This window comes from Sinohyriopsis cumingii, chromosome 5 (genome assembly GCF_028554795.1).
Source record: "Sinohyriopsis cumingii isolate HCF-2022 chromosome 5, ASM2855479v2, whole genome shotgun sequence".
Taxonomy (NCBI): Eukaryota; Metazoa; Mollusca; class Bivalvia; order Unionida; family Unionidae; genus Sinohyriopsis; species Sinohyriopsis cumingii.
In genome coordinates this window covers 110693541-110765629 of record NC_142965.1, presented here as the reverse complement: position 1 = coordinate 110765629, position 72089 = coordinate 110693541, and the positions used below count along the sequence as shown (strand labels likewise).

The following is a 72089-nucleotide window of genomic DNA, read 5'->3' as shown; positions in this document are numbered from 1 at the left end:
TCTTTGTAAAGAACGATCTGGACTATCAATGGCTGCCGGGACCCATGGTTTTTAAGAAATGATTAATAACATGAACATCTGAATAATAAATTTAAAACAAGAGAAATTGACTGTACACCGGGTAGAGCCCTAGACCTAAACCTAATTCCTGGATGCCCTGCACACATCAAAATATTTGGAACACAACCAGTTAATTTAAAACGCTTTTCAGTCGGGTTTAATTTCTCTTCGTCGTTTGGACTTTTACAGTCGGGTCCTTTCCATACTAAGTAACTAAATATGTATGTACGATATGAAGATATCATATTTAATGCTGAAATGCCTTCTACCTTTCTATCATGTTTCACATTACCTTCCACGAAAAAACTGCTCTCATTGTTATGCAGCTGTTACATGCAATATTCCATACATTACTAGTTACTGCACTCCCCGTTAATTGATCAACGGCAAATGACATTTATCCCAAGCTTTATTGGCGGGGAATTTGTGATACGGTATACTATTTTCGTATACATTTTATTGTCGAAGTTTGCTCGTCTGATATGATAATCTTATGCAAGAGAACATTAATCTCTCTCTCTCTCTCTCTTTCTATATATATATATATATATATATATATATATATATATATATATATATATATATATATATATATATATATATATATATATATATACATATATGTATATATATAGACAGCCAAGTTCTTGTAACGTATAGTCATTCATCTACGGTTCTCTGTTCAAAGAATATGGTTTTTTGACATCTCTCTCTCTCTTTATATATATATATATATATATATATATATATATATATATATATATATATTTATATATATCCCAAATAGAAAGAAAACAAGTTCTTCGATCCCAAAATGGAGCTGGCCGTGCCCGGAATGCCATTAAGTTGATTTCATGCAACAGAAAATAAATATACAGCGTAACGATTACGAGATAATTATATATTTGTGGAGCTTGCCATCTTGGAAAGCATAAAGTGCCACTCAAGTCATCAGCAGTGACGTAAAAGAAGCCAGTATTCCGATCATATTGAAAATCAGAACCGGAAAGTCAAATTATTCCTGTTCGATGATACTTTGTGCTCTGTTTACTTGAAACAATAATATCTTTTCGTCAAAATTCGAAGTTTGTCCCATTTTAGGGCATAAATTTGACCGTGTGGAGAAAAAGAGTGTTGCTTGATTCTAAATCAGACAGAAAGTCAAATTCATGGAATCGATTGTGATCTCTGTAATTCTCACTATTGGGACACTTAAAATGACTCAAGCGTCGTGTAATTATAACATCATGCCTTATAATGATTACAGTTATCATTTTTATAAGAATAGCCAACTATTCCTTTGGATTGGAAGAACCATTCAAATAACTGACGTGAACAAAACTGGATGTGATATCAACACAACGCAGATTATTGAAGACATACAGTTACCCGAAGAGCCTGTGCTGGTATTTCTTGAATTCGTTTGCATGCAGATGGATTCCTTGGATTTTTCACCCTTTGTAAAACCTATTCGTAGCAAAGCTATTGGAATTTTTTCAATTTATGGGTGCAACATAAGTTTTAAGAGTATTGATTACATCACCCGAACGATGCGCATTTTTGGGATAATTCTAGATAGCAATAATGTTTCAAACTATTATGAAAATTCTCCATCGGGATGTTTTTGGCAAAGTGACACATCTAGTTATTACTACAGGAATCTTCAGTATCCAGCCCCAAACTTCACCGAAATTTTTTCTTGTGCCAAATACTTCCCTAAGATGATAGAAGTAACGTTTCAAGACACTTCTTGGACGGAACTGCCTAGTTTCCTTCAAGAACAATTCATTAACTTGCAAAGTCTGCAAGTTCCACACAACAATTTTACAGTACCCCCGTACTTCCCTTGGTCAGAAAAAGAACATATCCTTCCTTGGAATCTCTCTAGGACTGGATACTTTCAGTATAAATATAGTGATGAATTACATCTTGATATTGCCACAAATATATCCAAGAGGCATTTCAATCTTGATTTCAACCAGATAAAAGACCTGAGGAACTTTTCCTTTCATGGATATGTACACATGTTAACTATTAGAGCCAACGACTTGACTCAAGTTGGAGTCGAAACATTCCGAAATGTAAGTGGACTCAGGCATTTGGACGTTTCTCAAAATGAGCTTGAACATATTCCCGTGGGCACTTTTGATGGTTTATCTACACTCCGGAATCTTCAGATGCAAGGTAATAAAATACAACAATTGGAGAAAGGGCTTTTCGATGATTTACGATCACTTGTATACCTTAACATCGCCAACAATAGACTGTCATCGCTTCAGAAAGGATTATTATCTGCTCTCACCAGCCTAGGAGAACTGCATTTAGAAAGTAATAACATTTCGGTGATAGATACAGAGTTATTTCCAAACGCTTCAATCGCTTTGACAGCTGTTTATATAAACAATAACCCGTTGTTTTCATTACCCGAGTTTATTTTTTTGTTTCCAAGCTTGTTGCATGTTGACCTTCGATCAACACAAATTACCTTCGGCAATATGAACGAAATTTTGGACCGTATTGAAACCCACAAAATAGCCGAGATGGTCGTTAAGTCGTCGTGTAGTTCGGACTTCGATATTAAGAATAGAAAGAAACGCAGACTCGTTGATCTAAGAAATGCTCGAGTACAGCAGATCATGCCAAATATAACAATCTTAAGAGGATTAAAATTTGTACTAATAATGGAAAACTATCACTTCAGACTTGATGAAAATCCACTCTCATGCACGAGCGAGATAGAGTTATTACTGAACATTTTCTCCGATATTCTCAAAAGTGGTTTCGTTAACGAGGACGAGTATTATTTTAATGAATTTATTTGCGAGTCACCAGTAGAGCTAAAAGGGAGAAGACTGTTGGATGTCAGACGGGACGAACTATACCGTCCGATCAGCATTTTGGGATGTCCTGTAGACTGTTCGTGTTACGAGCGTTACATCAACCACAATGTGATCGTTGATTGCCGGTGGCGTAATTTATCCGATTTACATGACATCATGCCTAATAGCATTTTGGAGCTATGGTACAATGGAAATGAGATCACGATATTATATAGCAGAAGCTACTTTGGATTCGTCCAACTATTAAATTTAAGCGACAACAAAGTCAGTAAATTAGAAGCCTCGGCTATCAAAGGCCTTCATAATGTGTTAAACTTGTATCTCCATTCAAATCTGTTGGCTAATTTGCCCAAGGAAATTGCCGACATCGGATTTAAGAACTTAACACTCAGAAACAATCCATTTAAGTGTGACTGTCATACTCCTTGGATGAAAGGTTGGATTTTAAGACAAAAAAAATACATTTCTGATTATATTGACACAAAGTGCAACGATGCAAATGAGCAAGGGAGGCAATTTTTACTTGTTCCAGATGGTGAATTTGTGTGTAAAGACGACTTCATTATAACAACTGTTGGAACCACTATTGGTGGTCTTTTGGTTGTATTCATTTTCATAATAGTCTATACATATCGACTAAAAATTAAAGTTCTGCTATACATCTACATTGGAGTCCATCCATTTGATAAAGACACCAATAAAGAGGATGAAGAAGTGGATGCAGTTATTGTCCATTCTGAAAAACTGACTAATTGGGTCATGGACCACATCGTCGATATCCTTGAAGGACGAGATTATAATTTCCGAGTATGTGATATGGCTCGTGATTTTGTTGTAGGGTTTTCCTTTCAGGAAAATCTAAATCTTGTCGTTCGCCACAGTAAGAGAATCATTCTCCTAATTTCTGAAGATTGGAAAACAGATAATGAAACTTTCAAAGTTGCTTGGAACATTGCCCAAGAGAAAATCAAAGAATCTAAATCAAACTTCGGCATCATCATCACCCACGGTGTAACACGAAAACAACTTAAAGACAAAATGCTCTTGAGGTTTATGAAAAGAGGACGGTATATTGACTCAAAACAAATGCTGTTCTTAGAAACAATTCTGTACTCAATGCCAATTAAAGATAAAGGCAAACGTCAAGCGAGGAAACAAAATATCAGGAGTCTAATACAGAGAGAATTCTCCATTCATGAGGATCGGATAGAGGAAAACAGATTTCACGCTTTTATCTCGTACTCGGATCAAGATGTGGACTTCTTGTTGATGGAGCTCATTCCGAAACTAGAGGAGTTGGGGTATAGGTTGCGACTTCCTGACCGAGATTTCATTCCCGGTGCCTCACAGCAAGACAACATTCTGAATGCAATGGATGGGGCGATGAGGACGGTGCTTATATTGTCTGGTTCACACATCGAAGATGAGTGGTCCCTCTTCACCTTCAGAGCAGCTCGCGAGAAATCGCTGAGGGAGAAAACAAACCACCTGATCGTTATCGTGCGGGACAACGTGGACCTAGCCCTTGTGGATGAAGACGTTAAGCATTATCTCAGAACTTACATCATTCTACATGTAAATGATAGATGGTTCTGGCCCAAGCTATTCAACGGACTCACCCTTGCCGGCAGAAAGCGTTAAAACAGGAAACTGCCGATGTAAACGTGAAAACGTTAGTATCCTAATGATGTTGACACGGAGATAAACGAAGTACTGGGTGGGAAACTATCCAAATACTCAAGGCCTTATTTTATGTATATTTAATTTGTATTGTGTGCTGACTTTTCTCTATGATTATATGTTATGCACAGTGACCTTGGTCAATAACTGAGTGTGGGGTTGACCTGACTAATTTCTTATATTTTTGCAAACAACATATTACGTTAGCAAATATTTCTTTATGATTTTAGACTAAATATTAAGAGCAATATTAATTGGAGGTAAATATGTTTACAGATGTTGAATTCAAGGTCATTCATTTAAAATTAGAAATGTTCTAAATGCAAGTTGTTTGCGAATATGATGCGAAAATGACTCTCATCCTTGTTCTGTTAATGTGTCCTTATTTTCTATATAAATGTTCTTTACATTCCTATTTTGACATCCAAAGTGGGATCGGTCTCATCGCTGTAATCAGTTTTTAATTTTAGAGGATTAATTATTTAAATTATTTGCTAGAGTTGTAAAGTGCTCTTTGGATTTCGGACAAAACACTATTTTGGGATAATTAGGAATTCATTCAAGGAAATGTTTGATTATATCATTGTGAAACATCAAGACTGTTGACACATTAGCACATTAGAGACAACTGGAACATCAGCACATTCAGAATTGGAATTCATTTGGAACAACACTGAAACTAATTTTTAACTAAATACATTTTTTACTTGTGATAGAACCATTAGGAATATATATAATTTAATTCAGAATACTGTAAGTTCTTTTTAAAATATTCACTTTGTGTTCTTGAGAAATAATTTTTTTATTTTTTTTTATTTTACACAACGTTTTGGTTTTCGCTTATTTCGGCTACTTCATTTAAGACTATAGAGTCGTAACGCTTACATCATATGTATGATATTGATAACACTTTCTCCATGATGACGGTTAGACCACACTACAGACTGCATGAAAAGTTTCCAATTTACGGTTTTAATCAGGGGCATAATGTTCGCACTCCGGTCCATGATTATCGATACGTTGAACTGTGTTTGAAAAATTGGTATCATTTTTGGAAAACACCGCTTAACATGCAAGGTTATATAAATAAATATGACACCTGACGTTTGCCGAAGAATAAGTCTGCAGTAAAGCCTCTTCAACACATCAATACACATATGTGGACCACCCCCAGATGGATCCCAAACTTGAAATCTCGATCCAAAAGGCTTTCGAGGGAATTGCGAGACTGTACTCGTTCATTCATGCAAATGAGGAATGGCAGGTAATATAATGTCCACCTTTTCTTCGAAATGTGCGGGTAGAGTAAATGTATAGATTTAAAACTAGTCTCATAGTTTTTCAGTAACAATAATTTCTGATTCCAAACCTTCATTTAGTCGGGATAGTTTAATATTCAGGTTAGCTTTTTGCTTACGTTTTTTTTTTCTTTTCTTGGAAATACACTAGGCCAATCATTCATCCTGAAGCATACTTAACAATGTATGCACCGATCATAAAGTTAGAAGTTTATGAGTGTAAAATGCCTGTAAACAATTTAGGATTCTATATATATATATATATATATATATATATATATATATATAGAGAGAGAGAGAGAGAGAGAGAGAGAGAGAGAGAGAGAGAGAGAGAGAGAGAGGTTTAGCTGTATATATTACATTCATATATCGTATCATATGTTATGTCTTATATTCATATCCGTATTATTTCGTTATATTCCGAATAAAATGTATGCTAATACTTACGTTTGCAGATAATATGATAATAACGTAAGACTAAAACACAAAAATGAAATTCAAATATAATTTTATGTCCATTTCTGTAATGTAAATTATAAATAAACCTTTGAAATCTAATGATATAAACAGAAATTTTTCAGTGACATCATTCAGTTAATTAAAACGATTGAGATCGTGTAATGGTCTTTAATAAAGGTTGATATTTTAGAAGACAGAAAGGATTCGTTTGCCCCGCCCTTTTTTTCGGACAATATCAATTAGTGTGAGCCTAATACGAATGTATGCTATCGGTCAACTTAGCACGTGAATAGTCAAAACAATGAAATTTCTTGCACACTTGGCTACTTATTTTACAAAAGTTTCAGAATGTTTACATATTAGCGACTCCTGCTTTTTAATGTTGATTTTCAAACTATAGCCCCAGTATACTCGAAACGGTCACCTTCTTACAACACAAGTTCAGGTAATGATGAACTAATTGATCAAGAAATGTCGTACCTTCTGAAAAAGGAGTAGGTACTGCCTACAGTTATTGTAAAAACTCAGATCCAGATGAAACTTGTATAACGTAAATATGCTCCTCACTCTTAATTAAATATGTATATCATTTTTTTTTTAATCCATTGCCGCATTTAATAAAGGAAATTGATTAAATTGTCTATGGTTTTCTTCTCTTTTGTGGAAACTATATTCGAGGAGTATATATATGTAGATTTTAAAGCTCACATCGCACACAGTGCCTAAAAATATATATCCTAATTTGTGCATTTTAACGCAGTATGTATAAAAGTCAACGATAAGACTTAGAAAACTTTTGTTTCATTTTGAAATTTTGTCTAAATGATACATATTTGATTACCTCTGACACCTATTTATTTCGTTTTCATTTAAAATACTTTGCGCATGTATTTGTTTAACGTTGTCTTTCTTTCGTATTCTTGTCAGAATCGCATCGGAAAAGGCAATTTATGTATTTGTTGATCATTTTGTCACAAACATTGTAGTGAATATACTTTTACATTACTGATAGATGAATGTTGATACCATGTATAGAGGTGAATTAAAAATGTTCCAAATATCAAAAACGAAAGCTGTTTTATTTAGGAGTCGATTTTGGGGTAACGCATAGTTTTTATGTTATTTATAATTGAAGAAAAATATTTCTTATGATGAGTGATCCTAAATTTTGATATATTTAAATTTTGATATATATATATATATATATATTATGTGTGTGTGTGTGTGTGTGTGTGTGAGAGAGAGAGAGAGAGAGAGAGAGAGAAAGTTGTAAACTATACAGCCTGTGAGTCACTTGTTCAACTCACATAGCATGGCTTTATTTCTTTACCGACCGAAGCTAATAGTTTTGATACATTTGTTGTTAATACGATAATTGAACTGGCTCTGCTTTCTTATTATACATCCCATGGATCTATGTAATGGATGGTATGATAAACAAAATAAATCAAGATTATTACAAACGTATTTGTTCCCATGCGCAATGCTCCCTTACTCATGATCTTACCATTTACATCATTACTATGTAATGCGCAATTAAACGCAACATCATCTCCTTTATTAAATACACGGTGTTTATCCACTAAGATCCTGTATATTCAATCTTTAATAAGGTAACGGCTCTAGATTTTGTTTTTGTAGAAACTCGTGCCATGTTATTGATTTATGTCCCCGGAGTACTGAAATTTTATATTAAACGACTTGGAAATTAAGGATGGTGCGTTTATTCATACACATATATACGCCATAGCGTTGATGTTTGTTTTCCCAAACCCTTGTAAGCTATATGACATTTGAATTTCAAATTGACATAGTAACATTTGTCTTCTTGTAAGCATGCAAACATAGAACTAAACCTTGAAATGAAGTACACGGATTTTATATTAATGTTAGAATGAACAATTGAACAGGAAAATCGGCAAAATTTCTGGAATTGTACAAAATGTTTTTCATTACCATCAATATAGATGCGAAGATAGGCCCAAAAATGCTCCGCCCCGCGCAAGTTTCTTTTCTTTTGTTTATTTTTTGATGTGCCTCTCTCTCTCTCTCTCTCTCTCACACACACACACACGTGCACACACACACATTCAGACACAAACACACCAACACACACGCACGAATAGTCATGAGCAAAAGATTTGTACCAATCAGCATCAGTAAAACAGTGAAATGATAAACAATGATGAGACTGATGATGGCAAATATAAGCAACCAGTTGAAATAGCAGTACTTAATAACCCACTGCTTGTAGAATTGCTTTTAATCCAATCAAAATCTTTGGATAGATGTTACGAGAAAAAAAGACACAAATAAAGAAATAGTGCAAGAGGATAAACTTTATCTCACTGAAGGAAGAAATAAAAGAAGACTTATTTATAGATAAAAAACAAATAGAAAAAAAACAATGCTACAATGGAGGCTTAAGCGGCTGATTTTCGATTTAGTGTTGACTTCAAACAGTCATGCAATTTGCTTCTACACCACTTGGAATCCCTAAATCCGTGACAAGCAAAGTATTATAAATCGGTAGCTTGTGGCCGTGTGGGGTTCTTTTAGGTAAGATCAATTATGTCCTAAAATTAAGTTATCCATTTTTAAGCATTTATAGTTCATACATGTCTTTGCATTACAAGTAGAAACAATCCATAACACTGCACCATAAGCCATTTCTTCGATAAATACGTCAATGTTTTGTTTTTGTTCCGTCTTATTGTCAGCAGGAGATCGACATCTAGTCTTCTGAAGAGGATGCTGTCCAGCTGTGTACTGAAGTAATTAACCAATTGGAAAGATACACTGTATCATTATTTTTATCATCGTTGCATTATCATCAACATCCCGTTTGTAAACTAATACGTAACCTGCTTGTTGGTTTTGATGCTGTGGTTTTGTGTCGACTTCCTTCATGCGCCTTTTCTATATTTAACTTATCCTCATCCCAATATTCATAATGTCCCAACACACGATCAGAAAAAAAGTATTTTCAAAATTAACACAAACGACAGACAACATTTGAACATCAATTATTTCAGTTTTTTTAAAAAAGAGGCGATAAAGGCGTTTTGTGATACTTTGTACTGTAATTGTGTTGTCCGTATGGCGAGGGACAAAAGGGTGGGCAAATAAAACTGTTTATTTTATTGGTTTGTTTTTGTTTGTTTTTTATTTGTTCGTTTTTTTTTTATTATTTTTTTTTCGAGGGAGGGGTTAGCGAGGAGCAGAAATAAAAATACGTTGAAATTTGCATATGTGTGAGACAGTTTTTCCAAAAAGTATCTTCTGTCAAAAAATACAGAACGCTATCGATTGCACTGGTAGTTTTTGAGATCGTTTGAAGATACATAAATACGGTGAAACTTGCCGGTTTTTGATGAACATACGATGTTTTTTTCGTCATAGTTTTACTATATCATAGGTACTGTCTTTATGTTACGGTGGACATATAGTCATTTTCTATACGTCAGAATTATTTGATGCGTTCATTATAGCAGAAACGTCAGATTAGATGGAAGTAATACTTGCCCGTTGTAGATATGCAGGGTACCAATGAACGTGGACGCGTTCAAATTTTCTTGCTTTTCATATGGTCCATATATAGGAACCAAAACGAGATTCTAGTTCAAGGTTATTCACGCATTTCTTTAAATTCTGTGAAAATATTAAGTTGTTTCCTGCAAGTGGACCACCTTACTTGTTGAGAAATAGCTCAAATTTGACACAAAATGGCTGTTATATAGCCAAATGTGATGTCATAAGCATGTGTCTATGACATCATATAAAACGAATATGAAAAGTCAATTGCAATTTTAAATTTTTAATATGTTGATACATTTTGGTCATGGTCTTTAGAGATCAATAATGTTTCGAAAATGTTTGAATTTTTCGGTCAAAAGAGGCCTTATAGTACAAACCTTTTTTTATAGCCAATAAACAATAAATATATATAAATGTTTGATCTATTTAAGCGTTATATATTTTGGTCTATGTACTCTCTCATGTATCTAACCAATTTTATGTCGTTTCTTGTAAGTCGGTTCGTTTGGTTTTGTTATTATATTCAATCATTCATTTACCTTTTAAACAATATGATTTTATCCATTTGTCTTCCAGAATCACCTAAACTTTATCAAACAATAACACATACTCTAGTGTATCAAGCGTTTAAAAGTGTAAACAAAGAAAACGGAAAAGCACAATGTATCGTCAATGACACTAGCAGGCAGTTTTCATGAGGAGATACAGACCATATACAGCAATAAGGATAAAATTGAAATTGTTCCTTGTAATATCATGGCAACAGTATACACAATACAACTTGTTAAAGAATTGAATCCACACTTGCGAGCAATGCAGCAGGATATTCAATACATTGTATACAACTGGAAAAGCATCAAACATCAGAGATGTTATTATAAAGCCTATAGGAAGGAAAAGTACTTATTAAAGCACCAGCATGCATACTAAGGAATGTATTTGTTAAGGCATTACACCGTGCGCAATGAAATAATGTATTTCATTGGTTCATGCTGCTACTGGTAGAAACAAACCAACTTCTCCTTATACATTGTACGCATTCGGCCGATCTTGCAGTTGAATATGATATAAAAGGAACATTCTATAGCTAATACATTAACGACAGGTTAATGTTGACAGGTAAATCTTGCTGATGATATTGTTTTTCTCTGACACTTTGAAGTCAGTGTGTTTCTATCTCTTTCACATGCTGAATTTTTTAAAACTTAAACTCATTTGTATCGTTCTTACTTTAAGCATTTTTTTAAAACTTCCACAAATCCCTAGATGAGTAATAGCGATAAGCATATTGTTTTCAATGCTACCAGCTGAAGTGGATGAAAAGTAAGTCACTATTAGTTGTTAATACATTCCACTAAAATCATAAATGTGTGTGTGTGTGTGTGTGTGTGATTTAGATTTTTAACGTAGCTTTAAAATTTTTCCAGTCATATCGCTACGATGTCTGCAGTGTGGCAGTTTAAACTGATGTCAATCACCGGGGCATCAAACTGCAGACATGTAACATGACGTACCACCCAGTCACATTATCCTGACACCAGGCCGACCAGTCCTAACACTAACCTTTTAATGCTGAACTCCTAGCGAGGCAGCTGTTAGTACCATTTTTATAGGTCTTTGGTATGACTCGGCCGGGGTTCGAACCCACGACCTCCCGCATTCAAAGCTGACGCTCTTACCACTAGGCCACCGGAGCGGTCAAAATCACAAATAGACACTAGCTAAAGTAAAAAATGTCACTAATAAACACCGAATTTCTCTGAAGTTGAATGAACATAAATTAGTTCGTGATTATAAAATGGACCAAGATAAATTAATCAACAGTACAAAATCTGCAAATAAACAAGATGAATGGTGTAAGAATTATAGGATGACACGAAAAAACAAACGAGAAATGTGTATTGGAAAGGTGAAAGAAATATAATAATATATTCAAATACAGAACGATTAAAATTTAATATACACTATAAACTAATCTCGGAAGAAAATGAAAAACTTAAACTAGAGAACTGATATATTTAAAGTTCAAATATCTTAGCTCAATATTTTTTTTGTTCATCAATCGGAACGTGCCATTATTGAAATTATTTCCGTTATTTCAATTAGTTCCGTTATGTAGCAACTGCAGATAATAAGGTTGAAAGTTTGTCACATTTTTACGTAAATGTGTTGAAAACATTTATGCGATGCAAAGCCCATTTTAGACAAGGAAAAAGGTTAAAAGTAAACTTTATGTTGATCAGGAGTATCAACTCTCAGAAGATGATAAACAACAACAGAAAGAAAATAACAACGACAAGCTGAAACAGGTATTTAAGCAGTAGATTGCGAATCAGTGAACTACACAAGGCTTTTAAAGAAAAGTCAAATCTGGAGATAGTGATATTAAAAGCTATTATTTGAAATGTATGCTAGGAAATGGTTATCCGAAAAGCCTTTGTTGTATTATTTCAAGTATAATAAATCTATTCCACTAGCAGAAAACCTTAAATAAACTCTTTAGGTTAAGTAAATGAACGAAATAGTTTAATGCAGGATGTGACTCACTGCAAATTTTAAAAAAGTCAAGAATTGAGACATCGGATTGCATAGCATATGGACGTTGTAGGCGACGTTATACTTATGTGATGGCCTAATACGATTCAGTTAACAAAAATGATCGTAATGAGCTAGGCGAAGCATTGTAAACTAAGTTCAATGAGTAAAATATACTCTAATGTGTCAGAACTATTCCCGTCTAACCAATAAATTTAAATATCTGAACTGATAATAGCCGCATACTAGAAAAATAATGAATAGTATATTACTATTTGGGCCCAAATTCTCTCCACGATTTTGTTCACCGCCTTACGTGTATAAGTAAAACCAAATGTAAGTAGTTATATGTGGCACCTGAGGGCACTTGAGTGTCTACAGGACGTTACCATTATTCTGTAGGTTTACATTTGGTCATACCTGAGGTGTCTAAGGGAATGGAAACTGAAACAGTATCCTGAAAAATTTCAGGTGTTTGCTTAGTGAGGATGATTTGTTGGTTTCTTTGGGGTGGAAGGATTTTGGGCGTTTTTCCTTTCTCGCCCTAAAAGAAATGAGATCATTACATTACATTGATACAGAGTGAGTGTTTTCTGTAATTGTCAGCCCGTCTGAGCAGAATATGAACGAGGGTCAAGTGATCAATATAACAAGTGGAATCGACCGACCATTGAATTTTTTTGTGAGAGGGTGGCTATGTCAAAATAAAACATTGAAAGATATTACTATCTCGGGCAAGTGGAGGAAAACATCGCTCTACGTGAAATATTCTGAGTCATATAAGTATGCTTATGATTGCTAGTGAGTGTATCTGACACTGTAGTAATTGAACGTTTTAGTTGTACATATACCTTTCATGTATTTTTCTAATATTCTATTATTTGAAGATTATATAAAATATTGATTCTGAACCAAAAGGAGTATCCACAGAAATTATTATTATTATTATTATTATTATTATTATTATTATTATTATTATTAAGTTAGCAAAATGGCACAGGAACATTTCCTTACAAGAAAGAGCTTGCGAAATGAACCAGTGATGTTTCGGGATCAGGTAAGTTTTGAGAAATGGCCCCCAACAAGCATGTGCCACTCAAAATTTTGGAAAACTGCGAATATTCCATCATTTTATCATTGTCATATATCTGCTCCTTATCCTGTTTTCTTTCTAACACACATTGATTGACACATTCCTCGCACATACGTACATCCTGTATATCTGTTTTACATTTGCTGTATGAAACCATCTTCCCTAGTCAAGGATCACCTATCAGACTGTTCCACATCGAAGCGGATCCTCGATCCATAACTAGTCTTCCCCTCTACACAATATCTTCACTCTAATCCATTGTTTCATGTGATTTGGCTTGAAACACGCTAGGACAATAGGTAGGCTTTTTCATTCTTTTTTAGACTGAATTTGTATATTATCATTAAGTTCCTATTGTCAAATTGAAGAGGTCCCACGTAGATCAATAGTAAAACACTGAAATTACTACAACATATATCCGGATGAGATCAGATGTACACGTATCCAGAAATAATCTTCGCTAAAAAAACCAATGCCCAATAAAGATAGAGTTTGAGAATGATAGGCTGTCTTTCATGACAAACGACAGACAACATTTGAACATCAATTATTTCAGTTTTTTTAAAAAAGAGGCGATAAAGGCGTTTTGTGATACTTTGTACTGTAATTGTGTTGTCCGTATGGCGAGGGACAAAAGGGTGGGCAAATAAAACTGTTTATTTTATTGGTTTGTTTTTGTTTGTTTTTTATTTGTTCGTTTTTTTTTATTATTTTTTTTTCGAGGGAGGGGTTAGCGAGGAGCAGAAATAAAAATACGTTGAAATTTGCATATGTGTGAGACAGTTTTTCCAAAAAGTATCTTCTGTCAAAAAATACAGAACGCTATCGATTGCACTGGTAGTTTTTGAGATCGTTTGAAGATACATAAATACGGTGAAACTTGCCGGTTTTTGTTGAACATACGATGTTTTTTTCGTCATAGTTTTACTATATCATAGGTACTGTCTTTATGTTACGGTGGACATATAGTCATTTTCTATACGTCAGAATTATTTGATGCGTTCATTATAGCAGAAACGTCAGATTAGATGGAAGTAATACCTGCCCGTTGTAGATATGCAGGGTACCAATGAACGTGGACGCGTTCAAATTTTCTTGCTTTTCATATGGTCCATATATAGGAACCAAAACGAGATTCTAGTTCAAGGTTATTCACGCATTTCTTTAAATTCTGTGAAAATATTAAGTTGTTTCCTGCAAGTGGACCACCTTACTTGTTGAGAAATAGCTCAAATTTGACACAAAATGGCTATTATATAGCCAAATGTGATGTCATAAGCATGTGTCTATGACATGATATAAAACGAATATTAAAAGTCAATTGCAATTTTAAATTTTTAATATGTTGATACATTTTGGTCATGGTCTTTAGAGATCAATAATGTTTCGAAAATGTTTGAATTTTTCGGTCAAAAGAGGCCTTATAGTACAAACCTTTTTTTATAGCCAATAAACAATAAATATATATAAATGTTTGATCTATTTAAGCGTTATATATTTTGGTCTATGTACTCTCTCATGTATCTAACCAATTTTATGTCGTTTCTTGTAAGTCGGTTCGTTTGGTTTTGTTATTATATTCAATCATTCATTTACCTTTTAAACAATATGATTTTATCCATTTGTCTTCCAGAATCACCTAAACTTTATCAAACAATAACACATACTCTAGTGTGTCAAGCGTTTAAAAGTGTAAACAAAGAAAACGGAAAAGCACAATGTATCGTCAATGACACTAGCAGGCAGTTTTCATGAGGAGATACAGACCATATACAGCAATAAGGATAAAATTGAAATTGTTCCTTGTAATATCATGGCAACAGTATACACAATACAACTTGTTAAAGAATTGAATCCACACTTGCGAGCAATGCAGCAGGATATTCAATACATTATATACAACTGGAAAAGCATCAAACATCAGAGATGTTATTATAAAGCCTATAGGAAGGAAAAGTACTTATTAAAGCACCAGCATGCATACTAAGGAATGTATTTGTTAAGGCATTACACCGTGCGCAATGAAATAATGTATTTCATTGGTTCATGCTGCTACTGGTAGAAACAAACCAACTTCTCCTTATACATTGTACGCATTCGGCCGATCTTGCAGTTGAATATGATATAAAAGGAACATTCTATAGCTAATACATTAACGACAGGTTAATGTTGACAGGTAAATCTTGCTGATGATATTGTTTTTCTCTGACACTTTGAAGTCAGTGTGTTTCTATCTCTTTCACATGCTGAATTTTTTAAAACTTAAACTCATTTGTATCGTTCTTACTTTAAGCATTTTTTTAAAACTTCCACAAATCCCTAGATGAGTAATAGCGATAAGCATATTGTTTTCAATGCTACCAGCTGAAGTGGATGAAAAGTAAGTCACTATTAGTTGTTAATACATTCCACTAAAATCATAAATGTGTGTGTGTGTGTGTGTGTGTGTGTGATTTAGATTTTTAACGTAGCTTTAAAAATTTTCCAGTCATATCGCTACGATGTCTGCAGTGTGGCAGTTTAAACTGATGTCAATCACCGGGGCATCAAACTGCAGACATGTAACATGACGTACCACCCAGTCACATTATCCTGACACCAGGCCGACCAGTCCTAACACTAACCTCTTAATGCTGAACTCCTAGCGAGGCAGCTGTTAGTACCATTTTTATAGGTCTTTGGTATGACTCGGCCGGGGTTCGAACCCACGACCTCCCGCATTCAAAGCTGACGCTCTTACCACTAGGCCACCGGAGCGGTCAAAATCACAAAGAGACACTAGCTAAAGTAAAAATTGTCACTAATAAACACCGAATTTCTCTGAAGTTGAATGAACATAAATTAGTTCGTGATTATAAAATGGACCAAGATAAATTAATCAACAGTACAAAATCTGCAAATAAACAAGATGAATCGTGTAAGAATTATAGGATGACACGAAAAAACAAACGAGAAATGTGTATTGGAAAGGTGAAAGAAATATAATGATATATTCAAATACAGAACGATTAAAATTTAATATACACTATAAACTAATCTCGGAAGAAAATGAAAAACTTAAACTAGAGAACTGATATATTTAAAGTTCAAATATCTTAGCTCAATATTTTTTTTGTTCATCAATCGGAACGTGCCATTATTGAAATTATTTCCGTTATTTCAATTAGTTCCGTTATGTAGCAACTGCAGATAATAAGGTTGAAAGTTTGTCACATTTTTACGTAAATGTGTTGAAAACATTTATGCGATGCAAAGCCCATTTTAGACAAGGGAAAAGGTTAAAAGTAAACTTTATGTTGATCAGGAGTATCAACTCTCAGAAGATGATAAACAACAACAGAAAGAAAATAACAACGACAAGCTGAAACAGGTATTTAAGCAGTAGATTGCGAATCAGTGAACTACACAAGGCTTTTAAAGAAAAGTCAAATCTGGAGATAGTGAGATTAAAAGCTATTATTTGAAATGTATGCTAGGAAATGGTTATCCGAAAAGCCTTTGTTGTATTATTTCAAGTATACTAAATCTATTCCACTAGCAGAAAACCTTAAATAAACTCTTTAGGTTAAGTAAATGAACGAAATAGTTTAATGCAGGATGTGACTCACTGCAAATTTTAAAAAAGTCAAGAATTGAGACATCGGATTGCATAGCATATGGACGTTGTAGGCGACGTTATACTTATGTGATGGCCTAATACGATTCAGTTAACAAAAATGATCGTAATGAGCTAGGCGAAGCATTGTAAACTAAGTTCAATGAGTAAAATATACTCTAATGTGCCAGAACTATTCCCGTCTAACCAATAAATTTAAATATCTGAACTGATAATAGCCGCATACTAGAAAAATAATGAATAGTATATTACTATTTGGGCCCAAATTCTCTCCACGATTTTGTTCACCGCCTTACGTGTATAAGTAAAACCAAATGTAAGTAGTTATATGTGGCACCTGAGGGCACTTGAGTGTCTACAGGACGTTACCATTATTCTGTAGGTTTACATTTGGTCATACCTGAGGTGTCTAAGGGAATGGAAACTGAAACAGTATCCTGAAAAATTTCAGGTGTTTGCTTAGTGAGGATGATTTGTTGGTTTCTTTGGGGTGGAAGGATTTTGGGCGTTTTTCCTTTCTCGCCCTAAAAGAAATGAGATCATTACATTACATTGATACAGAGTGAGTGTTTTCTGTAATTGTCAGCCCGTCTGAGCAGAATATGAACGAGGGTCAAGTGATCAATATAACAAGTGGAATCGACCGACCATTGAATTTTTTTGTGAGAGGGTGGCTATGTCAAAATAAAACATTAAAATATATTACTATCTCGGGCAAGTGGAGGAAAACATCGCTCTACGTGAAATATTCTGAGTCATATAAGTATGCTTATGATTGCTAGTGAGTGTATCTGACACTGTAGTAATTGAACGTTTTAGTTGTACATATACCTTTCATGTATTTTTCTAATATTCTATTATTTGAAGATTATATAAAATATTGATTCTGAACCAAAAGGAGTATCCACAGAAATTATTATTATTATTATTATTATTATTATTATTATTATTATTAAGTTAGCAAAATGGCACAGGAACATTTCCTTACAAGAAAGAGCTTGCGAAATGAACCAGTGATGTTTCGGGATCAGGTAAGTTTTGAGAAATGGCCCCCAACAAGCATGTGCCACTCAAAATTTTGGAAAACTGCGAATATTCCATCATTTTATCATTGTCATATATCTGCTCCTTATCCTGTTTTCTTTCTAACACACATTGATTGATACATTCCTCGCACATACGTACATCCTGTATATCTGTTTTACATTTGCTGTATGAAACCATCTTCCCTAGTCAAGGATCACCTATCAGACTGTTCTACATCGAAGCGGATCCTCGATCCATAACTAGTCTTCCCCTCTACACAATATCTTCACTCTAATCCATTGTTTCATGTGATTTGGCTTGAAACACGCTAGGACAATAGGTAGGCTTTCTCATTCTTTTTTAGACTGAATTTGTATATTATCATTAAGTTCCTATTGTCAAATTGAAGAGGTCCCACGTAGATCAATAGTAAAACACTGAAATTACTACAACATATATCCGGATGAGATCAGATGTACACGTATCCAGAAATAATCTTCGCTAAAAAAACCAATGCCCAATAAAGATAGAGTTTGAGAATGATAGCCTGTCTTTCATGATACACAGATTTGTTTCTGGGTGGGTGGGTGCGCTAATATACACCTTCTGTTTGTTTACATATCCTTATAATATATACTACGTCATGTTTACGTATAATTATGATATATTTTTCACATAACGGTATCCACATATCTATCTCACACTGTCTATTATTTGTATATTTTATTATCTACACACGATCTAATTTCTCCACATACAGTCATCCATCATTTGGAGTTTTAATATATTTACAATATATATGTCAACAGAAACGTTGTCCTTTATATAAATTTTTCATACCAACCAATATATTAAAAATTATCCAAATTGTATTTAAAACTCTTCCAATTTTACCATAAATAGTCATCTCTCGTTCAAAAGTTGTCATATACTTCTACTCTCTACTTTGCATAGATTCAATTTTACTACAAAAAATCGGAATGTATTACGGAATGTATTACCATAAATGTATTTGAACGATTTTTTTTATATATTTTCCTCTCTTAAAAAAAAATTATTCCTAGTTATACAAAGAGTAAATAGACCATTAAAATAGGAGAGCCCCTGGCTGTTTCAAATATAATTCAGACTATATCGTCTCTCCTTAAGTCGGTTTTCTTACTTTGTTTCTTTGTTTTGCAAGGAACGTATATATTCTATGCATTAATGGGTTGTCAGATTTTGTGTGCGTGCTCACCTTATAACATAAAGCACTCATTTATCAGCGTTGTTTCATTGTTCGGTTGGTTGGATCATTGGTTGCTTGGATTTTAAGGGCAATGCCATCACTTTATTGGCTATATCATCTCAAAAAAAAGTAAGCTAAATTCCCTTCCCAAGGACATACCAAGGTAGCTGACCTGTAGTGGCAGTGTCATCGAAACCCACGACCCTGTGAATGAGCGCCAACCTCTCTACCAATTGACCTACTGAGAATGCAGTCTGACATTAGCCTGTGTGAGAAAACTAATTGTTGAGACTATAAATTCCACTTTATCATAAATTCACATGGACGAAGGTTTTAATCATATTTTAAGGTTGCTGGCTTGTCTGTTTAGTTTTCTCATGCATTTGTTTCTAATTTTATAATTTCAGGATTTATTATATGCCATTGACGTCACATCCCTCATTACTGATCTCAAAGATCGAATATAAAGAAATGATTGTGTCATGAACAGCATTGCTCAGCTGCCATCGTGTTTGATGGGTGTATCAATAAAATTCAGTGTTGGAAATATGTAACTGACTTTAAAGATAACAGGCTTTTCATTTCTTTATATTCTTTTCAAATTTAGAAGGAATATACATATGGAGTAATATGAACCAATAACGTTATAATTACAGACTAATAAGAACAAACAAAGGTACACACACACACACACAAACACACACACAAACGTTTTCACGTACATTCTTTAGCGTGTTATTTTTATCGTTTGTCTTTTAAAATATTTTTATTACAATGAGTTTTCTCACTCACGTGACTACAATAGCAACATATATATGTATGCTCTACTCGGTTATTTACATTTCCAGATCATTCATCTAACCCTGGCATGTGCAGCCTAATTTTTGCGTGCAGCCTAATGTTTGCGTGCAGCCGCATCCGAACCGCGAACAGTTTTTATCTGCTTATTAGCATGATAAGGTGTGAATTCAAACTCGCTTAACGGCTTGCGGCCTGGACTAAGTTGCACATGCTATCTAACCCTTTCACCTCCATACATGCTTACTTTCATACACACAGTCACATATACATTCTCACGCTCACTGACAAACATAGACAGATATTAAACGCCTACGCGTACAAACGTGTCTTTGCATCTCTATTTGTATTTGAAGTACATCGTAATTGCTTCATGTTTAACATACGGTACATGTTTAAAATGATTCTATTGGACATCAGAGGTATGTTATACTGTATATAGTTTATGGTGTGGCGTATCTAAATTGTCGATGTTGTCTGCCAAATTTATTTTCAAGATGAGACATATGCGAGTGATTACATAATATACATAAAATAAACTATAGTGTGGTATACAAATATAATGTTAATGTGTATATCGAAAAACAGTTAATGCATCTTTAGAAGTGTAATGGCACGATTAGTGTGATGTATATTCATTAATGGTACCTTAACGTTTCCTGTTGCTGACATATATTAAAACGAAAATGAAAAAATCTAATTATAGAATGATATGCATGCATACATGCTATACATACATACATACATACATACATACATACATACATACATCCATCCATCCATCCATCCATCCATCCATCCATACATACATACATACATACATACATACATGCCATACATACATACAAGTAGAGTAGTGGGAACGCCTAGGGACAATAGGACTTTAATGTTAAAATAGGTGGTTTGTACCCTGGGGACAATGGGAATTTAACATGGGGAATTTTAACATGGGTGGAACTATGGAGGGACAATGGATTGGGACTGTCTAGGGACAATGGAAATTGAATATGGTGGGACTGTCTAGGGACAATGGAAATTTAACATGGGAGATTTACAGAACACAGATACAACAGACATTTTTTTAAAAAAAATAATTGAAGCAAACAAGTCAATTTCTTTTCGAGGCATAGGAGGGGCCCTGAAAAGGGCCTTTGGGTTCTTCTATTTTCTTAAATTCTTTAACCATTTTCTGACTTTCTCCATTATTCCTTTCTTCTTTTTCTTTATCTCTGTCTCTGGTATCCATTCTGGATGACCCATGGCTCTAAATTTCTCTTGTATCCTCATCCAATTGTTATTCAGTTTGTCAAAGGTCTCTTTCTCTTTAAGTTTTCCTTATCATTTCTTTCTTTACTCCATATTTCTTTGATCTTCTTGACTTCTTCATCCATCACTTTTCTCATACGTTCTTCAGATTTCTTCAGCTTGTCCGGGTCCCTTTTAACAAATGGCCGATCTGACCATTGCACCATACCTTCCAAAAAACACCTTACTTCTATAACGTTATCCAGAGCCTGTTTTAACTTTCCAACTTTGACATAGGATGGATTAATCAACCCTCTCAACTTCTTCACTTCTTCTTCTATTATCTCCTCTATCTTCTCCCTTGCTACTTTTAGTTTGTTAGCAAAGTCCAGGCTGTTTCTTATCCTCCATTCTCTTTCAATTCTTTCCACTACATATTCACTATCATCATCCAATAGTAACTCTCCTTTAAGTTGTTGAACAGGTCTGAAGTTGCTGCCATCTTGTTCTTTCAGTTATTCCGTAGAATGGCGCGAATGACGAACGCTTTGAGTTTTTATATCTAAAGCACGGACGTGAATGAAAACATCCCCTACTTTTCTCTTCTCATATTATCTACTATCCACACATACGTAATGAGACAGAAAAACATAACTAAAATCTACAATCCACACACGGGAGAAGCAAAATCAAACCCAAAATCTACTATCCACACACGGGAGAAGCAAAATCAAACCCAGACTATACTATCCACACACAGGAAGCAGCAAAAACATAATCATAATATACTATCCACACACGCTAAACAGCAAAAACATTACTACAATCTACAATCCACACACGCGAAGCAGCCAAAAAAAAAAAAAAACAAACATTCCATTCACACGGAAGGGAAGGTTTAATAACCACACACTCTGCTATTCACACATACGTAGGTGAGAGCTTACAAACCCCAATAATCTACTATCCACACAAACGTACGTGAGCGCTTACAAACACAAACACACATAAACACACACACACACACACAAACACACATTCACACCAGGAAAGAAGTGAGTATTTATAATCACACTACTCCACACTCATACAATTGGCAAATTGAATAGTTTCTCTTTTCTAGAGTATTGGCTAGCCCTGAGAAAGGCTGTTTTTCTAACTTCAGATACACCTGGTTAATGCCTACATCTCCCCGGTCTGGCACCGCAGACACATCGACGGCTCCAATCGTTCTCCCAATTCACTCTTGTTGTCGGGAGAGCAGAGGGAGGTTGATTGGCTTCACTCTCCCAATCTACTGTCTCTGAGATTGTCAAATCTTCCCTCTCTCTTCTTCTATTCCATACTCTAGGATGTTGGGGTCTCCTCATATTCTCTGCACGCACCTGTACTGCTACTGTCTCTGGTACTGGTATAGTGACCAGTGTTTGCCTCTGTGGAGGCTTCCTTGGCTCTGGCTTAACCTCACACACAGATTTCATCATGAGGTTAGGTAATATATTTTTGTTCTTTTCCTCCTCTTCTTTCTTTTTTCTCTCCTCTTCTTCCTCTTCTATGTTTGCTGCCTCTGCTATGGCCTCCATGGCCAGCTCATCCAACAGGCGAGGGGCGTACTCCAGGTGCATCTGAAATTCCATTAGTTTTTACCAGTCTGCTGCTCATTCTTTAATCTTGTCTCGTTGACAATGGGTAGCCAGACTTCTTCTTCTTCTTCTTCTTTTGAATTATAGTGATTTTCGTTCATCTAGAACATGTATCACTGGTTTGTTCACGCACTGCGTGATTTTTAATTACTCCTGGGGGAAGGAAAGAGAGCCTTATCCCCCAGGCTTTTATGTACCCACAGAGTATTTATTAATTTAGCCTTAGATTGTGGGACTATTGAGTCCCTAACAATCTAACTGAATGGCTGTTACATGAGAGGGAACAGTACCACACAACTCATGTTACTGAAAACTTCAATTGCATTTAAAAGCCCCAGGTGTCAACCCAAGCAGTATGTGTCGCCCGCTGCGATTGGTCGGCAGCGATGACGTCACATTAGGACACCTGGTCGTGTGGCAGGTGGAAATCGTTCCACATACTGCCACATGTACGTTGTCCGAGCATGGTGAAGGAGGAAAGGCACTCGGCAAGCCAGCCATGGACGTTGTGTACTTCCCGAAACGCTAGCCCGTACTTATTTCAAATTAAGTCCAGTTTTACTAGTGGTCAAAATATACCAATAATGTGTAAGCCACCTCTGCAATTAGCCAAATTATTAGAGTTATAAATTTTGAAAATATATTTACGAACAAGTTTGAATTTCGTGTACATAGTGTACATAATTGTTAAAGTTTAAATACCAGTCGGTGAAGTCTAAACGACTTATAACAGTTTAAGTCACGCATAGTAAAAATGAAGTGTGAGAATTTAAACGGCGGTACCAAAACAGTTCAAATTAGGTATGTAAGGTTTAGTTGTTCAAAGAGGGACACCGAGCCAAAGTGGGTCCTTATTAAATTATAGGCAATCTTATGAGCCCTAAGAAGGACTGTTGTTATTATTCCTGGAAGGTGCCACGCCGCTTTTCTGCCCTCACGACATGTTCCGCTGTCCTTTTCTCTTGTTTAATGACATCGGGGAATAAGTAGCCGTGGTAGGTAGCGATGTGTGCGGCGGCTTCGGTCAATTGGCTGAGGGGGTATGCAGTAAAGGCCCGTCTGTAGTGTTGGGGGAGAACTCTGGTCCCAAAGCCCCATTGTGATGATCTGGATTGAAAGGTGTCGAGGGACCGGAATGCTACATATTGCACTGCTCTGACAAATTGCCCAGCAATTTTAGTACTATGTAGTGGCAGGTCAAGTCCCATTTCCGTGTATTTCTCAACCAGGGGGTCAGTATCGTCTCCCGATTTTTCTTCTACCTCCGCTGCCCATTCTTTAACCGGTGTGCTTCGTTCATCTTCGGTCGAAGTCGATACTTCAAGGTCAGACAAAAGGACGTCGTCCGTAGTGGTAAATTGTTCTTCAGGTATGATTGCCTAGAGTATCGGTTCAGGTGAACGTATCATTCTAGCAGTGAGCTCTGTTAAAATATCCGATAATGTTTGTTTATAAGCAGCTAGGTCGGTATCATGGGCCCGGTTAATATTTTCCTTTAGTGAGGGTTCAACATTCAGGACTGTCGGCTGCTGTGTTATGGTGGTCGTGTTTCTCGTTGTGGTGGGGCTGCTAACATTCTGGTCTGCATTTGTTGCTCCCGCTGTTGTTGCATATTTTTCTTCCCGCCACGTCAATTTCTGGGCCTAGTTCTTTGTTCTTCCTTTCCCTCCCATATCAATAAGAGCGTTGTTCTCTTATGTTGGGCTCTTAAACTGCAGCCGGAGGCTATCTTAAGACCAAGTCCTTGGCTTGCGCTCAACGCCTGGTGTGGGATTAGTATTTCCGCCGCTGGCTCCATTTTTAGGTGTTACTCCTACTGTGCTCGCTGCTGACTGAGTAGCCAGACTGACGAGTGCTTCTTATATATACGTAAAGCACGGACGTGAAGGAAAACATTCCCTAAAACCCAAATCTTACGTTACCTATATGATCACCCAAAACGCGCGGACCTAAAAGAAACACTCACTCACTTTTTGTACTGACCATCACTATTTTAAAATTGTTGACAAGTCACTTAAAGACAATGCTTATACACGCACTTTCTAACCAATATAAAGAAATGATGTGCTTATAAACGCACTTCTAATTTTTTTTCTAACGTACCATAGGCATTGGAATGTTATTTCTTTTATAGAGTATGGGGTAGCCCTGAAAAGGGCTGTTTTTTTGTGTGAACGAGGAGCTATGGCAATCTTTTAGGGTCTAAGATTGCGACCTCCTCTGGCGACAGGCTTTCTCACAGGATAAGGTCTGCTTCTTCGGAAAGAGAAGGAGAACTCTTTGTTGTCGACACGACAGTCGACAAAGCCTCTGTCAGGTTCCTGCTGCTGCTGCTGCTCTCTCTCTCTCTCTGTCTGCTCTCTCTGCTGTTTCTGAAGTATGTACTTCTCTGTCCATTCTTCTTTCTCCCTGTTAATTTCTTCTCTGAAGAGCTCTTCTATCGGGTCTTCAGTGACTTTTAACATTCTGACATTCTCTATCTCTTTAAGATTCGGTATCAAACTTTGTCTGACACGATGCAAATTCACGTAGGCTTCGTTCAACTTGGCTAGTCTTAAGCACATCTTCGTAGGAAGATGAGTCGACAATGGATGGTCAGACTGGAGACTGCCCCGTTTTATTGTAAAAGCGCGGACGCGAAGGGAAACATCCCTACTCGGTTTCGAGTCGGAACGCTAAATTAGTGTGATGTGAGGGATAGAGAGAAGTCAAAGAGCATGAATCATGATACCCATAGCAAAACAAATGACAAACGCATTTTTTTCTCAAAACACAACATTTTTTATTCAAATAATTCATAATTAACAATTAACAATTTTTTTAAAAAAATAACCATTCAATTCAACTAACAAATTCTTTTCAACTAACTTTCTATTTTGGACACGGCTGACAACGTTGTGAATGAAATTGTGATTTCCACTGTTGGAAGTCATTGGGCCATTGATGTACACTACGTTTCCTAGCTAAAGACAAAAGATAAGCATAATGGTCACAAAATCATCGATCTACTTTCTCATCGTTTCTAGAAGAATGACGATCAGAATAAGTCACTAAATGTTCTAAAGAATATCCCAGACTGCAATGATGCAGAAAATACACACAATATTGTCCACACACCAATGAATCTGTGCCTTGTAATTTCACATTATTGAAGCGTGTGGTCTGAGCATTTCTTCTCATAAAGTCAATGATATCGTCTTCCAAAGAGGGCAATCCATACGAATCGAAATATTCCACACATCCTTCTTGAGGAAAGTAGACGGCTACCCAGTGGGTTCCTGGGAGATGACTGTCGTCCGTGTTGATCACATAAGCTTGATGGTCTTGAGGTTTGCGATGAGGGAGTTCATCTTTAGCACATACGACAGGATTCCAAGAAGCAGTGTACGAACTGTGGTTCAAAAGATAATAAAGTTCCCAGGTATCCATTTTTGTGTTGTTTTTGCTTCACAGGTGATAATAAGTGATCAATTCGATCCTGACTTTCTCTTGGAAAATGTCTGACAAGTAAATGGGAATTAGCTCCGACTTCGTACCCTGGTCCAAGAGGGTTTCGATGCGACGGATCTCCAGAGGCGTTAATGGAGGACAACAATATTTATGTAAGCCTTTATACCACTGATCAAACACGAATTCTTCCGAGATCAGACTCCAAGCTTTTTCCAGATACTCGTCCAATTTTCTTCTTGACTCAGCATCAGACATTTATCGTGTTGAATTTGACTGGGATGATCGTTTTGACATCCATAGCAATCTTTATTGATCAATTCCTTAATTTTATCTCCCAGGACTGTAGCAAAACAGGACACTAAATGTGCTTCTTGTTCTGGCCATCTGGACTTCATCATTATGATTTCTTCGTCTTTGTCTTGGGATTCTCCTTTCATAGGCTCCTTCCATTCCATTTCCATAGATTCTCCACTATTCAAAGAGGGATAAGTGTCTTCCATAGCTTCTAATAGTCTAGAATGACTTCTCTCAAACTGTTGATTTATATGGTATTATCAAATTTGGCATACAAGATGACGTTCATCGTATTGGCTGAAGCATCTACAAACTGAAGTTCCACACGAATCTGGCCTGATTTTATAGGGTGGAAATGTCCCTCGTCGCTGCCTTGGTCTGGAGTGAAATCAAAAGCCCACAAATCGTAGCCTCCTGCATAATCCTCGTACGTAATACCGTGACTGGTGTTGGTTCATAACTGACCGGTGGCTTCGTACAGGGACAAGTACGATCTCAAGTAATTATTCTTGTCAAAGTTAAGCTCAAAGGGTCGAGTACACAAGGTCTTGGCATCGCGACTGACTTCGATCTTGGACACGCCAAAGTGTTGAAAGCGGAAAGGATTTTTATCGAAGGTTCCGTTGAAGGCTGAATTCTCGACGATGCCAAGGATTAAACGTTTGGGTAACTGTCTTCGGAATAGATGATCTTCGATCATGGATCGTTGTCCAGGAGGAATAGTGAACGTCTTCACTTCCACTCTTCGTATCGGATATTTGGCGGTCGTTCTGCTCAAAGTGTGACTGAAGTCGTTTCCCACTTTAGGTAACACTTCCACGCGGCGCACGTAGAGTCTGGCTTCTTTAATCTTCTTGGCATCCGTCCGTCTACGGGAGACGATGGCATAGCTCCAAAGTACGCTTTTGCTTATCCTTCTTTTTAGCTCTCTTTTCAGCTTGCTTTATTCTTCTCTTTTCCTCTGCGTTTTGAATTCCCTGTGACAGCTAGACGCCAGCTGGAACGGTTGTTTGCACAGCTCTCCCAGTCATTGACATTGAAGTTTGCTGTTTTCATATCCTTCTTGCAAACATCTTTGTAGCGCAGATATGGTCGTCCAGTTGGTCGTGCACCTTCTGCTAACTCCCCATATAACAGGTCCTTGGGAATGCGACCTGGGTCCATTCTCTTGACATGGCCGAGCCAGCGAAGGCGCCTCTCTCTGAGTATGGAGAACATGCTGTTCATGTTGGCGCGTTCTAGAACCTCTGTGTTGGGTACTTTGTCCTGCCACTGGATGTGCAGAATGCGCCGCAGACATCTCAGGTGGAAGCTGTTGAGTTTCCTCTCGTGTCTTGCATAGGTGGTCCATGTTTCGCTGCTGTAGAGAAGTGAGCTGAGCACGCACGCTTGGTAGACACGCAGTTTGGTCTTCTCTGTGAGGTTGGGGTTGTTCCAGACCCTCTGGTTAAGTCTGGCCATCACTGCTGCTGCCTTGGTAATCCTGCCGCCCACCTCAGAATCAATGGAGAGTGAGCTGGAGATGTTAGACCCGAGGTATGTGAAGTTCTCGACAACGTCCAAATTGTACCCATCGATGGAGACAGAGGGAGGGGAGTCTGTGTCTTGTGCCATGACATTCGTTTTCTTCAAACTGATGGTCAGTCCAAAATCCTTACATGCATGGGAGAGGCAGCATACCAGCTACTGAAGTCCATCTTCCGTGTGTGATATCAAGGCTGCATCATCGGCAAAGAGCAATTCACGGATGAGTACCTCTGTGACTTTAGTCTTAGCACGGAGACGGGCGATGTTGAACAGCTTGCCGGCAGCCCTGGTATGGATGTACACTCCCTCGCTACAGTCCTTGAATGCGTACTGGAGAAGCATGGAGAAGAAGATGGCAAAGAGCGTCGGTGCAAGGACACAGCCTTGTTTGACTCCGCTAATGACTGGGAATGCTTCAGATGTTGCGCCATTGAAGCACACTGTGTTGTGCATGTTCTCGTCGAACGACATAATGACAGCAAGCAGACGTGGGGGGCAGCCGATCTTCTGCAGGAGTCTGAAGAGTCCACTCCGACTAACCATGTCAAACGCCTTCGTCAGGTCTATGAAGGCAATGTAGAGGGGCATCCGCTGCTCACGACACTTCTCCTGCAGCAGACGTAGTGAGAAGATCATGTCTACAGTTGACCTGCCGGCTCGAAATCCACACTGGGACTCTGGGTAGACGCGGGAGGCTAGGATCTGCAAGCGCGCCAAGGCAACACGGGCGAAGGCCTTTCCGACGACGCTGAGGAGGTAGATGCCCCGATAGTTGTTGCAGTCGCTACGGTCTCCTTTGTTTTTGTACAAAGTGACGATGTTGGCGTCACGCATGTCCTGTGGGATGTATCCCTGTTCCCAGCAAAGGCAGAGGAGTGTGTGTAGGGGCTGGAGCAGTGCTGGTTTTCGGCTCTTGAGGACTTCAGGAGGAATGCCGTCGCTTCCAGGAGCCTTCCCACAGGCAAGGCAATCGATGGCTTTTCCGAGCTCTTCCAGGGTGGGCTGTGTGTCTAGCTCCTCCATGACAGGCAGGTCTGGAATGGCATCCAGGGCAGTTCCAGTGACATTGTTTTGGGTTGCATATAGCTCGAGATAGTGCTCAACCCATCGCTGCAGTTGTTTCCCCTGGTCTGTGATGACTTCGCCCGTCTTGGACTTGAGGGGGGCGGTCTTATAGCTGGGGTGGGGGGGCCTGTCGCCTTTTTGATACCCTCATATATTCCTCTTGTATCCCCGGTGTCAGCAGCTGTCTGTATACTGTTGCAAAGGTTCAGCCAGTAGGTGTTGGCACAGCGGTGGGCGGTCTTCTGGGCGTTATTCCTTGCAATCCTGAGGGCTTGTAGTGTTCTGGGGCTAGGTGCAGCCTTGTATGCCAGGAGGGCTTTCCTCTTTGCCTCAGTCACGGGCTCCATCTCCTCCCAGTTTGCCTCATACCAGTCGACATTCTTTCGCTCCCTCTTCCCGTAAGCTGTGATGGCTGAATTGTACACAGAGTCACGGATATGGGACCACTTGGAATCAATGGTGTCATCAGGTGTCACTTTGGTGAGGGCTTCCTTCAGTTTGCTGATGAACTGCTGTGTTTTCTCTGGGTTGCTTGCACAGCAGGTGTTGATACGTGGGTGACCCTTCTTCTTGGCGTGGTGCAGCTGCTTGGGTAATATTCGCACCTTGCTGGCCACGAGGGAATGGTCCGTGTCACAATCGGCACTGTGGTAGCTGCGGGTAAGGAGGACACTGGCCAGTTCTGCACGCCTGGTGATGACGAGGTCCAGCTGGTGCCAGTGGCGTGAACGTGGGTGTCTCCACGACACCTGGTGGATCTCCTTGCATTTGAAGAAAGTGTTGGTCACACATAGGCTGTGGGAGCAGCACATCTCCAGCAGTCGCTGACCATTCTCGTTGATCTTGCCCCTTCCGTAAAAGCCGAGACAGGTGGACCAGGCCTCATGGTCAGCTCCCACTCTAGCATTGAAGTCTCCTAGTAAGTAAAGGCTTTCATTGTTGGGGATACTGGATATTGCCTGATCCAGAGCCTCATAAAACTTGTCTTTCTCCTCGTAGGTGGAGTAGAGGGTTCGAGCGTACACACTGAAGATGTTGACCGGGCCTAAGGATGTTGACAGCCGGAGGGCAAGGATTCTCTCAGTACCTGATGATGGAGGTTCAATGAAGGCGATTAGCGTGTTATTGACAGCAAAGCCTACACCATGCTGCCTAGGTTCATCCAAGGGCTTCCCCTGCCAAAAGAATGTGTAATTGGCTTCCCTGATGGTGCCACTGTCAGCCAGTCGGGTCTCCTGGAGGCAGGCAATGTCGATGTTCAGTCGGGAGAGTTCTCTGTCAATGACGGCAGTCTTCCGTGCATCGTCGATCTGCTGTAGGTCAGTGGTCAATCCAGGACACATGGTCCTGATGCTCCAGGTTGCAAAACGAAGAGTTGAAGTCTTTTTATTTCTTCTTTTAGTCTTTCCTGGTGCAGAGTTTTGTGGCCCACTTGTCGAGATGGTTCTCTAAGCTCCACGCACCCAGTGAAGCAGGCAGGCCATGGCGGGCAGCACCTTACTGACTGGGGGCTGCCCAGCTTGAGGTGGGTGGTAGCTGTCCAGTGAGACCTGATGATCTCTCCCACCGTCAGAAGTAACCCCTGGCGCCAAGATCTACGCCAATCGAGCTTTGACTTAGAACCGGTAAACTGCTACTTCTCGTGTTGTGCCGACGCCGTACGACGACGCTGGAGTGTCCTCTCCAGTGGAGCTATGAAGCCTGGGCAGGGTGGTATGGAGAATCAGCTGTTGCCCATGCAGCAGATCCCCCTTCTCCACGCAGCTGGTGTGCCCAAGGGAACGACGAATGCCGATACAGCTTGGCACCAACGGCGTGGAGTCTGGCTTCTTTAATGATGGTTTTATAATCGGCACTATCAGCCATTAAATGGAAAGCGGTACTGCTGCGATTCAGTCTGAAGCGGATATCCACTCCGTTCAGCAAATACTTCTCTTGTAACCACATGTCCAAATGCAAACGATCCATCAGTTCTAAATTCTTTCCATTTAATATTTTCTCTCTTCGTTTTACAAATCCCTCATTGTGTTTTTTGGTTGAATCCGTTACCAATTCGTCAAACTCGCCCGCATCGTCAGGTTCTCATGCCACACAGGCATTGAGATGTGTGTTCTTGGCGTCTATTCCTTACATCAGGAGATTTTCCAGCTAGGCACGATAAGGGTAAGTATCCATGCTGCTACTGACTAGTTTGTTATTCAAGTACAAGTCCACTCCGCTAAACAAGGAATGCATGAAATTGTTGACGGGAGCTAGTGCTTCAGTGTCTATAGTACCTCCTGTCTTATCTTGAACTTTGACTTTCAAATACAAGTAACTGCTGTTCAGATCGATGTAATCCTCGGGCTGTCCTTTGATTTCAAACTCGAGGGGAGCGGAATCTGTCAATGAGGAGACAGTGTGAAAATCGACCCAATGGGATTCTTGCATTGTCATCATAGTTGGTGGCATGGCAAACAGATCCAGTTCCGACAGGCGCAAGACTCTCGGTGCATCATTTTTCTGTTTCTCAATAATTTAATAATCAAAAACGTCTAAGTCTCGAGAAGTTCTTCTTTTCTTTGTCTTTCTAGCTTTAGAAGTGTGAAGTCTTGTGAAAGGGTGTTTTCTTCGTCGTCTCTTTCTGCCTTGTCCTTGTTGTGGCGTCAGGGAAGCAGGAATGCCTGACTCGGCAGCGTGCAGGGCATTTATAGGTGTTTCTCATCGGCCTAAAATGTCTTTGCCCGTTTGCAACAAGACATTTTTGCCTGCTCTCAAAAATGCTTCTTTAGGGTTTTGTTTGTCGATGATGGCATTTTGGAGAAATTCTTTACCGTATGTCAATGCCGCATCTTTCAAGTCGTGCAATCCTCGTGTCACCATCGGTTTCAACACGGGAACCACCGAACGAAAGGCTGATTTCAACATATGTCCTAAACCGTGTCCTCGCTTTCGAGCAACGCCTCGGTACACTAGATACATGACTTACGAGTCGTTAGAGAACCGTTTTCGAAAATGGAGTTTCACCGTGACTTTCTCTTTGGTGAATGGAATATTTTATCCCAGATCTCCTTTTGTAGCAATGTTGACAGTGTCAAAATAAGACTTGCTGACGGACAAATAGTGAGGATGTACAAATTCGCGGTGAACGTGATAAGTGTTTCCACCTTCCTCGTCAGCGATCGTGGCAGAATCCACTTTGAAAGGAATGACACGCATTAACGGTACGGAGGTGTGTCCCACCACGTTATACTCCACCACATCGGAGTACACAAAGATCAAATTCAGTCCTTGGTTCAATTCTACTGGGGAACGAAAAAACTTGGCACAAGAATCGTTGTTTGAAATGACTGGTAATTCGTTTTTCTTGATCAGTTTCATCCTCATCTCCATGTCCTCGCCCAACATATCAAAAAATTCAGGACAAAATAAAATGGATAGCACCTTGCTCCCCTCAGGAAATGTCATCAGGAGGCTACGAGCTTCTTTATGGTACTCAAGGGTGACAATTGTTCTGACACTTTCCAGAGCTTTAAGAAACGCGACATTAAACCTGGATGCAATGGTGCTCACCAAATGTTGACCACTAAAATAATAGCCTGAGGGAAAGATCAAGTGATCGGTCGTCTTTTGAGTTTCTGAGTTATGTGTTTTCTTGTCATATTTTACATGGGTATTCAAGCACTGTTGCATTTGCTCGTCATGAACTTCCACTGAAAAAATATTTTGATTGGGAAGAACATTAAGGACTTGGGTTGGGTGAATGATTTCCACTAAAGCCACTTCCCAATGGGCTTCATGATCTAATTGGATGGCCTGGGGTAATTTGGCCGTGTAACTGCACAAAATGTTATTGGGAAACACGTCCATGGAACTGTCACTGGGTAAGGTTAAGTAAAAGTGGCTATGGTGACTCATAATTCCAGAGTTTTGTGGCTGTCCGAGGGGTTACTGCAAGTCAGAGGAGTGTCCCCGCCCAAAAAGGGGTTGTTGTTGTTGGAGTGGCGACTGATACTAGACACAAGATTCCCGTTGTTCCCGTTCGAAGTGAATTTCAGGGATTGATTGGGAAGAAGGTAACCGATGCAACTGCTCAATAAATTGGTCCACAACTGTTTGTCTCCTTGTTGCAAACTCAAATTGGCGATGGCTGCACCGATGACACAATAGACCACAAAGATTTGGCAGAAAAAGACGAAATACGTTTTAGCCACACGTTCTCCACCTCACACCCACAAGGGTTGCTTTTGCAAATCTTGCAGAGAAGAACTGGGTGAAGGAATGGCAGCAGTAGCTGAGTCTGTGTGAATGGGCATGATGGTCACTTCTTTTTATAGTCGATAACTTGCGAAGCGTCGATCCAAGAATCAAAACTGGGTGGATATCCTTTCCAACGTACTTTAACTTCTTTGACATGTCGTTTGCCTACTTTACGGGTTCTGCGTTCGAGAATGCTTTCGATGTCGTACACGTCGTCTTCCTTTATGGTGACACGTTGTAACTCAGGCAAATAAAACGTTCCTTTTAACACTTCTCCGTTCATGTATCCACATTTATAGACAACAGGATGACGGCCATGCACTCGTCCAGTGACATGAAACAATTCGGTGATCCAGTTATATAAGTAACCTTTGTCGAAAGTGCGTTTGATTTTGCCAATGCGCACCCAATCTCCTACGGCCAACACTTCACTTTTCCTGGGGACAACCCCCGTCGGGGACGATCCAAACAGGCGATCAGAAACCAGTACTTCGTTGTCGGGAGTCACCTCTTGCGGGGCACGTCCAATGCTTTGATGGTAAGATTGGTTGTACGCTTGCACCAGGTGCGGTAAGATGTCGATGTACTTCAGAGTGTGGTGATGCGTAAAATATTTCCACATGCGTTCTTTCAAGGTACGTTAAAAACGTTCCACGATGCTGGCTTTGATTTCAGGATTCTCGGTGGTACAAATATAAATGTCACGTTTCTTTAATTATTTTGGAAAGCTTGGTTCAGAAATTCGGTGCCTTTGTCCGTTTGCCATCGAAGAGGGTGACGACCACTTTGTTTCAACACCCGTTGCAGGGCTCGCACTAACACGTTGCTCGATTTGGAAGTCAATGGTACGACCCAGGCAAATTTGGAAAAGACGTCGATGACACAAAACAAATATTTGTAGCCGCGATTGTAGCTGGCTAAATGAGAGACATCGGCTAAATCGGCTTGCCATTGATGATCGATGCCTTCCACTTGGGTGTGACTTCTGGAAAACGTGCGTCGAATGGGTTTGTGTAAAGTGTAAGTAGCTTGTTCTTGTAACCATCGTTGCACTTGAGGTAAACGTTTTGGCAGCACGATACAATTTTTGAACTCCTCCATAACCTGCAGGATGGGATGGATCGTAGTAAATGCTGGCTAACACCTTCTTACTGTTTTTGTTTGTTAATAAGTTACCCACTCTTCGCTGATGCTACTTTGAATGGGGTGAAAGGGTGGTTTGGAAACGGATTTACGTGTCCGATGCGCCATGGGAGTAGATGTCGAAGCTAGTGATGGAGGTGGTAATTGAATGGCTTTGGTCTTCTTTTCTTTTTTCACTTCTGATTTCCCTTCATTCTTTTTCACTTCTGTCGAAGGACGAGTGGACATCACCTTTTTAACCCAAGCATTCATTTCTTCTCGATGCGGTGTGGGGGAAGGGGTCAACAAGGACGCTGCAATCTTACTAGAAATGGGAGTTGCTGACGGTGTTTGAAAAACTTCTCGTATCTCTTCTTCCTCAGGCTTTCGTGGGGTCGCGTCTCTCATGACCCCTGGGGATGGTAGTGGTGGTAGTGGTGGCAGTGGACTTTTCATCAAGGTCTTAAAATCTTTCAGAGTGGGTAGAGCTGTTTCGTCTAAAGCTTTCTGGTGAAAGAGTTGCAGTCGTTGCAAGAGTTGACCGTACTTTTGTGATTTTTCTGTTTCGGACAAATCGTGGCGATCCATCAATGATTGCAATTCGTGTTGTAACTGAGACATCTCGGTCAAATTGGGATTGGAAGGCAAATGTGGGGTTAGTTGTTCTTGTCAACGATGGTATTCCATCTATCGTTTGTAAGGCACTAAAGCTAGTTTTCGTCCTTCCATTCGATGTCAAGGGTCACGTATGAGATCTTGGGGTTCCAGAGGGTCTTTTTATCTTGCTCCCACGAGACCTTCCAACATGGTTCCCAAGACTTCTTTCAGCAGAGGTCCTAACAAGAGTGGCAAAATTCCTCCGCGTTGGACCATCATCTTCTTCTTTTAACGAATGGGGATTTTCTTTTGAAACATTTGGTGAAGAACGTGACCATGTTTGCCTAGGCATTGTTTCTGGTGTTTTGACAAAGGAATCGTGCCTTTCAAAAAGTTTCAACAACATTCGCACACGGTATGGATGACATCTTTGGAGGCCGTTTGAATGAGTTTGTTTTTTTCGCATGGATGGAGCAGCTTTGGACAGGACAGACAACATGTCCCCATGTTTGACTAAACGAGGAGGCAGTCCTTTCTTTTTCTTTCCTTTAGGTTTAGAAGAGGAATGTTTTCTGGGGGTGACATCTTTGGGTCTTCAGAAGCACAAAACCACTGATACTCAGGCCTTTTTTATACTGGAACGCGAAGCCACTGATTGTCTTTACGTCGTATCAACTTGAGGACAGGCATCACACGTCGTGCAGGGGTTCGCATAGGACTAAATCCGGACAGTTTTTGCTTCGACAAATCCAGTAAACTCTGTAACATGCCCGATCTCTCTTGGACTTTGATTTTGGGAGCAGGTACTTTGTGAGCAGCTGCCACGGCAGTTAAAGAGGAGGAGGGTGTCACCACTGGAGGAGAAGTTCTTGGAGACACGGGCTTCCATGGTGTCATCAACGGAGAAATGGATGAACTTGAGGCTACCGGAGACGCGGTTACCGTCGTTGCAGGTCGTGGTTTGCGAATGTAACGTTGCGTCCTAGCTGAACTACCTCTCTTGCGAGTAGAAGCTGTTTTCTGTGGGCTTTTCTTTTTCTGGGGACTTCTCCTCTGTTTCTTTTTCTAAGGGCTTTTCTTTTTCTGGGGTTGTGACCTGGTCTTGACACCACTGCTCTTTTTCTTCTTGGGGCTTCGTTTGGCTTTTTTGGGAGTGGTTCTTTTCTTGGGAAGAACTTTGGGAGCATTAGGATCCCATCTTAAGAATGAGCGAATGATGACACCTTCTAGAGTACCGCTTCCTCCAGGTTTAAAAATGATTTGCTATTTGGTTTGAATGTCGATGCGGGGGTCGGCCAGTTGGCCACTTTGTTTCTATCAAATAAGCGTTTGATGAGGAATCTGAATGATACCTTGCAGTAATTGACGTGCTGTCACCGTAAACCATCGTAAGACTTCTCTGAGACTGGCTTCTAAGACACGAGCACATATTTGTGGATTTTTTTCGCGACTGATGCCATACAAGGCACGAATCAATTTGACGGAAAGATGAGACTGAAGGGACGTCATGTTGACGCTGTATGAGACAGACGAAAAGTGTCAGAGGTTTTTATAGATTTTTTGGGTTAAGTCGAGGATGGAGACAAGTACAGGACAGGTCCTCCATCTTGACACTAGTGGTGAAACAAATGGGTACGAAATCGCAAATAATCGGGGGTAGTGGGTTTCAAATCGACGAGTAGATGGGCGTGTGGAGTTTGAGTGCCATCGTCGTACCCCTGAGTTAGCCAAGGCGTTCCTAACTGTTTGGCTAAGACTTGCACTTGCGATTTATCTCGAGGGCTTTTAAACAAGACCACGTAATGAGCATTGAGACTGGTGGTGCGGTGGGCTTTACTTTGTTGAAACAAATTTTGAGTGATGTAAATGACACTGGCATTACGGTAATGCCCTTTGCGCGTAAACCACAGTTTAATTTCTTCTTCGTCTTCTCCTAACATGTCGTCGAAAATGACCAAATGGGTTTGACGGGGGTCAGACACGATTCCGTCGTCTTCGTTAGGAATGCCTTCCACAAACATGATGGAATCGCCTTGACTTTCTCAAAAGAGGCTGCACGCCGATTGCCACTCTTTGTAACACCACACGATTCGTTGAGGTGGACGATTGATCAAATGATGTTTATATTCGATCAAACGTTTGACAAATTCGGTTTTGCCTGAACCGCTAGGTCCAGCAAAGAGTATGTTAAAGGGATGGCGAAGATACAAAGCCTCCCAACTGGCACGATCTAAGTGTTCGTCGATGACTTTGAAAGTGGAGGAAGAGGGAGCAGAGACAGCAGATGTAGCCATAGTGTCAGGAATATCACTTGTGACACGAAAACAGACAAGACAAGAGTTTTTATACTTTTTCAGGAAACGTTTATTGATGTTTTAAAAATGAACACGAAAGACAAAAATACATAAAAGCCAAAGGCTTAAGTACAACGATAAAATGCACATGAAAACGATCAAAGTGGAATAGAAACAAGTCTCTGTACAACATGTTTTGGGTAATGTTCTGACAAGTTCTACAGGGGGTAATGTCAAACAAGTGTCCTCCCGAAAGAGTCTTTCAGGAATGTTTTCGGTGACGGGTTCTTCTGGTACTGTCACCAACACAGGTTGAAAAGTTCCTATTTTCTTTGGACGTTGGAAGGAAGGATCACAACTCTCGAGCATACTGGGCCACTTCTTGGGTCCAAGCCTCAAAACCCCATTTTTTCAGTCACGTACGTTTGTCCAATGTGGGTGTTGTTGTTGTTGTTGTTGTTCTAGGGTTTAACGCCATTTTTCAGCACGACATAGGCTATACATGGCGGCCAGTATAACTGGTGGAGGAAGAACTCTGGAAGACCCAGGGAAGAACCACCGACCCACGAGAAGCTACTGGCAGGCTTTCCCACGTACCCACGCTAGCCGAGCCTTGGACTCGAACCCACGCAAACAGAGGTGAGATGGCAGTGATCCGTAACGGTGAGCGCTTTAGACCACTCGGCCACTCGGGGCCCCTCAATGTGGGTGTAAGTCGCAAGCTACACACACATCGTCATACACGTCTTCGGTAGCTAAAAGTTGACGAATCTTTTTTTCCCGTAGAGGTCGAGAAGTATCCAGATGAAAACGCAAGGCTTTGAGCAAAATGAGTCTCTCGTGACCATTTAAAGCCATTCGGGTGGTAAGTACTGTTCGTAAAGAGTCCACAAGGAATCAGCTGGTAAACGAAATCCCAGAAAACAAGTCACTAAGTCACACACCACACGTCGACCCAAATTCAATGGAAACAGTTCTTGTAATAAGTGATGGTAATCATCCACGGTTTGAATACTGTCATTGAGTTCCTTCCACGGAATCAGTTGAATCACTTGTGATAAAAACCTTGGCATGGCAGCCTGTTTTTATACCCTCTTTTTTCGGAAGCAATAAATGTACTTTCTACCCAGAGATCTTCGTTCTCCAGTAGGAAATCTAAATCTTCCAAACTCTAACCTACAGTTCAGTTTCCTCTTCCACTAAGCAGATGTTGCGTAAAAAATTTTTGTATCGCGACCTCAAAGTGTTGAACAAAGTCTGACCACTGGAACACTTTCTCATGAATCAGTACTCTTATAGCATTCAGGTACCAGAGGTTCAAACACCGGTGACGTAACGAATGCAATTGTTCTTTACATTTCACTTGTATTTTGACGAGTTCTCGGTAAATGCGTTCTCTCAACTCCACAGTCAAGCCACGAATGTTCTCTTGTAAAGTGTCCATGAATAGGTCATACTAAAACTCTTTTTTTTTTGTCGGAGACAATAAGAGTACTGTCTGGTCAGAGATGGTTTTACTCAGTAGCGAATCTAAATCGTTTAGTCACTAACTTGCACATCACAGTTCGTTCAGAAGTTTCCTCTTTAACTAAGGTGACATTCTGTAAAAGAGTTTCGTAATCCTTTAACTCTTCTTCCTCTGAATTTTTTTGCAGTAAGTCTACCTGGTAGCAAATGGAATCATCAATAGCAAACCAATCCTTTGAACCAAAGGATAGTTGATGAATGTCTGACCAATGAAACTCTTTCAACTGAATCAGTCCTTTTACATCATTCATGTACCAGTGGTTTAAACACCGGTGACCTAACGGATGCAATTGTTCTTTACGTTTCATTTGAATTTGGACCAGTTCTCGGTAAATGCGTTCTCTCAATTCCCCAGGCAAGCCACGAATGTTCTCTTGTAAAGTATCCATGAATAGGTCAGTCAGTATTATTGAATCAACAACATGGTAGGTTACTTCAATGACTCGGTCCCACTAAAGGTAGGTAGTGACAATTCGGAGACCATCGAGCATGTTCCAGGTAGGCTGAATCTTGTTGTTCCCACTGGTGTAGTGACATACCGCAACTGAAGCACTTGACTTTATCCCCTTCGCCCAAGTAGAAAAATCCGGCTCTGGCTGATTCTTCGGGGGTTGGTCCTCCCAGATACTTAGGCCATTTTCCTTTGAACGATTGAAGACGATTTTCACAGTCACAGTATTCAGGCAAACGCACAGGGAACGAATATTCGTCTTTCACATGTTCGTTTCGATGACGGTAGGGTGACATCGACAGGAGTTTGCTCAGGGCTGGAGGACATCCGTAGGGTGGTAGACGTGAAGGTTGACATCCACATTTACAATGAAACCCAGTAAAGTGTCCACGATGACGAGTGGCATCGTTTTCGCATCCATTAGTTCTGACACGCACAGCATCATTTTCCATGATAGGTGTAGTGATACTAAAGTTCCCATGAAACTTTACTGCATCAATGAGGTCACAGCGTACAGCATCGCTCACATCGCAAGGTTCAGCATCGCATTCCACTTCAGAGGCCCTAAACTTGAATTGTGCCTGTCTGAACATGTTATGTGTTTCTCTGAAAGTATTCATCTTGTTCGCTTGGTTTTGGTAGTCACAATGAACTATCGATCTTGCCCATTGTCCCTTTTTATATGCTGACCAATATCGATGTGACCGTACGGCAAAGTGAAATGGTTGGGATGTCGCACTCGCTTCTGGTACACGATTTGATAGACTTTTTCCAAGGGTCGACTGACGATTTGGTGAGTGGGTAAACGTACAATCTTGTTCGGTTGGTAGGTGATCACTACAGATTGCAAGGCTTCTTTCAATACTCCAATGTTTACCACTCGACTGATACGATAATTGTGAGTCAATCCTTTCACTTTACACTCCGTGTGCACTTCTCCTTGATTGTCACGGTATTCGTAGCCGCAATTTTTGGGACCGCCACTAGCGAAACTTAAAATCTTCTCGTCGGGGTGTTCGTCTGTCCAGGCTCCTAAACGATCTCTTTCGATGTTAGGGTGACGTTGACCCGGGCGATCGATGTAAATGCAACTGTCTGTGTCAAAGTACAGGACGCGGTCCCTTAACAGTTCTAAAGCTTCGTACAATTTTAAGCGAGCATGGGCTGTCACGTAAGCCGCAATGATGACATTTCCAAATTCGTCGGCTTGTACAAAGTCCAGATCTACTTCGTAAATGACTAAGATCAAATCTTCACGAACGACGTCCACGTCTTTCATGTATTTGGTTTTGTCGTGAATCATCTGGAAGTAACGGGAATGTTCTGTCAAATATTCCGTCTTGGGTAAACACGGTCGTTGTGCCATTTTGCCCCACAAGCAATTTAACATCACTTTGGCAAACGATCGCCTGTCTTCGTTTTTCTCGATATAGTCTAAAGTAATACCTTCTTGTTCCCAGTATTTCTCTTTGAATGTCTTTTTATCTTCGGGAGTGTGACACCAGGACGGATAGCCACTGGCTTCTTGTTTCAGTTTTAAAAAGGCATCCACGTAGTCTGCGAAAATGCCTTTCTGACTTGGGTTACCCTTGTGGTATTATTGTGTCTTGGGAAAGTGGTAAATTTCGTAGACTTCTAACAGTTGGTATCCCAGGTCCAGAGCTTTGAACAATTCCACGCTGACCCACGTTCCCGTCAAGATGCGTTCTTCCTGGGTGTGCTGACAAGGCTGGTCTTGGTTGCACGTTTCCGCACAGTACGGCACAAGGGAAACATCTGTTTGCCTTGACAATGGTGAGGTAACACGGGATGGTACAAGTCCGTGGGAGGCAAGACTTTACATTTAATCAACCCTTCGTATTGTCCAATGTGGTCCAGGTCGATGTGTTCCGTCAGCAATTGCGGGTGCCCTGCAGGAAAGCGACAATATTTGCACACGTAAGGGGTCCATCAACTTGTAACATTCTACGATTCGATTAAACTCGGGATCGGTTTTCAAACGATGATCGTACTCGTGTTCCCACATTTCCACCACTTGGTATCCTTGCTGTTCTAACTTTAGGCGTCGCTGACAAGTGGTCTGGTACAAGTCTTCCATGGTTCGTTGTAAAAACTGATTTTTAGTGCCACGTTCAGGGTAGCAGACGGGACATCCGTGAAATAAGCAATCGTTAAACTCGTACACGATCTTGGGGTTTTCTAAGTCGCAGCCATCTACTGAATACGTTCCGATGATCTCTTCTCCCCCTCCGTTGCGGGCGTGCTGAATCCATTTGTCTTCCTTGTCGCACAAGTAATGTAACCAACGATGGGCTTTGACCGAGTATTGACGTTTGACAAAGTTGGTCGTTTGAAGGCAAATGACAGCCAAGGTGTTTTCAGGCATGAATTGTTGGCGGTACACTAAGGAACACGCCTTGGCAATGGTGCAAGCTTCTTTCAAAGGATCGACCCCTCCGTGTTTCATGAACAGTTCTCGAAATGTTCCAACGCAACGCCGTAAAATGTCCACGTCGGAGCGACAATACTTTAACATTTCTTCCTGAAAGTCGAAAGGGTCAGAGGTATAGGCCTGGTACCAAGCGTAGAAAGCTTTTCTTTGTTCGGTGCGCATGTTCTCGGGGTCGTAATCGTCAGCCTCAGGCAAATGGGGTAGAACAGTATGTTGATTGGCTTCCGTATTGACAAAGTGTGGAAAATATTCTTTGGCAATTTCTGTCATTCCAAACGTTTTAGACATTCGACTCAAAGGCATGGCCAAATAGCTCATCGAATCTTTAAACTGTACTTGTCCCACTTGCATGGAAATAATTTTGGCGCCGTTCAAAGTGACTTTAGGACGTTCGGTGCCTTGTTCCGTATAGTACCTCAAAAGAAACTGTCCATCGTATCCCGAGAAATTGTGGGCCATTACCGTGGCATGGCGATGACAATCTCCGTAACGTTCGATGTCCTCTTGGCTCCACGTCTCGTCGATGGGTTCTAAGATCCATTGGGCAAAATTGGCCAGCGTGTTCGGTCCCCGAAATATTTTTTTTACGTCCTCCAGGAATCTTGCTGCAGTGAGGGCAATGACTAAAGATAGGCTCTTGAATGCACTTCTCGCACGCTCGATGAGCCACGCAGAAATTAGGAATGTGAATGCCAGTCTCTTGCAAGCATTCGAAATCGAAAAAGATGAAATTCCCTTTCTTCTTGTGGTCATCATCTTCCTCCTCTTGTTGTGGTTGGTATTTTTGAATGTAGCATTGGTGTTCCAAGTCCGCGATTTGGTGACAAGTGTGACATCGTTTCTTTCCTGGACATACGTGTGCCTTGGCATTATTGGTACGTATGCCTTGTCCACACGTAGGACACAGTCTCAGCAGTTGACAAGCACATTTCTGCTGTGAACCTTGCGTCTTCAAATGTTGTTGGCAACAGTCAGAGCTGACAAAAGTGCGCAGACAAGCAGGGCAATGCACTCGTTCTTGTCCTTTGTCCAGACAGGGTTGAGAGACCAAACATCCTGAGCATTTCGAACCACAATGCTTGTGTTGCTCTCGATTGTTATAGCCATAGTCACATTTCTCACAGTAATAACCGTATCCCAGGAATGCAGTGATACTGGTAATGGTATCGAAATGTTCATCGTGATGATATACGTGAATGTATTTTCCATCCTTAAAATCTTTGCCTCGAAACAACAAAGACCCACGCACTTGCTGAGGGTGCACATTCAACGTGTAGCGTGGAGCTAGGACATCTTGCAATTTTTGCATTTCAGGAATGCCTCAGGGTGTGTCTTTGGACAGGCCGGCTTGTTGTAACAGTAGTTCTGCTTCACTTCGTTGTTTGGCTCGGTTCGATTTTCGAATGTTCTCCCAGTGTCCTTTCCATTCTACTGTGTCGTTCTTGTTGGCATACGTTCGTCCCACTACGATAGCCCTGGCTAAACACATCTGGTCTTGAGGATTGTTATTTTGGACGAGGCTCGTTTTGGTACTGCGAAGGTCGTCCACCAATAACACCTTTCTGCGTCCAGTCCCTTGGGGAAGAGACATGTGGGTCATGAACAGTGTCACTTTTCCATCGGTGATGTGAAATTGGTCATTGGATTGTTGCACGTGTTGAATCTTGTCGATGACTTTGGAAGGGGTCAGTTCTGCTGGGCTGCTAAACTCGATCTAAACAGGGGACTTTAGATTGTCGTGATGTATGGAAAGTCTCAAGCGATCGTCTTCTTTGGCTTCACATTGTCGTTTCAGTGTGGTTAACAAAGAATCCCACACCTCGGTGATGAAGCCCCCTGCTTTCTCCAGCGGTACGTCGGTCTTAAAATCTTTAAACATCACCCTGTAAGTGTAAGCCGTGGTTCTAAATTTTCTAGAGGAGCGTTTTCTCGTCTCTCGAATGTGATAGTAATGTTGTGGCTTTACTAAGGGTGGTGAACTTTGACTGAGTGTTGAATCGCTGGGTCTGGATTCTGGTTCACTCATGTCATCTTCAAAATCACTGGCATCAATTTGTGCCAAGACTTCATCTATTGTACGAGGCAATAGATCACGTTTAAATTGATTCGATCGTTTCATCTTGACTGTGAAAAGTCAAATGACTATATGTTAAGCACCATGGATCACTTTATATACATGGCTGACCAGCGTATATATAAAGAGTGTGTGACTTGCCTTCCGCTATTCATTTCACTCTCAAACCGAGCAGAACAATGGAAGAGCCTACACAGATCGAACTTTTCATCAGAGCTTTGCGAGGGGTCATCAGAAAATTTTCTTCAGACAAGCCGACGGACTACTCACCCTCCTTTCGAGATAAAAGTCAAGATACTTGCTATGTCTGTAAGAAGAAAGGGCACTGGTCTTCAGAGTGTCCAGACCGTCAACAAAACAAAACAGGGACTAGAAGAGACAAAAGTCAAGATACCTGTTATCATTGTCAAGAAAACTAAGATTGGTCTCCAGATTGCCATAAGAAATAAGAGGAGCAAGAAGAAGAAGAGAGGAATTATGAAGAGGAAGAAGAGGTAGCCTCCCCCAAGGAAGAACCCAGACATGTGCAGAAAGAGAAACAGAAGAAGAAAAGAAGAAGGGGAGAAAGTGAGGAAGAAGTGGAGGAAAAAACTGTGAAAGTGAAGAAATTTAAAAAACAGAGAGAGTGAAGACAGACACAGAAGAAGCCTAAGAACTTTTTTAAAGTGCTATCTTGTGTTGTGAACTGAATTGTAATTTTTTTTACCAGAATAGACAGGGATAAAACGTAAGTGTCTCTTGGTTTTGATTTTTAGAATAGGAACCTACACTCACTCACTCACACACACAGACACACACACAGACACACACACACACACAATAGGGGTTAAAAAAAGGCTTTTTGAGTTTTAATTGATGTTGGCAATTGAAATATTATCTCTTTTCGAGAGAAATGGGTGGCCCTGAAAAGGGCCTTTGGGTATTTGTTGGTTTAAACAATCAACTTTAACTGCCTTAAGCCTTTGCCACGACCAAGGTCTACTTCTGGACTGCGTACTGTCGATGATTTGGTAGAAATTACTAAGGGTGGAACGGTAGGCGTAGTCACAGGGTTGGGTTGTTTAGTTCGGGAAGGTCTTTTTCTCTTCGGTCGTAATAAAGAAGCCTGATATATTTGTTTCAGACTTCTTAACTCCGCTAAAATGTCTAACAGTAGTATCGTGACCGTTTGACTTTCACACCCTTGTTTCTTTGCTGCTTCTTCTTGTTGTTTCCTTCTTACCTCTTCTTCTTGCTGCTGTTGCTGAAGGAGAAAAGCTTGTTCTGCTTCCTTTTGCTGCTGTATAAATTTCTCCAATTTTTCTTTCTGTCTCTGTTTAAAATTTTTCTTAGTTTCCGTCATGTTTGAAAATTGTGTCGCATGGATTGGATGCGCACAGACGCTAGCGCCTCCATATAGGGAATGTGACGTCACAGACTACTCTCTTCGGATTGGCCGTGTGGTGACTGAATTTTGTAACGCGTGTTTGGATTGGTCAACCAACTCAATCTGTTTCGATCCTCCCTTCCCCTATAAATAACCGCAGTTCACTGCATTCCTTCACCTGTTCTCGTCACCAACATGTGGACCGACGTAGAATCCTCTATTCTCGTATCTTCAATGCTGTTCCGTACGGACCATGTATGTTAGATCATCGTGGACCATTGTCAAGATGACGGATACAAGTATTTGGAAGAGAAGAATCTATGTGGAGAGGCAAGGATGTTTAAAGAGGGTTTTGATTTACGGACTAGAAGTGAGACAAAGTTTAAGGAAAAGAGGAAGACCTATACGATGCCCTCTGTGTTAACGGAGTGATATTAACATAAACCCAAAGGCCTTTTTCAGGGCCACTCCTATACCTCGAAAAGAAATTGACTTTTTTGCTCCATTTATTTTTTTAACAAAAATGTCTGTTGTATCTGTGTTCTATAAATCTCCCATATTAAATTTCAATTGTCCCTAGACAGTCCCACCATGTTCAATATCCATTGTCCCTAGACAGTCCCAATCCATTGTCCCTCTATAGTCCCACCCATGTTAAAATTCCCCATGTTAAATTCCCATTGTCCCCAGGGTACAAACCACCTATTTTAACATTAAAGTCTCATCGTCCCTAGGCGTTCCCACTACATACATACATACATACATACATACATACATACATACATACATACATACATACATACATGCATGCATGCATGCATGAATACATACATGCATACACACACACACACACACGCACATTCATACATACTTACATGCACACACACACACACACATTCATACATACTTACATGCACACACACACACACACACACATTCATGCATACATACATACGCGTAAGTGGAATTACGTAGCTGGCTCAGAATCAGAGCTTAGTAAATGAAGAAGTATGATTCATGACCTGACACTAAAAAGATCGAGACTTTTTAATATTTTAATGTAACATACAGTTTCTCCGCTGGATCAGTTTGGCCTTAATATTTTCTAAGTCCGTTCTTCCTATCCTTAAACTGCTTTTCCGTCTGTTATTCCATTAAAGAATAATCGTTTTGGCCTTTAAACTAAAATGATATCAGTGCATGATTTATTGCGTACCTACATACGCAAATATATACATTTTTGTCACTTTAAGTATAAATGTATCGCTTGAAATTATGCGAGGATTATGAAGAACACTAAAGGAAATAGGTGTCTTGGCTATAATGGCCGCATGTATAACTTGCTAAAAGGATAGTTTAACGTGACTGTGAAGAAGAACAAGAAGAAGAAGAAGAAGAAAATAATGCTTATTATTATCATTATTATTATTATTATTATTATTATTATTATCATCATCATTATTATTAACAGTAGTAGTAGTAGATGTAGAATCATTATTACGTCAATATCGAAAACTTAAAGTACATGTCCCTCTCTGCAAGGAAGATAACCTTTGTCGAGAGGTTAAAATATCATATCTAGCTGACTCATCCATCCTGCCTTGACAAAACTAATAATGTAACCACTGTAGTTCTATCTACCGCCTAGTATTAGACGATGTGAAAAATACAAAGTATGACTTGAATAGGCAACGATTCTGAAGGACTAATATTTTGTTGTATGTGCATGTGTATATATGCGAGCGGACGTTATTGCGTGTACAACTGTTTACCGCACGCTGATACCGAAAGAGCTGTATTTTTTGTTAAATCGAAAGTAGGCTTTCTACACTCCCAATCTGCAAACATAGGCATGAAAAGTGGTTTCGCACGGAGCCTCAATCGTAAGTACTGGCGTTAATTTTGTTTTCTATTGTTTTGTTTATATGTGTTGGTTAGTGTGTGTGTGTGTGTGTGTGTGTGTGTGAGATGCTGGGGTGGGGTGGGTGGACAAATATTTATTTGTTGCTTGATTCTTCTATTTCACAGGCTATATAATCATCAAGGAATTCTGACAAATTAGGGATTTCTGATAGTATCAACTTTACAAGTATTTTTTAGAACTTCCCTCTCCCCCAAAACAAAGTAATTATAGGGCGTTTAAGATACTACTGAAAAGAGGTCAAGGCCGTTTTCGAGACGTATTCCTTCTTTACTTGTTCAGAATTTACACACATAAAATAACATAATGATGTTAAATTATTTCGTCACCAATGATCTAACCTATGGATATTGCTAGTATCTGGTGATATCTGAACACTATACGTTTTATTTTGACCAACATTTATGACTTCCTTAAACTCCTCTCCTTAACTGTTTTAAAGGGTGCTTGTTGGAGAAATACAAGTACTGTGAAGTCTGGAGAGGAGATGAAGAGTTGTCTCCCTTAAAGAAGAACGGCACATGTTATTGGTGAGAATTAGTCCTGCAAAGTAAAACTATCACATGATGTTTTTGTTTTAGTGCTACGTCTTCATAAATAAAGGAGTTGTGTAGCGTGTTCCGATGTTGACTGACATCGGAACAAGAGACCAATATTTTCAAGAATATCTCACATATCTGGCAGCGCATAGTGAAGCTTTTCAACAAACTAATAACATTTTGATTTCGGCGGACTTTTCGTAATCCATGTATTTTTTCGAACAACTTTAAATTCTCAAACAAGCAAATGGACTTTTTCAAGTTCCATTGACTTACATTTCAGTTTCTTGGAATGCGAAGGATACTGTGAATGCCGAAATGGATTTAAAGGATGACAAATATCTTGAACGCAAGAAAGCTATCTAATCACTTTCTTCAGTATTAGTATATTTTTATTCGTTTCGTTAAAGAAACATTCTTCAATCTAATCCGATTTCGGCATTCCCGGCTTCCGTTGCATTGAAACCAGCTGAACGGAACAAGGAAACGCGTCCATTTGCGACTGTCATATATTAATTCTATCAGAATAAAGATAGCAAAGTAAGTATAATCAATTAGAGTAAGTAAGTATAATCAATTAGAATAAGTAAGTATAATCAGTTAGAGTTAAATTTACGGAAGAGTGTCAATATGGGCTGCCAAGTGTGTGAGATGTTCCTGAAAATTGTAACTCTCGTTCTTCTGGCAGTCGACTTGAGAACATGCTACACAAGACTATTATTTAGGCTGTAAGATGTAGCACAAAAACGTAAACAACGTGTCATGTGTCATACATTATAGGACTAGGGCTAGAATGTAGAGATTACAAAGGAAATGGTGAAACTATTCCTGAAAGAGGACAGAAGTCACAACTATATTAGGGAAATTAGGTAGTAGCAATATGATTTCAAAAGTATACATTATAAAACATTGAATGAATGATCAATGGAGAGATATAACACAAGTCTGCTTATGCTGTGTATGTTGGACTCATATCAGATCTATGTCAAACTTGTGATTGACTTACACTGCTGTTTGGGTTGGAGGTGGAGATCTTCATAAAGTACACCATGAGAGCCACAAAAATATCGTTGGAGAACATACATAGAATAGGTTGTGACACTAATTCAGCCCACCTGACTAGAGAAGAAGAAAAAAGTGAGAATTCTTAAAAATATGTCCGTCTGTCTCTTTATGTAACAAATTAGTAATTTCCAACTTCCTCCCAAAAATCATACATAGAATGCATAAAACTTCACAGGTTCCGGTTTTTTTTCAAAACCAAACACTTCTGTTTAGGTATCATAGGATTGTACACAATGTTCAAGAATTACTTACCTCTGAATTGAAGAGCTTGACAAGGTGAAAAACTAAGCACCTTCAGAACTAATGAGTTGACAATGAATGCGCTCCAATAAGCATGGCAAAATTTACATTTTCATAAACACATGTTAACATAATTTTACTTTGTTTAATATACAGTCGATATATATCAGACTGATCTTAACAAATCATGAAAATATACAAAGTTGCTTCGTTTTTGCTGAGAAATTTACCGCAAACAAAATGTATAATTCTTCTGCAAATTCATACGATAAAATACGTCCGAAAACTGTTTGCCTTGCAGAGAAAAGATGAGGTGGTGCGAATGAATGTAGTCTATGAAACGATCTCGTTAGAGCAGCGTAGTCCCACGGTTTTTGATGGATTGTCATGAATTTGGTAAATTGGTAAATGTTATGGTCATAGCCTGAAATCACACATATATCGTCCAGTCGATGTGTTCTCGCAAGTCATTTAAGAAGTCAGTGACCTATTGGATTTGCAGCTGATTGCAGTGTATGACAGAATCTTTGAAAGCGACAAGTATTGCAGATTTAAGAAAATTGCAACGAAACTTGGGAAACGTTATGAATAATATATGACTATGCGCATGTCAACAAATCATTCTAATCCTACATTACTGATTTGTTATTTGCTGTTATAATAAGCCAAAGCGGTATCTTTACCGAGCGAATCCAACCCTTGCGTAAATTCAGCTAGAAGTCACTTATTTTATTTTCCCCTTATTACCAAGAACTTTTCGAAAACAACCGTTGTCTATTGGAAATTCTAACATGGCGCCAAGACTATAAAATATTTTCCTCTAATCAATGAATGACTACAGATATCACAACTTCACATTTACATCACAACTTCACAATTGCATGTCAGCCTCACACCTGCATGGTTTCTCCTTATTAGCTTTCTACAACGTAGCATCGGTACTTCATGCTGTGAACAGATAAATACAACTTAAAAACAAAACCAGGGAACTTTTTTCTCCCTCTATCCCTAGGTCAGTCAAATAACGATTATAAACCTGGTTTCGCCTGGATCACTCCACCATATTACCATCATATCAGCAATAAAACGCGTCTCCAGATAATAGAACAATGTCTTCGCAATTATTTCAATGTACACAATATCAGTCCCTATCACAAATAGTTCACTTGGAGATACACAATCAATCAACATAATTATATTTAATAGGATCAACTTGATTCGTGCCCACATATGCGGCTCTGACCTGAACTCGCTATGAAACTAAACTATGCCATCATGAAATCGCATCAATACTGCACTCTGTGACGTTTGCCCTAGCAATTGGCCAATTTTTGGGCTGCGGAACATTTCCCCTAAACTGACTTCCCATAATCAAACAAATAATCACAAAAATCTAATAAATCTATCAAAATAGAGACTTAAATAGAACCGGGGCATACCCTAGATTTTCTTACACTATTTTGTTTGTGTTGCTATTGTTTTTGTTTTGTTGTTCGTTTTGGTTTTTATCTAGTGTTTGTTAAGTTATTCCCCTTTCTGACTTCGAAAGTAGTGCAGCATATGACAAAACTTGTCAACACTGCTATTCTTTTTAATGGATCACAGTAAAACTTTGCACATGGTACGGCCATCATCTGATCATGGGCATTTCGAAAAATCGCTTTCATCTCGAAATTTCTTTGCAATTATTCCCTATTATGTCCTGCAGCTGAACTTCGTGTACAACTGAACCTTTTGAAAGCGCCTTGACATGCGAGATTTTTTTTTTTTGTTGGCTTGAGGGTTTTGTTGGGGGATAGGGATTAGTGGTGGTTTAGGGATTGCTTTTTTATATAAATAGATTGCTATGAAACTTGATTGCATAGTATGGTCATCATCTAATGATCCACGTACTAGTAAATCCTTGTGCCACTTCATTCATGTACAAGTAATTGCCCTTTAAGAATTACGGTTGTATGTAATATATGACAAACTTTAGTGAACGCATTTACTCGTGCAGTTTCAGGTGATTATTGTCAGACTGAGGTATACAGTTTGACCAATCATTTTCTCCACACTAATATCACAAATGTTCATCGTTCTTCATTTCCTTTTCTGTGTTCTTGTCTTTTTTTGTGCTTGCATTTTATTTTATTTTTTACAATAGATTCATCGACATCATAAGACCCGACGCGTGGTAGGCGGAGCTATATTTACGGGAGCAAATTGCTCACTGTTCTTCTCGTTTAAATCCCATTTTTCCCAGTTGCTTATTGATCGCAAACGGCATGTGACCTAATCAAAATTTATTTAATAGTGTTTTAAAACAATAACAGTAGCTGCCTACACTAAGCCATCAAGAAGACTATTCTAGAACCTTACTATTCTGTGACTGAAAAATGAGCATCTTTATTACTGTGGTCAGCGAGTATCGACTGCAAAGAAGCTAGGTATGATTCCACTTGTTTAATATAGAATAAGGAAAGATGAAATACCATTACTTGTACGATCTCATAGATAATCCGAAGATAATCATCCTCCCCAAGCATTTTGAAGACGTGTCAGTGATATTATATCTGCCGTCTATCAATTCGTCCATAGGTCATTCTGTCTGTTCGTCATTAGCTTTTCTTATAAACCGCTGAATTGAAATTGAATTAATGTGACAGACATGCGGCGTATGTGGTAGCCATCACTGTGAACGGTATGATTTTTTCTCCGTCCCCTTGGGTGTCGGGGGAAGGAATAAGATTTCAAGTACAAAAAAATGCATTTTAAAATGGTTATATTTAGACCAAATAACGTACATGATCTCACAGCAGTGGGATGCATATATCAGTAAGAGATTTTCAGACTTGGAAGATGACCCGGCCATGGACTGTGTGTGGGAGGGAGGGAAGAGGGGGAAAAGGGAGGTAGAGAGGGGAGCCAGAGTTAGTCAGAACCTGGAGATGAGCCGGTGGTACGTGATAAAAGCGATGGGATTTACCATGGAAATATCTCTGTATTTGTTTCCCAGCAGTAATAAGTCAGTAACATGTGAGATAATATGAACCCCATAAATTATGTGCGCGTGCGTGCGTGCTTGTGTGTGTGTGTGCGTGCGTGTGTGTGTGTGTGTGTGTGTGTGTGTGTGTGTGTCCTACAGGATTAATAACCGCTCGTCTAAGGTCGGTAATATCCTGCGGGATACTCCAGCATGCTTTACATTCGGCGATATGACTCTACACTGTGAAAGGTAACGGATTCGTGGAAATATTGTCACGTTTTAAATGGCAGTATGAAATTCAAAGGCTATCATTGTTACGTTAGTACTCCTATATCAGCAGATGATCTGTAATCATTACCAAAGTCACCAGGCGACTGCAGAATTTCGTCAACACCAAAAACTATGGAGGAGTTTCTGAAGAAGAATGTTGTTGAACAACTGTTGAAGAAAATCAAGGATTTTATTCAAGAATTTCTCGATTCTGATAAAGGTAAGATGAAAAGAAAGAGCTATCGTTAATTTTCTAAATTACAAAATGTATTATATATACATATGCATATGTGTGTGTGTGTGTGTCTGTGTCTGTGTTAGCGTGTGTGTATGCACGTATGTTTCAAATATCTGAAACCAATATGCATCATGATCACCAAAACATGATAAAGCTTTCGAGGAATTAGGTCCAAGCCTGGTGCTAACAACATGAAAAACACGGTGTTTGTGCATTAATATCCATACAATATAAAGCATGTCCAAGTTTTTATGAAAATTAAAGATGTACAATATGCTGAAATTCTAAATGAAGTAGTCACCAGATTTAGTGCATAGGGAATGAATACACGACAAATGTCATAAATGGTGCAGTTGTTCTAATTGATACATTTAATCCTGTATTTGCAATATACTGTCAAATGCAAATGAACCTTGATTTTCAACACACGGGCTATACCGTATTTAAAGGAAAATTTCATTCGCATCCATTAAAATATGCATCCATTTGATCTTTAAAGGCTGATTTCAGTGATGGGTACATAATTATTGGATACCGTCTGTTCCCGCTTGTAAGTCGAGTTCAGCTGCAAACAGCATAGACCCTGATGAATGTGCTGGCAGATCATGATCTATATTGTTTGTTATACTAATTACTCGCAACAGACTGCATAGTCCCAGTTTTGCCGGCTCATTAAAAAAAATATTTCCAAGCAAGACATTTGTTTCATTCTAAATATAGTTGGCAAATAAATGTCGACAAATATTATCAGTGAGCGTGTGGATGTTTTGCGAGGAGAATATGTTAATACCCATCAAAGTAGCGTGTAAAATAATTATTTTCGATTGGCACATACCTGCACTTTTGCAGATATATTTTGTTATGGCAGGCGAATCCGCTTTCATTGCGTCTGTGCTTCCATCCGTCTGTACAACCGCGCGTCACTGTCTCCATCTAAGCTAATAGAGGGCATGGCAAGGCAATATGGTCAAAGTCCCATTTTCATGGATACTGAGGACTCTTCGTTATAACTTGAACTCCAGCTACACCAGTTAAGAGAGGGTGTTCATATTTAATAACAAGATTTCAGAGCGACAAATTGATGATAATAAAGATTTCGAATCCTGAAATAGAGGTAGGGCTGGTGATGGGGAGAGATTTGAAATGAAAATCATCGGAATTTGTAATGACTTCAGTTTCTCGTTGTTCTTCTTTCACTTCTTTCAGTGGCAGCTGAAGCAGTCACTTTTGTTATGGTAGCTGAGGTCATGGTGCAGTTTGTTTAAATATTTCATAAAGGTTCACTTTCTGGCATCGTGGTCATGCTTCGGTCTAACTATTTTCATAAAGGTTCACTTTCTGGCATCGTGGTCATGCTTCGGTCTAACTATTTTCGTTGATAGCTAACACAGATTGAGACTGATTTTTCATACGATCTAAAATTAAAATTCTTTGGTGATGAATGTATCGTTTTTTTTAAATCAGAAATATTTTGCATCTTTTTAAAACTCCTTCTTGTGATCCTTCATCAGTGCTTCAAAACTTTTGATCCCATAGGTCAAGTGTCGGAACTAGCTTTTTCTTTAAACATGTGACCCCGTTCCAAATTCAAAACTGTTAAGTGGAATATGTAGTGTACGCAAGACCAGATGTTGGTCCCATACATAGCAACATTAAATAGTTATGTCATGAAATTCGTGCACACACACACACGCACACACACACACACACAGAGTCGATAATAAATATTGACCGTGCGGTAATTAGTTCTGTGTGGCAAATGGTGCAGACCCCCCATACGTCTATATATAAGAATATACTGTCCATTTAAATCTCTGTGCTTTTTCTAACGTTTTATTTTATACACAGACAGACTTCAGTTGTTATGGGGTTTCGCCGAGTGTGGAGTTTCACCAGAGGAAATAGCCCATAATTTGGGAGTTTCAGTGCAAACAGTTCAAATCTTATTGAAGTAAGTTTAATTTTGCTGTATTTCTTTTAGTGACCAAAGCTTTCTCAAATAATTAAACAAACTGCTTCGTGGGTGACAATCTCCAGAAACATTATCATTTCAATTCAACTCAAATGAAGGAACTATCTCATTTCCTTTTACATCATCTAGGTTTTCTAATCTATTGGAAAGTCCCATTTTTTTCCCATCTCATCAGTTCGTCTATCTGGTTATTCTTCTACACCTTCGGGTGGTCAGAATCCTCGTTCTCACCAAATCCAGCTCCCACAAAACATTGATCACGTTGGGAATTTTTGTTTTTGTTTTGAATTTTTAAAGTAGCTTAGCAATCTGAGTCGTATTGCTACGATCACTGCAGTGTGGCAGTTTATAGTGATGTCTAGCAATGAGGCATCATGCCGCTCACACGTGTCATCATGTCCCACCTTGTCACATTATTCTGACATCAGGCCGACCAGTCCTAACACTAACATATTAATGCCGTGCGCCAAGCGAGGCAACTGCTAGTACCATATTTATAAGTATTTGGTATGTCTCAGCCGGCCTTCGAACCAATGACATTCCGCATCCTAGGCAAACGCTTTAACCACTTATGCCACAGGAGCGGTCAAAAAAGATCACAGCCTGCAACTCCACGGATTGCTTTATGCCGTAACATATCTTATCCAGCTGGTTCGACACTACATGGACCCTTTGGTGATTACCTTGCCATTTCAGTGACTCCTATTTTCCATGCCGCTCTAACACGGGATCGTCATAATGATTTACATATTATCATTACTGTAACAGTGGCACAACCAAAATTTGCTCACCGCATGAATACCTCTCGAACATCCTCAACCGGATGTGACAGAGTGTTCAGACGCATCGACATGTTTTGGAACCCATGTGTTACCGATCTTCGACACTGTTAGCGGAGAGCTCTCCGGTTTCCACATCAGACTCTTGGAGATGAGAGCGCTAATCACATCACATCCTTTCGCTTTTGGAGCGACCTTCTTAAGGGAAATGTCACGATCGTCATGTCGGATAACGCAGTTGTAGTGACGTACCTCCTCGAACAATGTTGCACCATATCAGCCCAACTCTTCAGGTCTGGGCGTTCCGGTGCTAGTGAGCAGATCGCCACATCGACATCCAGATGAGACATATTCCAGTCAGACTAAATGTCTTGGTCGATTCTCTGTCAACAAAGTGACAGTTTCTCCATGCAGAATGGTTCTACCATCCATCGGTCAGATATCCTGCAATGAGGGACTCCGATAATCGATCTTTTTGCATCCCGGTAAAATTGCACACTATTCACCTTTGTTCCTCCAAACTGAATCCCGAGGCTTAGTCCTGTCTGCGCTGTTTCTCTCAGTTGGATTTGTGAAACCTTGACTACCCCATCCCGAACGATCTTAGTTTCAAAGATTATATAAAAATTGAAAGGCCAGAAGTGCAAATGATTTTGCTTGCCTATCTCCTCACAGGCAAATCATGGATCAACGATCTTCCTGATCTAGCAATACATCTTCACAGGAAGATCCCGGCCAGGCTAATCTTCTCAAAAGCCTCTGACCCAAGTCTTCCATACATGCCCGGACCGTCTTCTCCTTCATGCTTAGCTCTTATCCGGAGAACCTCGCAGTAGAATTAATTCAACCCCTCAGTCGTGGAACGGGTCGCCTTCCACTTCAAAGGCTTACGACGGAAAGTGACGCTTTTCAGGGACTGGTGCAAAGTGAAAAACCGCGTTCCTTTGAGTACCTCTGTCACACATGTATTTGATTTTTTATATGACTGCTCGAGGAGAAAGAGTTGGCTCCGATTACTATTAAGGGCTACCATTCTATGATACATGTGTCTTTGTTATGTCGAAGATACTCTCGGCCAAGATGACGGAATGTGTCATTTCGTCGTCTTCGCCGAGAGTATCTTCCACATAACAAAGACCGCTTTGACAAATTGTCCAATTTTGAGTAAGAATAAATAATTTCCAGTGTTTGTTCACTAGAATCTTTCCTGTGTTCTGACTTGGCTGAATTCAGACAAACACAAGCCTTTTATCCAGAAAGTCAAAGAAGCTCCTTTTATGCAAAACCTGTTTCCTGAAAGAGCTAGCTTCGTCATGCATAGTTAGTGAATAACATGCTCTTTCCGTTGAACCAGCTTATCTTCAGTTTTTTTTAGAGGGCTCGGTGGTTTTTATGACACAACCCGGTTTCGTAGCCAAGAATAGGTTACCTTCAGTGCGGACTCAGACCGTCATCATACGACCTCTCTCCAGTATGAACAAATCACTAGAGGCTATCAAATAGGACCTAGACATTATCTGTAGCGGATTGAACAAATTCGTGGAGATCGAAGACGCCTCTTTCTCCCAATTAAACATGGGAAAGAAGACATAACCCTTCAAGCCGCTCATCGTATTTGAAGTGGGTAATATGAACAGCATACTCTTACATCTCACAAGAAAACAGCCGCCTCATGAATATATCTACTCATGAAATAAGAACAGTATATGCGAGCCTTCCGCTTGACCATAATGTCTTTATCAAAGATATCGCCGAGGGCATTGCTTGACATGTACAGTAGACCCTCTTGAGTTTTTAGCTTCGCAGCGACACTCTGGTTCACGTAGGCCCCGTCTCAGTCGCACAGGCGGCTACCAAACCCACATGACGTGACTACAACGTACGGACGGGCACCTTAAGAAGATTTCGCTGGATTTGTACGGAAATTATATGAAGTAAACATATCTTATTCTTTCTTCTTTGCATGCTTAAGAACATCGGCTCCGGTTGAACTGTTCACAATTTAGGAGAGCGGGTTAACCTCCAATATTTTTCATTCAGAGGTTAACGGATAACATGCTTAACATTCCCTCCGCCTATTACATATTCTCCTGACGTTATTGTGATTGGGGAAATATTCCAAGGAGAATGCAGAAATACCCATCCATCCTAAATGCAGTCCAAGCATCCTGTTACGCGGTGTTCGGCTCAGCTTAAAATTAGCACCACTTTTGGGCGGTAAGGGGAAGTAATAAGCAAATGTTAGGTTCCTTAGTCTATACAGTATCAACATAAAAGATGTAACGCCCCACTCTTAGTAAAGGGTTTGGGTTGATTGGCGGATTGTACCTTTCTTCAAGGTGGCGGCTTTATTCGGTTCTCGTTATCTAGGAGATGATCGTCCTTGGTGTTATTGCCCGGATCGAGTAAACTTAAAGGTAGAATAAATAGAGATCTGAGCAGATATATAGAACGGAATGACTCGAGTCCCCGTACATAAAAATCAAAACTTAAACGATTACATAAACAATGGTGATAATACAGTATATTAGGAGACACACTTCTTTTTGGAATAAGTCGTTCACCGAATTTCAAAACACAAATATATTTATAAAAATAGCCGATCTGTTTTACTGATATAATTAGTTCATCATACGATCGAGTGAAGAATCGAACTCATTGCCTTGTACAATTGCATAACCTGCTTAGGTCTGTTTCACTCCAATTTCACTGTAGCTGTTATCTTTCCTTTCGCTTTTGTCCTTTCTTTTATCTCCCAACCTCCCTAGAGTCTCGCCTCCTTTCGTCCCTCAAACTTTGTGTGGGTAGGTGGATATGTAAGCATGTGGATACACATATACTTGGATACGTCAGCGCGTAGGTACATCAGACGATACGTCTGGCAATACGTCTGAAGAGCTATTTTACCCCTTTTAAAACAGAGAACAATCTAAATTTTATGTCGGTTATCCTACTTGGGATAGAACATTACTCCCCTCTCGTTATTATATTTTACTATCGGTATTGAACAGATACCAAAGTCTTTAGTCGGCCCAAGCCTGGCAGATCAAAACAATCCTAGTTTCATAAGATTAATGTACTTACTAATGGCTAATTGATCACTTCGCATTAACACACGAAACATAACAGTTCCGTTCTATTCTCAATTATACAAATGAATGAATGAAATTCCTTAATGGCTTTACGTTATGTTTAGCGAATACACACATTCAAGTCTTTAGCATGCATGACATCACACTGTATAGCTTAACAACGTTAATTTCAGTCAATAGGTACTCAAGTCTTTATCTACGTGAAATTACACGAAATCGTGATTTCACACGGTTTCTCGTAACTCATATAAACTAAAGTAGTACAAGAAATTCTTAGAACCTAATTCCTATATAAACAAGACGATATATTCAAACAATTCGACAACTTTATATATAGAAGATTATTGTACAGTTATCCTTATATCAAGAGAATTGATCTACGAATTTAAACAAATAAATTCTTGCACGTGTATCCAATTAAATTCAAGCAAGTCATACTATTGGCATCAACCAATTACGTGAAAAATGACGTAAATACCTCGTGCCTCTAGCTTTGTTCGTTTACACCGCCAAATAAAGTCCGTCAACCTTCCAGACATCCGGTCCCTTGGACAAATGTTTTACGAGAGAATTTCTTCCAAATTGACTGTCCGATTCCCCTGTACATTTACCTTTGCAGCAAAGCTTAGACTAATTAGATTTTTCGATGAGGCGATATTTAAAACTAAGACATTTCGTGTGGGAAACACGCTTTTTATTTATCGTAACCAATCCGGATGAAATATATTTACCGCCTTTTACAACTAGGCGCCAAAATTGGGGTCAACTTGACATCTACTCCAGAATAACGGTTCTGTAGGATTTCAGTTTTGACAGTTCTGATATGAAATCGAAGTTAACCATGTCCCTAATAGTCCGTCTCGCGGATAATTAAACGAATGCTTACTTTAAAAATCTCTACCTTTACCAACCAGACATTAGAAATCATTGCAGTATAGCGATTTAACAAGCTCCTGTCTTCATAAATCGACTTTGGGAAGGCTTGATTCGGGAGGTAGTAGGGCTTATGTTTTCTTTCCGCCTGCAGTCCCGTGGATTGGGTAAGTCCGAGGTTTATATCCATATGTCATAAGAGGCAAGCTCAAGTAGAAAGGAGTTGCTGTTGCTCAGTGGTTGAGATGGAGTTGATTGTTGATGTGGGGTTTAACGCCATTTTCAGCACACGATAGGCTATACATGGCGGCCAGTATTATTGGTGGAGGAAGAACCCGGGAAAACCCCGGAAAGAACCACCGACCCACGAGAAGCTACTGGCAAGCTTTCTCACATACCCACACTGGCTGAATCTGAGACTCGAACCAGCACAGACAGAGGTGAGATGGCAGTGATCCGTAACGGAGAGCGCTTTAGACCACTCGGCCACTCTGGGCCCGGTTGAGATGGAGAACTCGGGACCGAAAAGGTGCGAGTTCAACTCTTGTCCTGGATTTTCTATGGTCGACTACTGGAATGTGTCCTCAGTCCAGGCACTTAACTCTAGTGGCCTCGATATTTATATTGTTGTGTCGTAAGCTGCTAAACCAGCAACCAGATATCATTTTGTTTAATAATTTTTTTTTATCTCCATTGAAATTAACTATTAATAACTCATTGAATATTATAATATTTACTGATACATTTTTGTTCGAAATCACATTACAGATTATGTTCCGTTTTGTTTATTACAAATGTATTAATTCTCTCTCTCTCTCTCTCGTGTAGGGCAGAAAACTTCAGAAGATCTTTGGAAAATGTTTCAGACGTTGTTGTCAAAGATATCGTTTCCTCGGCATTTGAAATCCTCCGAGAAATTCAGGACATAAAGAAGGAAAAACTTACGGAAACAGGTAGACTGGTGCTTTTTATTTTCTTATTACCGTTACATGGGTAACTATGATATAAAATGCTGGTGAAGAAACTATGGTCAGCTTTAAGGTGAATCCTCTAGTGTTGCTATGATATGATTTGTATCAGGTTACTCTAGTTACTAAAAATATTGACTGTCCTCCAGCGAGTTTTTTCTGCGTCGGTATGGTTGTCAGAATCCATTAAGATTCTTTTCTTTTTCTTTTATTTTCCTGTTTTCAATTACTTTCTCTCCCGTTTGGTATTAACACTTGCTTATTCACCTAAGCATGTATGCCTTAGGGAGATTCCAGTGTACAGTTAGGGCTAGATTTTCATGCTGATGTTTTATGCAGTATCTGCTGACTTGTTGTTGTTGTTGTTTTTGTTATTGCTATTCTACTTCTTCTTCTTCTTCTTATTATTATTATTATTATTATTATTATTATTATTATTATTATTATCATTATTATCCAGCACATGCCTACTTACAAAATATTTTCTTATTTTTAAATGTGTCATATTTACTTAGATGGAACACGTGAAAACAATTGTTTATCTTGCTGACTAGTTGTTTACAAAATGTCCAGTAATGCAAACAAGTCATAGCCAAGACAGCGAAGACACAAAATTTACATCGAACACCAGATACGTACTTTAGCATTCAATACAAATATTTCATCAATAGTTGTTAAGAACTGGAAACTGTTCCACCCACTGAGAAAGAGATGAACACAGAAAACAACGCATAAGGAGACCTCATGTCTGCTGAAATGCGATGCTAATGAGAGTAGACTTGCAGCGCTAGCTCAGACTGTCTAATGTATTCAAATAACTACTGTTTCCTGCAGATTCTAAAGCAAAAGCTAGTGGTATATCAGAGCAGCATTCGGAACCAAAATCTGACCTAGATCAGAGGGAATTCTTCCGTGAGCTTGGACTTCCAGTTCCCGATTTAGCCCGATTGTTAGACAGATCGGAGGCTGATACTGCCGCCTTGATGGGTGCTTGGTAAGTTGTTAACTGGCAAACGAAAAATTGTCTTGTCTTGTCAAACTAATGTTAATTCCTTTGTTACAGATGCATATCTGTTACTTTGATTTTAATAGGTTTATAAAGCAATGAAATTAAAAATTAATACATAATGAGTTTGTTCGTTCGTTTGACTAAACATGATATGTTCCACTTCGATGAGTATGCATGTATAAATGACAGATATTAAATTACGTGATTCCAATTTATTTGTTCATTGAGAGTATTTTGTACACTCATGTATATCCTAAAAAGCATGAGGAGGAAGAAGATAATAACACAATTCCCCATTGGCTTTCTCCCATGAATAAATGATACATGAATAATTGGTAGGCTTCTGACATGCTGACTGAATAATTGTATGGGACCACGCTGCCACCAACGACAGGGCAAAAGTAGACTATGCACAGTTACCGTAGAAATAGAAAACAATACGAAAACCTCTGTATCTGAATGTATTTGATTACATTTCTCTCGCAGAGATGTGGCCAAAATTGACAAAGAAGAAGATCTAGTGTATTGTATCCTTCAAACCGTTATTGTGTACGAAAGGATAAAGGCAGAAAGTTCCAAAGAACAGACGACTAGAAAACGATGAATGAAAGCTACATCTGTTAAGGGGATTATGTTACTATAATACAAATTTTTTTTCTCAAAAACTTAACCATTTAGCCCTAAATGGTAAACCTTGTTGTGCCATGGAAGCATGAAAAGGTGTCACTGAGATATCAAGTTGAAAATACATCATCCATGGAAGCGTAGTAGGACTTTGTACGTGCAAGGAAATCATCCATGGATACGTAGTAGAACTATATACGTGCAAGGACATCATCCATGGATACGTAGTAGGACTATATACGTGCAAGGACATCATCCATGGATACGTAGCAGGACTATGTACGTGCAAGGACATCGACCTTGGATACGTAGTATGAATATGTACGTGCAATGACATCATCAATGGATACGTAGTAGTTGTAAGGGCAACATCGTTAATGTGTCGAAAGGTTTTGTAGTTGTAAGGGCAGTGTGGTTAATGTGTTGTAGGGCTATGTAGCTGTAAGCACAACGTCACTAATGTGTCGTAGGGAGGGCTATATAGCTGTACGCACAACGTCACTAATGTGTCGTAGGGAGGGCTATATAGCTGTACGCACAGCATCGTTAACGTGTCGTAGGATTATAAGGATATAAATGTGAAGAGGAATGTGTGATGTTATTGACTTGCAAAGTCGAAATGGCAACCTTTCCTACGAAAGCATCTACATAAAGTTTTAAACGAATTATGGGAAATCAAGTACATACAGTTTGGCATGGGAAAATACATGATGTATTCTTCTGTGTTCAGTGTTGTCGCTTGGCGACGCATGCAGCAGTTAAAATTAAGAGCAGCATCTCAGGTACGATCGGAGTTATTCCTTTGTAGGTAACGTTCAGTTACAATTATGCTCCTGTTGTTGAAGGTGAATAATACAACGCAGAGATACGTAATATTTCGTGATGATACAATATATGGAAGTATTGTACTATATGCATTATGAATATGAGTGGATGAGCGTGTGTCTGTGTTGGTGCGTGTCCCAGATGTATTACCAAATTCAGCTTGATGGCCAGTGTAGAAATATATCCATGAAGATGAGTAAGCGCTTGAAAGCAAAAATGACGTAGTTACCTACACATACAGATCCACTGTTTGACCTAAAGACTGTAGATCGCTGGGGAACATTACACAGTTTTGCAGGAGTTGAGTTAACTGTCAGTTATATGAGCGGTACGCCTTAAGTCTGTGTTTCATAAACAAGTATACGTGTCTATAAAGTGGTGTATGCGCAAGAAATTATAATATTCGATGCCCTTTTTATTATATTAAACGTTGCGTTTAAGCAAATACAGATTTAAATTCATTTAATTTCCTAACTTTTTCAACAGCACCCTTTCAGACCAAATCTCAGAGTCAGACGTGCAACCCAATGACTCCAGTATACCACAAACAGCGGAAGCATTGGAGCCACTAGAACTACCTATGGGGGCAACTGCTCTGCCTCAAAACCCGGTATTTGATATAGTTTATGAAATTACATGTAGGACGTTTGCGAGACTAATATTAAGAAAATAAGAAAATGTTTACTGAATTTATAAATATAAATATATATTTAGATGGAGGATTTGATTCCCTCCCTTTAGATACTTCGCTAATGAGTATAACTTGATTGAATGGAACCAGTCTAGAAATTGCACACACCTAATCTTACTCAGAGAATAGTGAAATATATATTACCAGACGTTTCACTTATACGTCATTAGTCCTAAAGACATGTCTTTTAAACATTCCTCAATCATCAGATGCTTAATGCATTTTGTTTACTGTATAAATTTAAATATTTATTACGAGCGTTCAGTTAGTGTTCAGAAAGTCAAAACTTGATTTCTTTTCTGCCTTAATCAGTCTCAGCGAGTGTTGATTTTTCTTCTTTTTGTACCCCATTGTGTCATTCAAAGCGACCGGAAGAATATGCAGTTAAAGAATCGTGTTCCGACTACAAAGAACTTCGTCATGGTAATGAATGCATCTTTGTCTAATTACCTTTGCCTTTCTGTATACTTGTGAGTGCACATGCAACACAACATTAATATCATGCAGAAAAGAGCGAAGTAAAATCAACAACCAAAAATTTCTTTTGCAAACACTTGCAATTTCAATGTCATATGTTTCTCAGCACAGGCGTCCAAAACATAAATTTTGTTTAGTGAAAATATATATAATTTTGTAATTAATTTGTTTTATTCTCTCCAGCATATTAGTTTTTCCAATGTGCCAATTTTATCCAGAAATATCCACAAAAATCTATTTACACTTCAGTATTTCTACAGACCCCGTGTCCACCTTTGGGAAAATAAGTAACAGGTCTGGAGATAATAAAACACTGAGTTTCAAACTCTCAAGCTCAGAATCCATCTCAACGTTATATAATCTCTATGTAATACTACGTCTAACAGCACTAAGTCAAGTCCTATATTTTTGTATGTCAGAATCTTCACAAATTCATATAGCCACAGGTTCGTGTTTCGTATCTATATTTGAAGTATATATTTGAAGTAAATTCCCTTGAGAGGAATCCACATTTACTTTTCGCTAAACATATGCGTTAAATGTTTTTGTCCAATTCGTAACCATGGCAATGTAACCCGGTGGCTTTTAATGACTTAACGTTTTTAATATTTTTCAAGGATATTTATTTTTTCCGGTGGTATGATGATAAGTATAGCATATGCTTACACATCATGAGTAAAATTTAAATTAACAGTTTCATCTCCATTTTATTAGATCACTACAGAGATACATGTAGTCTCCGTAATTCAATGTTCTCTCACAATAAACTAGTTCTTTCTCTCGCAGATATATGGTGTTATTAAACCTAACACGAGACCGCTCCGGTGGCCTAAGTGGTTAGTGCGTCCGCCTCGGATGCGGTTGGTCGCTGGTTCGAAAGCCGGCCGTGTCATACCAAAGACTTATTAGAACTAACAAGTGCTTCACAATAACTTATTTGCGATGTAAAGAAGATTACTTTCCGCTTTTGCGTTCGATCTGGGCCACAAAATGAAGATGACTTTAAAACTATATATGAATGTGACAATTTTAAAGTTAGTTTTGGAAAGTTATGAACTTTCTGATTCAATTCCCACTTTGCTACAGTCGCAGCTTCAAGGCAGTTATAATGAAAAAAAAAGAATATTACATTATTGTCAAATGTACTGTATATGGTAAACTATGAGCAAAATATTTCTAACAATATTATTTGCTTATAATACGAGAAATAGTATTCTCCTTAATAAGACGTATAAAATCAATTATGTAGTTTGCATCCTTTTCAGCTATATCGGAATTAAAACATATTCTGAACCCAAGAAGAGAAAAGATTACCATTATAGACAGAAATACCATTTTTAATGAAGTCATGGAGTTGTATGACAAACATCCCGGTATTGCGATGTACGAACTGCGTGTAAAGTTTGAAGGGGAAGAAGGCTGGGATTGCGGAGGACTAACAAAGGATATGCTAACTTCATTTTGGACGGCAGCATCAGGTCAATATTTCTATGGCGAGGACGTCTTAGTTCCTCATGTAAATCTGGATCAAATACGAAAAGGAGAGACTGATCTAAAAGTCATAGGGAGAATTTTGTCCCATACTGTTGCGCTGACAGGAACTCTACCATTCAACATATCAGCAGCGTGTCTCATTTCTGCATTTCATGGCGGCAACTCGTGGATGTCTGATCTGGACCTTTTGCTGGAAGAGTATTTAATGTTTGTGAACAGCGAGGAAAGACTGTTAATGGAAAAAGCCCAGACGAATTTTTCTTGTCTCACAGAGGACGAAAAAGAATCTTTAGTACGTATATTTGAAACACATGGGCATAGATGCTTACCAACACAAACAAATATCAAGGAGAAATTGACTGACATAGCTGTAAAAGTTTTAATTCACGAGCCTTCACGTCATTTACAACATATGAAAGAAGGGATGCCTGAGATCCATGTGCAGGTGTTCTGGAGCCGCCTTTCCAAAGGAGCTTTTAGAAAGCTCGCGGAAGAGCTAAGACCAACTCCAGGAAAAGCTGCAAGCATTTTGTTTCCGACTAGACAGCTGTCAGATAAAGAGAGTGAAGTCTATACCTATCTTGTACATTTTGTAGAGAGGTTAGATAAGAAGTCGTTGAGACAGTTTCTACAGTTTGTGACTGGTTACACAAGGCTACCAAAGGACGGGATAAAAATCAATTTCAATCCTGAACTGAGGGGAGCCTTCAGACGTCCCATCGCCCATACTTGTTCCAACCAACTGGATCTTCCTTCAGAGTACACGGATTTGGAAGAGTTTGTGACAGAAATGACATCTATTCTAGACAACCCATTGGCCATGCACATGTACCTGGAATGATTCATATAGTGGTGGGGACTGTGGGCATTAGGTTCGAATTGAATGGTGCTGTGGTTTGTTACTTTTAGCAATACATAATTCAATGGATTTACGTTACATCTGGTACGAGAGCTTAGGTCGACCGAGTTAGAGTTGTTTGTGACAGAAATAACGTATTTTTTTTTTACAACCCGTCAGTGTCTCAGTCTAAATCGTTGTATTTACGTAACTCCTGGTACATGAGAATGTTGGAACCGAGTCGAGAGCATAACTAACTGACATATGAGAGGGTAATGGATGTAATGGATGTAATGATTTCTGAAGAAGAAAACAACTATTAGGATTTAAAGTACTTTTTATACCTCTAGTCTAGTAAAGCAGCATTGAAAAGGTCGGGGCTAAATAAAAACAGCAATTAATTTTCAGACGGTGTATATTACTTTACGTAATCACGTGATTAAGCAGCAAGATTTACCAAGGATTGTTTGCTTCTTTCTTCTTATTATTATTAGTAGCAGTATCTGAGGTATTTATGGATTCATATTGATGCGTTGTGCAACAAGAGTAACAGAACTTAAAATTTTGTCCAAAGGCGATGCGGGCAAAACATTTTACAGAAGAAATAATGTTAGTCTGAGAAAACATGTAACAGTTTCGTCAAAACGGGGCATTAATAGATTAAAACAAATGCTGTTTCTCATAATGGTCGTATTTAAGCTTAAGGAAAGGCTAAAAATAATAGTTTTGTAGAATATGATATATGAGCACCAGGCTGTATGAAAATTCTGCTGTTTTGTATTTAACTGGTTAATAATATGTACATTATATTTTATGCTCGAGTCGGATGCACATATTTTATTGTGATATTTCTTTACTTACCTATGACAGTTGCAATATATGTTTTCCCTAAATGTCCAACATATTGAATATTTATGTTTCAAGACAGTAGATCATTTCGCTGTAATTAAATTTATTTGTTTCGGAAGGGGTCTTACTGATTCCATAGATGAATCGTTATCCGATTTGTTATTGCATTCGTGGTTAATAGCAGCCATGAAATTCACAAACAAACATGTACCCCGCGATAAAGATTTTCCCAGTATTTGATAAATGACGATATGTATAAAAGGTTCTATTTGTAGTAAGAATTATTTACAACAAGTGGTTTATCTCAAACAAAATAAAGCAATGCATAAATTTTGTTTATATCACATGCAACTAAAAAAATGTTATATCACAGGACCAAATGCATAAAGTTCCAATTGAATTCAAGTGGTATTCCAAATAAGTTCCCATATTTGATGTATTGGTGTGCCTGTAGGCTCCAACGCGAAAATGTCCCAAAGGCCGGATTGTGCCGATGTGCTAATCGCCTTTTGGTGTATCACAACAGTATAATCCAAAAATGTTCTTGTCTTATTTCATTATAATTTCAACTTAATGTTTCTGTCGAAGAATATTATTGATGAGCACTTTGTATTTCTAGTGAGTACCAATACGAGTAAATAATTCCATCCAAGTGAACATATGAACACAACATTAACGCTGATTCTGCTTCATGATGTTAAGGCAAGAATGAGCAATTTTTCAGATTAAAAAACAACATCTAAAAAAGCTAAGACAATCGAACCAGGATGAGGCTCAAAAGTTCATTTCTAGAACATTCTAAGCTGTCAACAAGATATGGTATATTACTAAAATTATAACAAGGAGCTTTGTAAACATCAGATACACCAGGTTTATCCTATGGGCTATACCAATGTTCTAGACGCAGATTAAGATAAAAAGGGTTACCTCCATTAATAATGATCCTAATATTTAATCTATTGTTTACAAAATCAATGCCCATAGTCAAGTGTGACAAGATAACCGGGTGTGACAAGATAACCGGGTTGGATTTCGGATTTATAACGGAACACTTTTGATGGTGATGCAAATACAATGTTTATTGATGAATGGCTTGAATGAGAAGAATTATGATTAATACGTGCGTGTATAACATACAAATATTGGACAAATTAACACAATCCGCACGAACCTAATAATGTATAATTAATTGTGAATACAAGTAAATGACCTTACACTGTACAAGGACAAAGGTAAATGATTCACAGTAGTTTCACACGACGAAAAGAATGTTTTGCTCAAATAGGAAAAATGATTCACGGTAATTTTACAACGAAAAGAATGATGTGTTTTACTCAAATAGTAAAAATGATGTACTTTACTCATAGTAAAATGTATTCACTCAGACGGTGAAACATGAGGCACTTTACTCAAATAGTAAATTATAAAAACAATGGGACAGATAACATACAACATATCTTTACAGTCCCAAACCACTGGGTATAACAAACTCCTAAATTAGCCCACGGCTAAAAGATTACATGTATGGAGTTACACAAAACACTCCGTCACGAGTGACACTGGTCAATCAAGCAGCCAGCGTTACAGTTAGTCACCGACCATCATATAATTCCTTGGTCAATCAAGCAATCAGCGCCCACCAATCGGTCAGCAACGCCCGATCACCTGCTACTCAACCAGCAACACACTGTTCAATCAGCTATACGGCTGCTATGGTCAGCTTTACAGCTGATATGGTCAGCTCCTATGGTCAGCTCTACAGCTGGTACCCCGTCAACTAGGATCAGCTGAAAATTGATCTAACACCGTTTAGTATAAAGACACGGGCATATACGATAACACATAATGACGTTATATACGGTACGTTATACAAATAACATTATCGGCACGACATTGCTAAACAATAAACATGTTCAGAAGCGAAACTACACGTGTCTGATTAGAATCGTATGGTAGTAAATATTTCTTAACAAAATGAAATTGTATTGTTAACATAGACCTCATGCTATGTCACATACGAGAATAGCAAATATTTGCATTATAATACGCAAACCGGAGTTACATAGAAAATACACAAAAATAATCGTGGTAGTACGCTAGTTATAACCTATAATATACATAAAAAATTATTAAATAACTCGTACCCCTGCAGCTGAAGATTTGCAAGTCCTTAAGTAGACTGCTCAATGACAAGAACTTCCGTAATCCGATAGATTTCCTCCTATCCTGAGGCATTTATACACAGACAATGTAGCCCTACGTCGTCTGTGTGCTTGACGAATATCAGTTTTTCACATCGAAAGCACTTCGCACGTGCGGTATAGGATAAACCGAACTCATTGTTTCGAAATATTGTACAATATACATAAATCACACTCGGGTATCGTTGTATACGAAAAACGAAACCGGAGTACATGCATTTAAAAACAAAAGGAATTTATACAATTCCGTGACATCAAGTTCACCATGAACTAGGTTTTGTACTGAGGTCAATTACAAAATACATTATATAAAACGTATAGCTATGGAGCAAAAGAAAAAACAACAACAACATAATACAGATTAAATGCACAAAACAAAAGATTGTGGTGGATGGAACGGGTTATTATTTGTCCTGGAAATTATCTGGAACTCATTTTTAGAAGGGTTGAATGATCGAAGCCAATTATTTTCCAACGGAGAAATTTTTTCCGAGTCAGAGCTGATGTTTTCAATGATTACGATGGGAAATTCTAGATACTTGTAATGTATGCAAGTAAACGAATAATGGAGTGTATATTATATAAAATATAATTTATGCGTATGAATATGAAGAAATGTAAGTGACCTAAAACGGATTATTGGGGCACACTAATTTTAGTACATTCTGCTCTGAAAACACGCCCGAAGTGTCACTCGTTGCAATCTGCTTATAAGGTCTCAGGTAATATAGTCCTTCATGCAAGACTCAGTCACAAGGTTTACATATGTCGCAGTATCCTAATCTGAAGGTATCTACATTTGTTATATTTTATTATTATAGCTAACTAACCAATGATATTGACCATTAGATCGATTTTTCACATGTGGGAAAATCTATTGTGCACAAACTTCTAATGAATGTTTACGTCACAACAGGTGTAACACATTCCGAAATACTTAACACTTATTTCGAAACATTTTCAGATATGTATTATGAACTAACTGGTACAAACAGAAATTTAAACATACACCAGAAAGCCATATAGACATGTTCTGAAGATGGTTGTTGACGCTATCCCAAACACCGATAGATAAATGCACACACACACACACACACACACACACACACACACACACACACATACTTACATACATACATACATACACACGTACATACATACACACACACGTACATACATACATACATACATACATACATACATACATAGCGGTTGAGGAAATAATCACCTACGATCGTCCATCCGTAGATAAGGAAAGCGCATGTTCACTATCGTCATAGAAATATCGGAATGTATTAAACAGGTATTTTGTGCAATACATGAATTTAAACACAACATTGATTAATGCAGTAAAAATCAAATTGGTATAGCACATCCATATAATTAGAGTATTTCCATGGTATGCAGACATATTGCAAGTTTTGTCATTGGCATACTATGGTATGGCATGGTTAAAATCCCCTGGAAATTTTACAAATCGTATTACAATAACTACAATAACTAAGCGTATTGTAAGCTCATTTACTGTAATTTGAAGATTTTCATCCATAGCTCTCTCTCTCTCTCTCTCTCTCTCTCTCTCTCTCTCTCTCTCTCTCACACACATACACGTCATGTTCAAATCATTAGATAATACATTAATATATATTTAGTTAGTATTTAAAACTGATTGATGTCAACACTTACAAAAAGCATTATATTTTATGTTTTTGTAATTAGCTATAGTTTTCAAGAAATGCATTAGTAAAGATTACTTTCGTTTTTTAAGGGCTTAAACTTATATTCAATGTATTCATTATTTTGCTGTAAACTTGGTATAGGCCTGTTCGATAACGGTTGTTATGTCCCTTGGCTTATTAATTCCTATAATTTACCCATGATGCAGCGTTCCCTCCGGTGAGCAAATCCGTATAGTAATGGCGTCAAACAAAGATGTGCATGAACACAGTGACAAGGAAAATTTTACTTTAAAGTGCCTCACGACGTATTTACTGAGACACACGGTGCATATATCGCTGTAAATGCTGAAACTAAAGTAAATTAAACTTATTACAAGAACCTGGTTAAAGGGTCTTTATCTTATTCTAAAAACCAATGGTGATATCTTCATCCTTGTGGTTTACTGCTGTTGGGATTAATGTCCTGATTTATTCCCATTTGTATTGTGATTGCAAAACGTTTTGCAAATTTTGCTTTCTATATGACCAGCTAGGTTGTTATAAAATGATTAAAACAGATTTCATCTGATTTATGTAGTGTCTTCTTATTTATGATAGGATAAACTTTTGGAATCAACGTACAGAGTTCTCTGTAATCGTCCTCTAATTAAGATTACATCCACATATTTGCTGACCTTGCTCACGGTCATGTGACATCATTTTTCGGACCTAAGCATAAGCAAGGGTTTACGCTAGGTTAAACAGACCAAAGAGAGGACGCAAATGCCCCCCCCCCCCATATTATTTATTAATAATAGTAGCGTTTTGGTTAGAGCGCCACTCATATTCCATATTAGAAATTTTTGGGGGACAGTTAACAAGTGCAAATTACATTTTCACTGCTGAAATTATAATAAATTTGTTCCGACTTTATCAGAAAAACACTGGAATGCTACGAATTATATAAACTATTGGGACAATG

General features: G+C 38.9%; 2 protein-coding genes across 5 annotated transcripts; both read left to right on the top strand.

Annotated features, from left to right (window-relative positions):
- Positions 1 to 1781: 1781 nt before the first annotated feature.
- Positions 1782 to 7800, top strand: LOC149799988 (uncharacterized). The gene has a single exon (XM_089958324.1). The coding sequence runs from the start codon at positions 1782 to 1784 to the stop codon at positions 4539 to 4541; it is 2760 nt and encodes a 919-aa protein (XP_089814450.1). The 3' UTR covers positions 4542 to 7800.
- A 39247-nt stretch (positions 7801 to 47047) lies between these two features.
- Positions 47048 to 69831, top strand: LOC149799987 (uncharacterized). Of its 4 annotated transcripts, XM_089959519.1 has the most exons (9): positions 47048 to 47399; positions 47880 to 47967; positions 52587 to 52739; positions 54606 to 54708; positions 60302 to 60426; positions 61276 to 61435; positions 63386 to 63509; positions 63956 to 64013; positions 65333 to 69831. In XM_089959519.1, exons 3-9 carry the CDS (start codon positions 52652 to 52654, stop codon positions 66400 to 66402), a joined length of 1728 nt encoding a protein of 575 aa, XP_089815645.1. In that variant the 5' UTR covers positions 47048 to 47399; positions 47880 to 47967; positions 52587 to 52651; the 3' UTR covers positions 66403 to 69831. The 4 variants fall into 4 exon arrangements, with proteins under 4 accessions (XP_089815645.1, XP_089815644.1, XP_089815643.1 ...); XM_089959518.1 differs by lacking the exon at positions 47880 to 47967 and having other exon boundaries at positions 52590 to 52739; XM_089959517.1 differs by lacking the exon at positions 47880 to 47967.
- Positions 69832 to 72089: the final 2258 nt, after the last annotated feature.

Coding starts and splice junctions, on each gene's coding strand:
- LOC149799987 (XM_089959518.1), top strand. CDS start 52,652: ATGGAGGAGTTTCTGAAGAAGAATGTTGTTGAACAACTGTTGAAGAAA. Junction 54,709..60,301: donor ACAGTTCAAATCTTATTGAA/GTAAGTTTAATT, acceptor TCTCTCGTGTAG/GGCAGAAAACTTCAGAAGAT. Junction 64,014..65,332: donor CTACAAAGAACTTCGTCATG/GTAATGAATGCA, acceptor CATCCTTTTCAG/CTATATCGGAATTAAAACAT.
- LOC149799988 (XM_089958324.1), top strand. CDS start 1,782: ATGATAGAAGTAACGTTTCAAGACACTTCTTGGACGGAACTGCCTAGT.